Below are 71,885 nucleotides of genomic sequence, written 5' to 3'. Positions count from 1 at the left end.
TGATGTTACAACCTTTTCAGGAGAAAGGAATCGGCACGATTTGCTAAATCTGTTTGCCCTTTATGCTTTCACTCTGGCATTTTAAGTATTTCTAATCATAGACTCATAGAATGGTTTGTGTTGGAAGGGACCTTAAAGATCACCCAGCTCCAGCCCCTGCCATGGGCAGGACACCTCCCACCAGCCCAGGCTGCCCCCAGCCCCATCCAGCCTGGCCTTGGGCACCTCCAGGACTGGGGCAGCCACCACTTCTCTGGGCAGCCTCGGCCAGTGCCTCACCACCCTCTGAGTAAAGAATTTCTTCCTCATATCTAATCTAAATCTACCATCTTTTAGTTTAAAGCCATTACCCCTTGTCCTGTCTCCACATACCCTTGTAAAAAGTCCCTATCCAGCTTTCCTGTAGGCCCCTTTTAGGCACTGGCAGGCCACCACTATAAGGTCTCCCCAGAGCCTTCTCTTCTCCAGGCTGAACAATGACAACTCCCTCAGCCTGGCTCTGTAGAAGAGGTGCTCCAGCACTTTGATCATCTTCATGGCCTCCTCTGGACTGGTTCTAACAGCTCCCCGTCCTTGTGCTAGGGGCCCAGAACTGAATGCAGGCTCCAGGAGGGGTCTCACCAGAGCAGAGCAGAGCAGAGGGGGACAATCCTCTCCCTCACCCTGCTGGCCACGTCTCTATTGATGCATCCGAGGGTACATCTGGCCTTCTGGGCTGCAGGCGCACATTGCCAGCTCATGTTCTCATCAACCAACACCCCAAGGTCCTTCTCCTCAAAGCTTCTCTCAATTCATTCTCCTCCCAGCCTGTATTTGTGCTTGGCATTGCCCCAATCCAGGTGCAGGACCTTGCACTTGGCCTTGTTAAACCTCATGAGGTTCACGTGGGCCCACCTCTCAGGCCTGCCCAGGTCCCCCTGGATGGCATCCCTTCCCTCCAGAGTGTTGACCACACCACTCAGCTTGGTGTCATCCCCAAACTTGCTGAAGGTGCACTCAGTCCCACAGTCCATGCTACCAGCAAAGATGTTAAATATCACCGGTCCCCATACTGGCCCCTGAGGAACACAATTTGTCACTGGTCTCCACCTGGACGTCGAGCTGTTGACCAGAGCTCTTTGAGTGCAACCATCCAGCCAAATCCTTACCCACCGAGGGGTCCACCCATCTAATCCGTGTGTCTCCAATTTAGAGACAGGGATGTTGTGTGGGACAGTGTCAAATGCTTTGCACAAGTCCAGGTAGGCTATTTAAATTAAATTAATAATAAATTAAAGATTAAGCATCTTGCTAATGGGATTCTCCCACATTTGTTGAACAGTTGTTGTGTTACAGCAACTACTGACTGTGCTGTGTAACTCTTCCCTGATTTCTTATCAGAGATCAAGTTGAGTAAAAAGTAATATTTATGTGTTTCATGATAAGATTTTCACATTTTGCTGCTTGCCTTGTGTTTTGCTCTTCACAATCTGACACAATATTTATTTTTGACATTGAAATATGAACAGTCATATTTTTACATGCTTTGACACAAAATTCAATCTCTTTCTGAATTAGCATGGAAATCTGAAAACATTCAAAATCTTCCTTCAGAAACAGGAACGTTCTGATTAATCAGATTTTACTTGAAAAAAATCTTACTTTTCCAGCAAAATGCCATCAGCAAACCAAATGCACAACTAACACTGCAAGTACAATATTCTGCCGTTTTTTAGTGAAATCACATTTTTTCCTTGAAATCGCAGTTAAATACAACAAGATTGTTGTGAATGTCATGGGTTTGCTTGGGTGAGACTGCCTCGAGTTTACTAGAGGTAGGTGTCTACTCGCAGTCACTCACCTGATGATCAATAATGAGGGTCAAATTGTGACTGAGTGCTGGGCAGAGCACTTAAAAATATTAATGAAAAGAAGTAGCATGAAATGTTAGCAAGCAGCAAGAGCTTGGTCTCTGGGACTTAGGAGACAGAGTCACTGTCACTGGCTTGCTGAGACCTTGGGCAGGTCACGTTCATTCATCAGATGAACTCTGACTGCTCCAGCTGAAGCGGTTTGAGACATTACCATCCTGCATCATCTGTCCCAGCTGTCTGCAAGAAGCTATGTGTCTGGCAGCGGGGGTGGCAGCACAGTACCCATGCCAGCACATTAGCCATTCAGGGTTACAGTGTGGCATTTTAGCCTGCCTCACTGATGAAGGTGGGTTTGCGTTCGGGCACTGGTGAGTAACCTGCAGGCACTGGGGTGTGCACCTTGTATACTCATCGTGCACATGCAAAGGTGAGTGTGGATTGCTACACACTCAGCAGGAAGCTTCTTACTCCGGCCAAGCTCAGGTGTAAATGACTTCACAAGCTACAAAAATCAAGCCCTAAGACTGTAGGTTGGAATGAATGTAAAACCAAAATGAATCCAAATCCTCCATTTAAAGTTCTGAATGAAATCTGCGTTTTCTTTTGTCGCAGATGAAAGGTGGACCTTGTCCATACAAAGGGTTTTGCAGTTTAAAGGCCAGGTCACTGGAAATCTTCTGTGGTGAAGATTTCAGTTTGAACGTGAATTGCAGCTGGACTGACTAGCACACATTTTTTCCTGAAATGCAAGCTTTGAAAGTGGAACAGGCTATTGTAGCTTGAGTTTTCGTTTTCAGTTTCTACACAACGACCATGGTGTATTTATGTTCTAGTTTGCTTTGCACAAAGTTTCCTTTGAGGACTTCTTACACCGATTGAGCTTCAGCTGAGACAAAAGAAAGACTTGTAGTGTTATAAACATGGGGGTGCTGGGTGAAATCTCTAGCTGAGACCATACTTACTCAAAATTGGTATGAACAGCAGGTTGTCATTGGAACTGGAAAGAAAATCTCCATGACAGACGTGCCTTTAAAAAAATATTTTGGTTTAATGTTTGCAGTTCTCTTGTACAGGTAGCTCTTTCTGTTCGAGGGTCTGCTGAAATTTTCCCAGGGCTGGTTAGAGGATCACTGTCGCTTTAAAAACTGAATAAACAGTGAGGCACCTTCATAGCTCCAGGTCCAGGAGCCAGAAAAATGACATTTTTCATGAATTCTTCCAAATGAATTGCTCTGTGACCACTATAGGCTTCTGAGTGTTTAAATCATGAGAATAGAATATTGTTAAGGCTTTTCTTGAAGTGCTCTGAAATTCCCTTCTTTCACTACCCGTGATTGTTTCCACAGCTCACTCAGTGAGCTCAAAGCCCAGTATGATTTCACATACTCCTGTGAGTTATGTTTTGACTTGGGGTTTGGACTTTTTTGTGATTGAAAGTTTTTACGCGGCTCTTTGTGACCTCATGCTAGGGCAAACACTGTGTTGATTTGAAGGAATGTAGATGGGTCTGCAGAAATGTCAGGGTCTCCCATTAAGATGTTTCTTTCACCTCAGCAGGAGTACTCAGCGTTTCTGTGAGTGTTGTTACTGAGATGCCCTGTAGTAAGTAACAGCACCAAGCACAATTGCTCTGATGTATCCCAGTGACATGGTGTTAATGTGCCATTGCTGCTCTGTATTTCAGCGCCAAGGCATCACTTCTTTGGATTACAATAACACAGGCAAGTGGACTTCTGCTTTAGGAAAGCAGAGCAGATCAGTCTGTGCAGCAGTGTTATGCACTGGGACAGTGGGATACAATCAGCACTTCTCACACCGTGCCTGAATGCAAGACATGAGCTCAAAAGGCTTCTGAGTCCTGCGAAGCCTTCTCCATGTGCTTGCCTTTGCACTCCATGGACTTGATCCAGGGTTCAATGGCACACTGTTTCACTGCTTCTGGATGCCTTTGGATCACGCTGGGTCAATACTTACATTTGAAAGGGGCCCCTCTTTCACACTGTCGGAATGTAAGCATTTACAGCACCAGAGCACAGTGTACACGGTAACTCAGGTAATACGTTTTGACTAAATGTTTCCATTTGTTGTGCTGCCATTTGTACCATCTAATGCATATTTGCTCTACCAAGGCACTCAGCACCTAAAAGTGCAATTATATTTTTCAGAAAGCTCTTGTCTTAGAAGTTCTCTTTATGAGTAGGCATTCATTATGCTGAGGATTGAACTCTTGCAAAGAAAGCAAATTCTGAGCCTTCTTGATAAAGAAAAGCAACACACCTTATTTACAGTTCTCCGGATTTTTTGTGATTCTTATCATGCTCAGCGTTCTTAAGTCTAGAGCCCCGGAGCTAGATGATGCCTAGAGAATCTCAGTTTGTGTGATACTCAAAACAGGAAGTTTGGAGCTGTTGTTATTGCAGAGAAATGCTTGGAAATAACTGCACGCAGAAAGCAAATCTCAGAAAGCTAAAAAAGGAAGGCAAATTCATAAGCTAAATTAGAGCAATAGTGTGGCATCCAGAATAATTTAGTTCCAGGTTCTCACTGCGAATTGCTGCTTATTAAGCTAAATAAAATATTTTTAATTTTATTGCCTTAAGGATATTTAATCTAACATCAAGATGTTTTTGTTTATGATTCATTTTCAGTGTCACAAACATTATATTCTGTATGAAAAACATAATAGACTAAGTTTACATCAAGAGTGAATGTGATACAAAATGAAATATTAGCCTTATTCAGAGGTACCTGTATATCCATGTGTGCACACGGGTGTGAGTGTGTCTGTCTTCTCATTATTTTAAAGTTAATATTCGTATTTTCATGCCTGATTCATGATTTTTAAATGCCTGACCTTGGCAACACTGAACATCTGCCTTAGTTGTGGGTGCTAATCTCTTTTGAAATTCTAACCTAAATTTTAAATTTCTGCCATTAAAAAACTCCTAGACCAGACAAGCCACTTGCCAAATGCCGGGCTATAAATTACAGCCATTTCTTTTTATTACTCTGTTGTACACTAAAAAAAAAAAAAAACAAACCCGAAACACCTAAACCCACAAATCTAATTACACCAAATGTGCTCTTCATCCAAAGGCGAGCTGCCGAGCTTACCCTCAGCTCCAAGCAGACCGTCCGGCTGAGCTGCAACTTAAACTTTGGGAAGAACAGAAGCAGAAATAGTAACACAACTGTACCTCTGTTTTACCCCTGTAGGGAAATATCTAAATAAGTAATAAAATTAATGAAATACTATTTATAACCACGGCATCATAAATGCATTATTTATAAATAGCAAAGCAGGTTAGCCACGGTAAACTGACACAGCTCTGCTGACTCTTAACGGTGATTTACACCAACAGTGAATCTGGCCCAGGCCTTTCCAGCGTGGCTCTCACTCCTGCTCTGGAGATAAGTTCATGGAAAAGACATCCCTGTACAGTATTGCACAGGTTCTCACCGACTTCCAGCCTGGAACATCCTCTCACCTCTGAGGCCCCAGGCTTGTTCAGCAATACCTGGGCGTGAGCATCATTACAACCAAGGCATAATCAGACTAATAACCACTAGCTAACATTTAGCAAAACCCTCTGAATTCCACACCCTCTCAGGAGGATCTCTTTTGTTATTCTATCCTTCCAGGCAGAAATTGTTCCTAGTAGCTACCTTAAAAACTCCCACGTCTCACCTGGGAGACCATTACTTACCTGTCATCAATAACCCCCCTGGAATAAAAGCTGAGCATCTGTTCTCGATGTTGTAACATTATTACCGGTTTTTCTCTAGGCCTTGCTCCCTTCAGGGACCGTACCTGTTCCCAGCAGTACTGCAGATTGCCTTCGGAGCTACGAAGGACACTGCTGCCATTTATATGCACTGAAATAGCCTGGGGATCATTAGGTGCAAAAAGGTAACACTGGCCCGGAGCTGCGACTTGAACGGACATCTGTGAACAGAGAGGAAACATCCCTGTTCACATCAGGAGCTCCTCCAAACCTCAGAGCAGGGTGGCTCTAGCAGATCCATATCAGATTTCGAATGAAGCTGCCCAGGACCCGCTGATTATTTATTTGTACAGAAGTGCTGCTGATGTGAAATCACCTTCTGACACTGTTGCTAATCCAGGCTGCCGAGAAGGCAGCTTGTGACGTCAAGTGGTTGGTAGGCTCCAGGATCTTTAGAGATAATCTCTATTGCTTGGCCTGGTTAAAGAGGAAAAACACTGTGAGAGCAGTGATCTAGAGCTGATTTTTTTAGATGTTGAGTACAGTCTGTAAATATTTGAGGCCTTGTATGCAGTCCTGAACATCTCTATTCAGAAATTGCACCTGATAAAATGTTTTTGCCTGAGCAGCTGACACTGAGGGACATATATGAGCTCTGAAAAGCAGAGGGGCAGCCACAAGAGCTGTGTATCCTTTAAGATGATGAGCACTTTGCCTCTTTCACTGCCTGGGGACAGAGTTTGACTTTTCTAGCACAGGGAAATGAAGCTGTGCATGTTTGTGTGCAATTTTGCACTTCACTGTTATGTCCCTACAGTTTTAAAAGTTTATCCCAAGAAGGCACATAAAAAATCAATTTTATTGAATTTATTCTTACCATGTGAATCCCCTTACAGGAGGCTTCTCAGAGGCAGTCAGTTCAATGCATTTGCTTGCTCTGGTTCCTAGAATCAGGCAGAATTTGTGCTTTGTCTACTGGCTATTGACCTGGCATGGCCACAGGGTTAGTGTGCAAGACAGAGAAGAAAAAAGGGGAGGCATTAATTGCTCATTACAAAGAGTGAAAAATTGTAACTGATCACAGCACAGTGCTGCTGCTAATGCATTTGAAACCTCCCCCTACCTCACCAAACCATATGGGGGTTTAAAATGTAAATACGATTTGTAATTGAGAGCAGCATTTTATTACTTTCTTTTAAGAGGCACAGGACGCCTGTAACCCTCAATATGAAATTTCCGTTGGCTAGAAATAAATTCAGCTCCATGTTTTGTTTTTATTCCCGCTGCGACACCCGCATGAGCAAGGTAACGGCTGGTCTGCAAGCTTTCACTCTCTCACTCAGCACTGAGGGCAGAAGTGGCTGGGAGCTGTGGTTTTCAGAGTCACACTGCTGGCTTCCTCACGCTGCACACTGGAGGCAAAAGCAAACACTCTGCAGAATAAATCCTCAGAGATGCTGAGAGCTGCTGAGCTACCACAGCCTCGGCTGGAGTCGCGGAGAACTGCAGGCACTAAGCCCGTGCCTGAATTTTGCTCTCATCTTCAGCGGTATGCTGCCTAACGGCAGCCTGTTCTGCCAATTGCAGGTAATTATTTATCAGCCTTGCAGCAGCACCTAGAAAGCACCATCGTGGGCTCAGATTCCATCCTATTAGGTGCTGTACAACGGGTCAACAAATAGTTCCTGCCGCAGTGAGCTGGAAGGATGCGTGAGACAGGTGACAAGGAAACTATACCAAAAAAACAGTGTGGGACATTTTTGCTTCTCCTGTAATATGGGAGATGTCACAAGGATTTATGATTTAGAGTTAACTCCTTCAGGAAGTCAAATATTCAGGCTGTATTGGGCTTAAAGAATAACTCCCGAGTAGTACCATAACATAAAGGATTCACCTTTAAGGATTTTGGCTGACCTGGGAATCCAAAGTTCCTATACGGAGATGGAGGCCTTAGAGTCCCACTGCCAAATAAGTACTCACGGATACCTCTGTCAGCATGGAAATAATCCCCCGCACCCCTCCTGGCCTCCTGCTCATATTTAACTTCATTTTGTCTCATTAGGCACTTTTCTGTCAGCTGTATGTCTGGGAAGCAGCATGAGAAGAGTTGCTCATAAAGAGCACAGGAACTCAGCCCTTTCGTCTGAGTAGGGAAAGGAAAACAGAAAGTTATTCACACTTCGGCTGGAAGGACTGGTGGTCTCCACGTGCACAAGTCAGGAAGGTCTAGAACACTGATGAATATGAAGAAGGAGAGATTTAAAGAAAGACCTTAAGTTTTTAAGGTAAACGACTACACCAGCTCATGTGCAGGTCACTCAGCAGCAAAACACAGGGTTTGGGGTAAAGTGGACAGTTCCAGGAGAATTGTACGGAAGGATTAAGAAACTACCCAACAGTGGGTGTCTCCAGGCTGCTGAGTTCACAAATCTACTAGAATTATTAGAGTTTATTTCTCAGGAAGATAAATCCTGTCCCATATTTCTGTTATAGGTAGATAAAACAATAATCAAAATGAAACTGGAAATAAGCAAGGCTTTGAATGAACTAGGCAGGAATATCTGCCTTCAGTGCAAGTTCTGGGAGTTAGTCAGGTGTCCAATGCCTCAAAGGGTTTAACTCATCAAATACGTATTCACTGAAGAATCAGGAAAGTAACAACTATAAGACTTAAAATGAAGGCATCTATTCCAGCGCATGCCACTTTAGCGAACAGAAACTCATTCTGCTACTTCAAGACTTCTTGGCTGAATTAATGTGTAGGACATAATAATAGCCATGCTGAGAGTGAAATATTCCCTCTCTCATTAGAAACCACTTCTCTTCTTGTTGAGCTGTATCCTCCTACCTTCATTTGCTCTGGGTTCTATCCAACATTATTTACAATAATTGTATCCACCTTCGCTGTTGGATTTCTCAAAGGAATTGTGGCTAAGAGGGATAAAAGACGTCTACACACTCAGTGGCTTTTTCCTCAAACAAATCAGGAAGTCAAGCATGGTTTACAATGAGAAAGAACTGCTTGAAGTGCTCCGAGGTGCTTTTTTTTAACCTCTTAACGTTGCAGGACACCTAGACATCCTAGCTTACACATGAGAAACTTAAATTGTACATTCTGTCAAGTAGATAAGTGAGTTAATTTAAAAAAATCTTTGTAGCCATGAGCTCCTACTGAAGTCTCAGAAGACATTCCTTGACCTAAAGGCGGGAGTAGGGTAACAGGAATAATCTACCCATAGTGTCCTTGGCTTCAAGGGGTCCTTATCTTCCAAGGTCTGTCAGCTTACTGGTAAGAAGCAGGCAAACTGTCCAGAACTGAGCCTTAAGTGTAAAGTGTTGACTGGATTTGCTAAAGTTACTTCTTTCTGCACCTCTGTTAACCTTGAATATTAGAGCATTTCCTTACATGAAAAAATAATAAATACAAAAAGAGAAATAACAGGATGTACGACACCTCCTTGCATATTAGCTGTTTCCATGTCCCCCCGACAAATACCCATCTCAATAATGAGCAGATGACATCGCTTTACTAACCCATGCTTCTCTACATGAGTTTCTGCACAGTGCAAAACTACCGTGGTTAAACGAGTGAACAGAACATCATCATACATAAACAAACAATAGATGAAAATAGGGTATAGGATGGCTGTACAGTTGCACACCTCACTGAAGTTCGCACGTGGTAGGCAAAGGATAGTGTCTGGCTTAATGAGCTTCATGAAAATGGGATTCCTTTCTGCCTGGCATAGTAGAGAAAAAAACCTTAGGCCAGGAGTTCACAAAGCATCTTTACTGAGGAACTTTGTTTTCTTCTGTGCTCTCTGTGACTGAGGCATACATGTGATCTGGAAGTTCTGAATGGAATCCTTATGTCTGAAAGCCAATGCAGAGAATTTCCTGGGTTATAAAGCATTTTTCTCTCTAATAGAGCATTAATTCAATGTCTGTCATTGGTGAGGGAGCATTACTCAGTCTTCATAAGAGAATTAAAAGTGAAAAAAAAAAAAAAAAAAGTCTTTTCCTTGCTTCTGCATTTTGAGAAGCTTGTTTAGTTTTTGGCTTTTAGTTTTTGACCAGGTCCTGGTCCTGCCCCTGCAGCTGCTGCTATTACCTATATGCCATTTTTTTTCCTGGAAGTTAGGCTGAGAGCTGGCGGGGAGCCACTGTTACCAATGATAAGGGTCCTCCAGTTTAGATTCCAGACATTTTTTCCTTCCCAGTGTACTTTTTCCTCACCGCATCGCTCTGTACTTTTTCAGCGAGTTGGTGCATCATGTCCACAATTACGCTGAGCAGTATCACAGCAGTGTCAGACCTAAGTTCATCCTGGGGATAGGTTGTGAGCTTGGTGTCAGCCCTCTGTAGGAACCTGGCCTGAGCTGACAGTATAGTTGCCTGAGTTTCAGCACGGATGAAATGAGCCAACAGCAGTCCTCTCCTGCACTTATTTACCTTCCTAAGGAGCAGCTTTCATGTCTGCAAAGGGTACAACAGAGCCTGTAGAGCACTGTCTCCGCATGCATACTCTGACCTGCAACTACCAAGCAAAGGAGGTCCCATGAGCAGTTTGCTACTCTTCCTTTCAAGCGAGTTTTTTTCTTCTGCTAGAAACCTTAGGTTTGAGTTCTGCTGAGAGGTAGATGTAGGCTGAATTTGTTTCTTAGACAAGTTCACCCCTCTGTGCATTCAGAGCATTTCAGTTTTGTCTGTTCTCATGGCTTGATACCAGACCTTGTGCTGCAGGGAGTCTTTCTTTATGGCCAAGATGCTGGGTTCATGGCCCAGATTTCTTTCATGTGTTTTTAAACCTCAAAAATGCTCATTAGAGGTATTTCCTTCACAGACTAGCACCTCAAGGAGTGTTTCAGCCCACCTGAGATGCAATTCCTACAATTCAGCATTGTTCTTCAAAACTTCTGTCCCCTAAAACATGACTTTTGTGGTGTTGACTCATGGTTTCAGGGTACTTGAGTGGTACTTGGAGTGTGATGATATGTCTGCATGTGGCATTTGCATTTCCTCCTGTTTGTGTGCCTGTACTGTGTATTTTCAAGCCACCATGGGGTTTTGTGTTGCATTTCTGAGTACGTTGGCTCACATGCATGCATAACTAATGTCTGTTTTGAAGTGCCGGGAATGTAAAACGGGTTAGTGAGCTAACCGAGCTGAGCAGCAGGTCGAGACATGTCGCAACAGTATTAGTCAACCGACAGAATGAGCATAGCTTGAGGGGTCCTGAGTTAAAAGAACACGATTAGTCTCAGCTCAAGGTAAAGATTACTGGCAAAGTCAGGAGCGGAGACCTTCAGCCATGACTTAGGGTCACAGTTCTTCAAGGCTTTATCTACCGTCACCAAAATATTTAGGACCTAAGTCCCAAGTGACCCAGTCTGCGTTTTCAAGTCGCTTAGCCATCACGGGGAATTTGTTCCATTGCTTGTTTTAATAAAATTGGTACGTGAGGTTCTAAGCTTGTCTCACAAGTGTTCACTGCCTGGCCAGGCTGGGTCTGACCCTGACTCCCTGTGCTGCCAGGACGTGCTGTCACCCGCTGTGTTGGGAATGCTACAAAGAAAAATATGTTGGCCTGGGTTCTGTCCTCAGCCATAGGACAGTAAATCCCAGATAACCACACTCATTCTAGAGAGATAAAAATGGATTTTTGCGATTGTTTGGGGGTCAGAATATGGCACCTTTCTGCTGCGCTGCGCTCCTATTGCTTGCCTTACTGTTAAGCCTAGGTGATGTGTGGGATGTTTCTTTAGTGCAAACAGGAGGGGTTGCTCCTATGCCATACGATGATTCTTCTCTAATGATGCTTTAGAAAAGTGCCAAAGGATTGAATTAGGGACTCGTGATATTTACAAGGAGTCGTTAAATGCCTTTGTGGGCCGTATCTTTTACAGCTATTTTGCTGGTGGAATATGGCCCTATTACCACGTCCTACACTCAGTGTCTGCGAGGCAATGCCAAGCCGTTATAGTCATAATTTCCAGTGAAAGTGACTAGTTCAGCTTGTATTTGTCACTGACTTAAACTCCTGAATCGTCTCTCATTTGGCAGTGTTTTTTCTAGTGCTCTTATGGGTGGCATAGCCTAAAATCCATGCTGTACTCGGAGGTGGTGTTGCTGCCTGTCTTCCGTTCACATGTGTGTGTTTGTGTTGTAACCCGCAACGGAACATAAGTGGCTCCAAACCTCAGTATGATGTGATCCAACATACTCTGGGATTCATCTGCAATTAAACCACAAATACCTGGCATGAAGTTAGCCACTGGGTCAATATTCAGCTATTATTTTCTGTAAACAAAAATCTCTCATGACCTTGGCTTTTGCTATGCTGGATTTTTGACAAAGGAGGCGGAACCTTTTATTTTAGCACATCCTGATATAGTTGGGGTTTAGGTGAAGAGATCGTATTGTTTCTCCTGAAATTTTAGGAAGCTTTGTGTCACATATATTCCAAAACTTTTCAGAAAATACATATTTGCATGTACAAACAGAAGTTACTAATACATCAGATTAATTTAGAAAAGTGGATTTTAGCCTAACAGAAGAAGGCACGGTAGATGCCAGCAAAAGCTAAATAAAAGATTCAAGCAAAATTTCTGACAGGGAGAGCCATTTGTCAAGTGTTGGGCTGGCTCCTCCATCCTTTCAAGAGTTTAAATGAATATAGCCTTTCTCTCTCTAAATGCACATGGCCAAAATGTTAGCGGGTGTCAAAACCTCACCTGCCTTCCCAGAGCTCTTCAGCTTTTCTCCAGCCTACCTCACTTCTCGACTTCTGCTTTGCTAAACCCCACTTCTCAGAAGTATCTACCTGCCAGACAGAGCAGGCATCATCAGCAGAAACTAATTACTTTCTCAGCAAATCCTATCTTGCAGCAAAAATGGTGTGATCTCTCCCACTGTTTCCAGTCCCTCCCAGATCATTCCAGTACAGGCGACACTTGTGTGACCAGTGGTCTAAAGGGGGTGTGGGGGATAGTCACCGTCCCTGAGGATGTTTAAGGAAAGGTTGGACCTGCTGCTTAAAGACATGGTTTAGTGGGTGACAGGGGTGGTAAGGTGATGTTTGGACCAGATGATCTTGGAGGGCTTTTCTAACCTTAATAATACAATTCTCTGATTCGAAGTGCAGAACAGTGAAGACAAGTCCATTAACCAGGCTGGCTTGGAGACAACGGGGCTGAATTCTGCCACTGAAGATGCCATGGCTTGAGTTGGCTTGGCCAATTACTACCAGTATAAGAAAATAAGAATAATAGTAACTTCAAAAAGTATGTTTTAGCTCAACCAAAAAGCATGCGCTTAATACAGCAACTGGTATATAAAATGCCATGGCCTGAAGTACATATTCTGCCTTTAGGCAGAAGAGGCTAGCGATGGTTCTTTGATTGTTTCATGAATAAAACTCTAGTGGAAGTTAAGGCAGATTGCATTACTATCCATCAGGCTGGTTATTTTGGTTACTGTTGGTCTTGGTCTCTTCTCTTTTGGTTCTCTTGGTTGGAGAACAGAGCAGAGCTGCGGCACAGAGATTCAGTGAAGGACCAGAACAGTTCAGCTTTGTTATTATTATTGCCTGAGCTTTACACAAACATGCTTATGTCTGCTTTTTTCCACTGGGGAACTGGGCAGGATAAAGTAGGCAGGGAATGAAAAATAAGGACTTAATGCAAAAGGAGGCTAGGATTCTGCTGCCTTGTGTTCTAGCCTTGCCTGTGGGAGACTCCTTGTTGGGCCCAAAGTAAGAGTCCTTTTTGTGCTTCTGCTCTCTGTGTACGAAGCGAGGAATAACAGTGTTTTTCAACCTTGCGGGTATGTTGGGAAGACAGATTCAGACTTGGTTTTGAAATACACATATACTGTGGTAATTAGAACAATACAAAAGCAAATAAAAACAGGAAGAAGAAAAGTACCTAACCCACAAAAGGATTTGGTTGATGTGCAGCAAATGAGATATGGGACCACAGACTATATAATGAAGTTAAAAGAAATATTGAACAGCTGCTTTGCTACGCACTTTTACAAAATGAAATGACATCCTGAAGGAAAAATAGTACAGGCTCATTTACTACCCAAGAGGGCAGAGCTAAGGTTACAGGGACTATAACAATGTTGTCATTTCCTTACTCCCAGGAGCTGCACTTTCCTACTTGATAGCTTTCCTAATGTAATTGCATTCATGTGATGATTTTTAGAGCCTGATCCTTACGAGCGTAAATCAGGAGGCACCCCAGCAAAACCAATGTAATGATCCCACTGCAAAAACGATGGGAGCCACAGCAGAATCAGGCATGCTCAGTCCATAACCTCCTTCCCCAAATTCTGCAACAAATGCTCCGTGCTGGAATAGCAAGGAAGTGTCAGATGAAAACACCAAACAATTACAACAGTGCATTTTTCAGTAGCCACATCATATTATGTCATTGATGTCATGTTGAGTTATATTAGTCTGCTTTTCATTATGTTGTGTTATGCCTTTTGACATAATGCAACACACTGTAAGTAACATAAAGTGACCTCCAAGTATAAAAGAGAACACAGTTTTTGTCAGATTAGATAGTGACTATGAATTCTCAGAGAGGGAGGGGGGAGTCACAGAGGGAGAGAAGGAGGGTTGGATTCAGTGTCCTGAACAAATGCACAGAACTTAATTAACAGATACAGCAGCCCTGGCTGTTTCCAAATAGGTCCGTGTGTCTCTGCTCAACAGAGAGACGATTCTCAGCGGGACTTGCAGTGTTTGGTATATTTAAAATTCTGCAGAGGCATCTGTAATAGTTTTTTCTGTTCTGTACCTGAACTATAGGAGCTGCATATACCTTGAACATATGACTACCTTTCCTGAGACCCACCGTGTTGCCAGGCTCCAAACTACAGCAATCAGACAGAGCTTAGTCAACGGACTTTCTGGGCAGCACTGTGTAGACTGTCCTCTGTACCGGGAATTTAATCAGCTGCTACAAGAACTACTGTAGGGACAAAAGAAAAGGGAATCATCCTGGTTCTAAAAGGAAGGGGAGCTCCTCATTAATTTAAGGTAATAAAGGAAAAGAACCAAGCTACCTCAGCTTGGTAGTTCTTGCTGGTGGATTAGCTGGAAGAGGCTGGTGTGCTTGCACCAGTGCCTACTGCAGAGGTATTTGGTCTGTACTCCCAATCCAGGGTTGGCACACTTGTCACAACTGGTGAGGCAATGCTCAGCTTGCTGGTTTGCTGTTAATTCCTGTTTACATTTGGATAAATCACTGAGCATATCTGCTCTCCACCTGCAGAATAAATGAACATCTGTGACTTAAAGGATGTTAGGAATACGTAGCAGAGAGCAAACAGATGACATGGGCAGAGAGCGGTAGTAGCTGGCAATCCCTCAAGGCACATTTTGCCAGAGCACAATGTCAGGATGGGGCTCAAATGAGTCCTATCTTTACGCAAGTCTTGGCCTCACCTTTAGCCTCAGCACCAAATCAGGTTATCGGACGTAGAGACGGTCAATGCATTGAAAGTGGAGTCCTTTGGCATGAAGACTGAGATACTTGTATTCTAAATAGTTGGGAATCGTCCCTATCTGCTGGCAGCATATGGGAGGTTTCAGTTCCCAAATACGACTAGCCGGGTTCCCAAGTATGATTAGCTGTCACGTGTCTTTGGAAGGCATGCCATTCAAAGACAGGAAATAAAACTGTGTGCAGCACAAGAAGTGAAATGCTGTGGTGTGAAGATGATCTCAAAACTCAGTCTACAATAGCTGCAATACTTACAAAGGTACTTACACATTTCCTGGGTAACATCCAGAATTAGTGGCTTTTTTCTCACCTCACTGATTTGGGAAAAGAGGCTGTATTCCACCTGGCTTCCCATCTCACTCCAAGAACTGTCACTACGTCCTGCCCTCGGCGTCTTTTTAAGAAGTGAATGATATAAGGAGCAGAAACATTTCACGAGCAGTTTTAAAGATGTAAGTGACAGAGGCACCCGAATATATTTGATGTGGTCTGCCTGAGCAGTAATAAATGTGGAATCTGATTTTATAAGTTTTTTTTTAAGGTTAAAAATTAATATTACTGACAGGGGGAGAGTATAGAGGTTTGGTTTTTTTTTGTGAAGAAGGCTCACAGATGAGCACGTAGAACAGCACATGATACCAGAATCCAATGTGAGTCACATGCATTTGCTCTAGCATTTCTCCCTCTATCAATGTAGTATAAATTAATATCTACTTAATTTCCAGGCCTGTAGCAGTTCTTTAGGGTGTGTATGGGATGCTGTCCTTGTTCATTAGGCTATTAAATATTAGAGGATTAGCAATTATTTCTTCTGAGCAGTGTGCACTAAACCAGCTCAGCTCTCTCTCCATCCTGCAAAGAGATCAGTGCAATCAGACCCCTGTGACACCGACATCCACAGGGCACTGCATGAGCGCAGAGATCTACCTTTAAGTATCATTCTGCAACATCAGAGACTCCAGAATTAAACATGAAACATTCTGGCAAGTATCATTAAGATCATAAAGAAAGCTGTTAGCCTTTCCTTGTTAAATTTGTAAAGAAAGCTGTTACCCTCGGTAGGACATCGAACCTTGCTTACGGCCAGAGAGACACGGGGACTCAACGCTGTAAAATCTCACTGAGATTTGCAGCCGGGCTGGATCTCAGGAGACTTCCTATTATTATTTTCTTTACTAATAAATCATTATGTTGTCTCCTTCACAGCACACAGAGTTCAAATAAACCTGTCCCTGTGACAATCTGATTTTCTAAAGGAGTGTCCTGTTCTGTTGAGTCATGTGAGAGGAAAATACAAAGAAGTAGAAAGACAGATCAAAAAGGGGTAGCAGAAAGGGCCCTGGAGGCAGACTTAAGTTTGGTATTTAATATTTCAGGTAAAATATTCACTTAGCATCAATTATCTTGTTGGATTTTTTTTTTTTTTTTTTTTTTTTTCAGATGAAATTGCCTTCTGAATCAGCCAGCTCTCTAATTACCAGATTGAATGATTGAAATTTTTAGGGCAATTAAATTCAAGCCTTTCTTTTTCAGTCCTTATGTTATTTCCCCCTTCTCTCCCTCCCCTTTCCAGTCTGGAGCCTTTCTATAATTTGGAGGCAGTTGCAGAAGCAAGCAGACCTTTAAAGCCAAGATGTATGTCTCCCTTAATTCCTCTGTGGATTTGTTTTATAGACTAAGCAGAGAGGGTTCTGGTCTCTCAGTACACGTGCATTACAAATACACAGTATTGTGTGGGTTTTATCCTAACACGTCACGTCATTTAAAAACAGCTTGGAAGAATTTGTTTAATGTAGAAATTCTGTGAAAAGACAAAGATCAATGTAGAAAATACATGCACTATTGGAAAATGCCTGCAGATCAAGCTAGAAACAGAGGAGAAAATTGATGACAATAATGATGATTGATGATATACTAGATAAGAGAAAGCAAAACTCCCAAGGAAACAGTATAAAGCATCTGTTAACAGAGCTGTTAGGACAAACTCATGAAATGGATGGATGAAAAGACAAGTGTTCTTCCAAAAAAGGACACAAAATTCACAGGATGGAGTCCTGGGCCCAGTGAACTCCATGATAAAGCTGCTGCTCATTTGGCTGTCTTGTTAGGATTGCAGCATGGATCCTGCAAAAGATGAAACCATATTATAAAATGTAAGTACACGAGCTATTGGATTGATTTCAGTGGGTCTCTTTCTTCCTTAAAGTTAAGCACAGGCCTGGATCAGCACCTAAACAAGTGAACATGGTGGGTCTTTTCCTGCCCACACAAAACCCATCAAATTCCCTAAGATTTCCCCCAAAATTCCCTTTCAGTTTTTCAGATTACCAAGCTCAATCTAATATGCAAACACAACTGCTATCAGCTGGGCAGTTGCAGGCAAGTGGACCGCGGGGTTTACGTTTATGCTGCATTACACGAGGTAATGGTGTACTGCCGCTGAAGTCAGAACAACGCACACGAGGCTAACTTCCAGCTTGCAACCAAGACAATTTTGCTAAAGCCAGAGGAATTGTCTTGTGCTTATTTATTACTTAGTTAGCCCTGTAGGTGTTCGAGGTACTTCACAACAGCTAAAACCGTCCTTGCCCTGAAGAGCATGCAGTCAAATCTAAGATTAGAGATGACAGCACTGCAAGGGGCTGGACCTGGGGAAAGAACAAGGTCTTTGTTCAGCTAGATAGTTAAATGGATATCTGTCTCAAAGTTCAGTTAATTGGTTAACAACTTTCCGGAATCAAGGTCAGTGTGACTGATGCAGACATGTATTTCAGATGCCAGTGCATGTTCCTGAAATACCTGCTGTTGCTGCTGTTTTTAATGCACCGGTTGTCCTGTTTAGATACTCTCACAGACACATCTTAAACCTTTAGGAAATACGATTTCACTTCTGTGCCAGTTTGTACCGGTTAGTGTTCTGGCCCATTGTTATACAGAAATCAAATATAAATCAAACAGGATTAATGGATCAGATGGAATGTGTATGCATTAATGGCCACGAGCATTCCCTGGGAGACACAGCTCTTGTGTTTCCTCTGCTGCCGTCTGTTTTCTCCTGCTCACAACTCCATACGCATTGCTACATGACTGCGTTTCATGCTTTGGAGTTCACAACTGTCCATCAGATTGCAGCAGTAGCTAGACCCTGAACTTTTGGACTGCATGATAGATTCAGGGAAAAAAGGCTTGATCTGCCTCTCTTTATTGGCACCTGCAGAGCCGGGCTTTCCGGCATGCCTCCCAGTTCCAGCTGCACCTATACAAAACCTCAGTCATTTTTCTTGAGCTCTGAATGTGTGCACCATGCTCTGGAGCAACGGGGTATCTTAGTGCCTGGCATTTACTGCTAGCTTCTTCTGCATTTTCTCAAGGAGTGTGTTTTTCTTTCTGTTTTTTCAGGATGCCGTGTCCACTTAAGATCTTTTCAGTGCATGCCCTGTGCTCATTACTTAGAAGTACACGGGAAAGTCCCTTCAGCTGTAGCTTATTGTAAGCGCTGTACAAGTGTATCCCAACTGCCTACTCTACTTATCTGCTGCATTATTTCTGTGAAAGCTAAAGCCGTGCATGGAACAGATGCTTGGAATGGTATTGGGATCCAATTACTGCACTTTTCCAATCTTACATCTATTGTCTAAACTTGGAGCAGGCATATTTTTGTTCCTTGGTGACACTATATAAAGAGACAATTGGCATTGTGTTTGCTGGCTGACTAGTTGGCAGAGAAGGAACGGAAGGAGCAGCAGCAACATGGTAGGTTTTATTCTTTCCGTGTCTGTCATTTTAGTGGTCTGTATTTCTTTCTGACTGTAGCAGTTCTAGCAGAGCAGTGATGGTCATACTGGACTCCATGAAATCTCACACTTAGTACCACATCCACAGTGAAGGTACATCCAAGAGTGATCTGTGAACTTCCAAAGACTTTTCTGCACATGTTTAACAAACGAGTAAGGTAGGGAACACAGATGCACTTGCTGAAGGGAAGAGTTGGTGCATCTCTTTCCCAGACTAATTCACTAGGGCAAGCAGTGATTGGCATGTCTGGTGTTAATTAGTGCTAAGGTCTGCTACGGCGTGATGGGGAGTAAGGGAGAGGGATCTCTCTATAATTTTAATTGTATTGCTCTTGAGACAGGGGAGAAATAGGAAGTACTGCAGAGATTTCTTTGTCTTACCTTTACTTTGCTCACTGTTGGCTTTTAGCTCGAACTCAAGCAGTCACCTCTGCACCAAAGGTGCATTTGATGTGATTCCGAGGAGCAAAAAAATCCTGCCTAAGGGACAGCAGGTAGACTGGGCTCAATCTTTGTTTTTGCAAATTCAGACGAATGACTACAATATTAAAAAAAAAAAAAAAAAAAAAAGTGATTTTCTCTTATTTTTCTTCTTTTTTGCAGGTCCTTTTCAGGTTGTCTTAGAGTAGTGCTGCCCAGTGGCTCCCTCAGGCCATAGAGTATTTGATTCTGGAGAACACTGCAGAGGGAGCTGTATATGAAAAGCTTTCTCAAAGCTTAGTTCACACCTGATCCTATTTAAACAGGTGACAAATGTGATCCGAGTGCTGTTCTGAGCAGGATAACACCACGTTCAAATTCATTCTGAAATACGCACACAAAACTAGGATCCAAGTTCCGTTTGTGCAATCCCTGTGTAAATGGTTGCACGCTCACCATGCCAGTCACTAATCATGTTCTTTAGCACTGGTTTAGAAGTGGAAAGTGACTTCTTCAGTTGTGGATTTACAGGTTTCCCTTTAATTAGCTTTGGTAAAGCCTATGCCAGGCGCTTTGTGGTGAGGGTGGGCAAGTGCTGGGTCTTTTTTTCCCTTCTTTTTTTTCTTTATTTTTCTCTTTTACTATTTACCAGTTCTCTTCCCTCCTGTTCAGTGAAACGACACACCACGCTGCTTGAGGTTTTAGGATATTTCAGGACATTCTGCGGTGAAATTGCTCAAGTTGGGAGATGTCAAAATGCAGTGAAAGACTGTGCTGTTTCCTCACTCCCAGTTCAACTGATGATTCTCTGTGACGGTTCCTTTCATTGTGCCTTTTGTTTTGGGAAAATATCTTCTGAGGTACCTTACCATACAGGGACACATGAAACAGATTTAACATGGAAAGAAAAAAATAGCCTTAATGAAAGAAAGCTGAAGAATATCTTTACATAAGGAAGTGATCATTTTTTATTAATCAGAGGGAAATGTATATGTAATTATGCTAGATGAACTCTGTGGGGAGGTTTTTTTCTCTCTTTATGATGTCTTAAGGGATTTATAAATATTACAGAGGTTTTATAGCATCATAATATTTCAGATGTGCAGTAAAGCTACTTTCAAAGGATTAGTGCAGACAAAGCAGCATAGTAAAAAATAATTACAAGTCAGGCAGTGCTACTAGGCTCTGACATACAGGGCTGATGAGAATGAGAGAGGCAGGGTTCAGGGAGATAATTTCTAACAAGAGCAGACCACACAAGTGTTATGGAATGGAGTTCTGAGAACTGTCTATTGCTCTCCGCTAATTCCAGGGAATTTCAGTGAAGTCGAGCCTGTAATGTCTCCACATGCACTGCGCTGATGGAGGGAAAGGAGGGAAGAGGAGAGGCAGAAGGAGGGAGAGGGAAGGGGTTTTCATATTCCTGAAACATTTCGGTGTTTATTCAGTTCAAGTGACACTTTGCAGCAAATTCTGTATGCCGAAGGGAGCCGAGTACCCAAAAATAGATTGCATTCTGATCAAATGTGTTTTGCAGCCTGCTCTGCTGTCTGGAACGTACCACCTGTACTGAAACAAGCACTGACCTCAGCGAAGCAATGCTGATTTCACTAGCTGGAAATGTGGCCTGTTGTTCAGCCGCTGAAGTGTGTGCGTATGCATCTGCACATGCACACTGCCGTGCGTGCACGTCAGCGTGTGCCTGCGAGCGCAGGGGACTGTGGCGGGGAGGGACTACTATCTGTTTACACACAGGAGGAGGATATGTGTATGCCAAAGAAAAATCTGTAGGGTGGGGAAAGCGGTTGGTGAACTCTGGGTCGCAGAGGTTGAGCAGTCCACGGCTGGAGAGGTTATCTGCTGCTCACAGAGAAGTTTTGGGACACATCATGTCCTCGCTGTGTATATATGCAAGGGGAAAAAGGAGCCTGATTGGAAAGGGGTTTTATGTGGGGCAAAGGAGAATGCTGCGGTGTGCAGGAGCGTGAAGCTGGGAGGATGCAGTCCAACAGATTTTTGTATCTAGCAGGGATCAAAGGTGTGTGTGTCTGTGTGGGTGTGTGGGAGGCCGGGACTACATACACAATGGAGTGAGGATGAGAAGGGAGGGCTCTGTCTGCCAGTGCGGAGTAGGCAATAAAAAGATCTTGTGTTTCTCAGTTCTGATAACGTGGGTTTTTATTTGAATGATCTGAGGCTGTTGCCTGTTTGAAATGCAAATTGTGCCCTTAGAGCAGTTTATGTTGCTTACTCCTCTAGACTGTTCCCTGAAAGGCATGCACTCGGGCTGCCCATATGCTGCTCACCTGCCATGAAAAGACCTAAACCATACAAAAAAAAAAAAAAAAGGCTTTGCCATGGCAGGGGATTTGGTGCAGATGCAATGTAAATGATTGCAGCAGAGCAAACTGGTGTGACAATAATAACAACAATCCTGCCCAGTGCTGCAAAAATCCCTCGGATGGGTTTAAGATGTAACTTGATTCGGAAGCTGGATTCAGTGATAACCAAAATTCAAAGACAGGAAATGTCAGTACTGAGATTCCAGAGCAGATGAAAACTAAGGCGAGATCATGATGGATGAAAAAGTAATAGTAACTCGGAGTTAACATCATACTGTGGATCACAGTGGGGGACGCAATCTGAGAGAGATGATGGATGAGTCTGTCTTTTCTGTAGTCACAGACGTAGTTGCCAAGGAAGGAAGTATAAAATGAGAAACAATGCAATTTAAAGCTGTTAATATTTTAAGTCTAGTTTGCCCTGGGCTGAATGAGCCCATAAAGGTACAAGACAACAGAATCAGGCTCTTAATAGAGAGCTGCTGGTTTTCTCTGAAGAACTCCCTCCCAGGAGAACTGCTTGTCCAGCAGTGGAAAGGGTTGGTGTCTTCTTTGCCAAAAAAAGGGGGGAAAAAAGACGACAAAAACACAATAAGTGGGGAACTCTTTCTGCCTTTTTTTTTTTTTTTTTTTTTTTTTTTAAACTTAGGCTGTCTGGGCCGTCAAGCCATGCTGTCTTTAGTTATTTAAAGTATTTTCTGAGTTTTTGAGGGCATGGTGGTCGAAACAAGGAGCTGACCTCCTCAGAGGTCACAAGGGGCTGTGATGGTAAAGTTCTGCAGTAATTCAGCGTCACTTCCCTTGTATCTCTGGTGTTGTGAATTACCGTAGCTCCAGCCTTTTGTGAATTTGTCAGGGAAAACAAGGCCTCATGTTCTGAAGTAAGAACCGAGTATTTTCAGCTCTTTTCTCCTCTGCATATAGAGACATAAAGTGATTCTCTGCCAGCTTCTCTTTGTAGATTACCCTGAAATCAAGAGATTTGTTCACTCTGATGCACTTGAATATAACCCTCACCTCCCAACTACATATAGAAAATGAATCCTGACTCTTCTATCCACAGAGGCAAGGGCAGCGTGCACTCCTTGTTTCTGCCTGCCTGTGCCACTGCACTGCCCTTGTTCTGCCCAGCTCCCGGCACTGCCAGACAGCAGAAATGTAAGGAACCTCAGTGAAGGGAACTCCACTCGGAGCCAGTGCCTGGTTAAACAGAGTTTTCTTGGGACCAAATTTTGGTACGGCTCCATTTTTCATTTAAGGTTTCTAAAAAAAAAAAAAAAAAACTAAACATAAAAAAGACCCTTTAAAATCCAGGCTAATTGAGAGAGTGCTAACATTAGTAAGACAAATGAGTGATATGCGACAAGCCTGCGGTTTCTCTTCTGAAGTGAAGTGTTGTTTTCTTCACAATGGAATGATTAATACACTCAGGCAGGAATATTAATAGGCTTGTTCAGTTGTTGCAACATTCTTCCCACTGCTGTGCTATTGAGGCCTTGGAATCTGAGCCCAGGGGACCCTCAGCTCTTCAGTTTCTCATCTGGCACATTTTGTATGTCAGTCTCAAAGCACATGTTGCAAAGATAGAGCAGCTATCATCACAAAGTGCCGCTCAGTACACTTTGCATTTTACAAATGGGGAAATCAAGGCAGACAGCAATCATGTATCAGTCACCCACTTGCTCCTCGGTAGGTCACCTACTAAATCCTCGACAGTTTAGAAACCTGGTTTGCTCAGTTCTGTGTTGCCCTTTTTGCCATATAATTCTTTAAGAGAGATACTCCAGGCTCAGAATCCTGGTTCTATTCATTAAAAAAATCTGGAGTGTTTGTAGTTGTTAGGCAGTGGCACAGACCTATTTCCATTCTCCTAGAGCTGTTTTTAGTTTGATCCACCAGAAGAGCAGTGGCAATGTACTGTTCTCTGTGCCTGCACCACCTCCTTCTCTCTCAACCTTGCTCTTCACGCCACCTTCCTATTCACCAGGCATGCAGAACCAATTTGCAGTTTCTTTCTGTGATTATGAACTCCCAAGGTTTTAGAGCAGATAAATTACATTCCCGACACTGCATATTCAAAAAGATAGAAGACTGATAATCCAAGATACCAAAATACTTAGCTTGAAACCAGTGATGGAAAGCCATTCCCATTTGACAGCTGTTTGTTGGCCCCTGTGAAATGTATTGGTGGTCTCAGCCCCATTCCACAAGTGAGTAGATCAGAAATAGGATCCACGCCCAGAGCTTCAACAGAAAAACTAAAGATAGATCAAGCCACATGGGCACTGGTCTCCTTTATCATCCCTGGAGATGACTAACCAGAGAGAAGCAACGAACAAATATCGTGCTGGGATGAATTTCGCTGGGTATGGTGATTGTCCTCTGAATAAATAATCTTCAATCTCTTTCAATCTCTTTCGCCTTGAATAGGACTTCACTAATTTAGAAAAGTTTTTTTTTTCTTTTTTTTTTTTTTTTTTGACAGTCTGTTTCTAATAGATAATGAGCCACAGCTTTTGGGTTTGTCTGATCCTTTCTTACAGCTACAATACTTGCTTAAAGCCTTAAAGCAGAGAGAACCCATTAAGCTGAGGAATAATGGAGGTATTACCAGCGTTTGGCGTTTCAAGCTAACAAAACCCGGAGCTGCAGTCCACTGTCCTTCATCGCGGCGCTAGTTTAAAAAGATGCAGGTTGCTTGCTGTCATGGGGAGTTTATCGTGCTGAACGTGGATGCTGTATTTGGTCACAGCAGAGCAGAGCATGAGAACGGTGCAGCATGTTTTGTCTTCATAAAGACCAGCTACATGACCACAGGAGAAGCGGTTTTACTACCCCATCTGTAAAGGCTGGGGCCAGACTTGTGCCATGTGGTCAGTTCCCCCAGACAGTTTGCAATACATTTCACTGGGTAACATCTGCTTTCTTTTTACCTCGGGGAACAAATACATTGTAAATACTTAGGATTGTCCTTAATATTTCCAGTCAGTCTGGAAGTGCTGAAAATCTCCACTAGGCACCTCACGTTATGTGGACGATTGCCCGTTACTGCTCAGAATAACACTTATTTCATGTGTGGGAGGAGGAGGGAATCTGTTTATTCCAAAATCAATATTTCTATGTTCATTAAATATTCCACTTATCCACTTTTTTGTTTCTTTTTTCCGTGTCTGTGGTGGCATTCTATCCTTATTTTTATCCTCACTACAAACACTTTTTTTTTTTTCCTTTTTCCATTTCCATTCCTATGTCCAGATTTTACTGCTTTGCATTAGCTGATTAGAGATTGACAGGTCTGGAGTATGGACTTGTGGGTGAATGTCTACCACAGCCCTAATTTTCAACCTGGGATCTAAAGCAGGATGGCTGAGCGTGGAAATCTGCCTGGCAAATTAAATTGATCAGACAATGTATACTTCAAACAGAGTCAAGTGGGAATATTTCCTTGAGCTGCTGTGCTCCTCAGGATATTTGAAATCAGTATTGAATTTGAACTTTCATAGGCTTTTTTATTTTGATGAAAGGAGACAGTAGAAGTTCCCTTCTGTTTCATGCAGAATAGCCCAAACTAAGTAAGACTAATTTTCCATGACAAGAGAACCAGGTGGGACTATGATGATGAAGTTTAAAAGTAGGAATGATAAAGAAAAGAATAATCTATCTGGAAGGGAATTCAAAAGGCAGTGTAGTTCATTATCTTGCCCCAAGTAAGGATAATGCTGTGGTTATAACATTTCTGTAATCCGTAGGAATCACAGGTTTTATTCTTCACTGCAAAACAAAAACTGTATTGTCTTAGGCAAGCTGGTTGGGCCCTTATTCAAAGGTACATAATGATGTCTAGTTCTGACTGATTTTTATTGAGCATTAGATTCTTTGATAACGTTGTAGGGCTCCCCAGTCTTTCCATGTCTCAGTCTTCTGACTATAGAACAGTGATAAAAGTAAGCCCTACCTTTTATTGATGATAACTGTCTTAAGTAGTATAATTGTATGGGCTAGTAAGGCAATGTAGTGCAGTATCGTAGGCTGGTGCAAGTATATAGACTCTTCTCCAAGTGTAGAAGGCGTTCCAAATAGGAAGAGTTTGTTCAGTGTTGGTCCAGACAGAGACCAAGACAAAGTTTCTTCTAAACCTTTCTGTCAGTTAGAATCGATATCACTTCCCTTTATAGTCCCTGAGGTGAGTCTTCATGCAGGGCCTGATTCTGAGTCTGGCTGCCCGTCCACACATGGGAACTGGGAAGAAAGAGTTCATACAGGGACTTACTTGAACTGCTTGTATTTCTTGAGAACAGCAGATTGGAAATTGACCTTCTATCTCCATGGGAAGCTATAAGCTTATATCACTCCTCCCATATTGCGAAGCTCTGCAAAGCCAGTGCAGAAGAAGGGAGTAGTGTCCTGTGTCAAATGGGCTGGTGCAGGTGACCCTACCCAAGGAACAAGCAGTGGCCCAGCTGTGTTATTCAGAATCACCCTTTGGGTCCCTCACCGCTTTTACAGCAGCACAGTGACAAGCTGTCCTTGCTTAAACGAGCTGTCAGGTTCCAGGCAAGAGCACGGAAATGGCAAAAACCCTCAATGCGAGGTTCAGCTGTAACTAAAGCAGCATATTTTATCACATTTTTAAGGTATGTATATATGTTGTGTATTGAATCAAAACAAAACAAAAACAAACAAACAAGCTTCTTGTATTACTTGCCTGCATATATTTTACCTTCTGTTAAAAATGGAATTTGTTTTCATGGGTGCTTACCAGACAAAGTAATATATATTTAACCTTCTTATTTGTATCACAGGCTCCAAAAAAGGCAAAGAAGAAGATAGAAGGTGGTTCCAATGTATTCTCTATGTTTGAACAAACCCAGATCCAGGAGTTCAAAGAGGTTGGTCACTGTTCTGCTGTTCTCTATAGTCTCCTGTCATTGCTAATGAATAACATAGGTTCTGTTTGTAATCCTTATTCAGTTCTCCATCTGCTTTAATAGAACACACAGTTGTTTTCTGAATCATCTCTGTGGTTTTGGCTAGTATATCATTTTCCTTGTGTGTTTGCTCTTTCCTTCATTCTTTCTTTCAGTCTTTCTTTCCTTCATTCTGTCCCTCCCTCCCTCTCTCTCCTTTTTCAAGTTCTAGGTTTATTTTGAAAAACTCCTGAGCACCAAAAAAAAAAAAAAAGAAAAAAAAAAAAAGAAAAAGAAAGAGAAAGAAAAGAAAAGAAAATTATTATCTAATCCACTTTAGCCCTAATTCAGGAAAACATTTGAGCACATTTTTAAAGTTAAGTTTAAGTGCTATTTTAAATAAGAATTGTCTTGCATGCTTAAGTATAATCCTGAATGAAGATGTTGTACTGAACCAGGGCATTAATTAGTGGACTGTTCCACAACAGCAATAGAAATATTCTTCTGTGCCCATCTAATACTGCCCACAAACTAGAAACAAAAATACCAAGAAGCCCTCAGCCAACTTTCTCCATAAATGCCCATAAACCAAAACAACATGTTGAGGTTAACTAATTAAGCATCTTCTGGCTCCCCCAAAATTTGGTATTACCATGCATTATGGATTCTTTGATCAGTTACCTGTGATGAGGCCAATCTAATGGGCATAAAAGCTGATGCATAATTGAAGAGAGATAATTTGCTTGATAAGTTTAGGCTCTATTCTTGAGTGGGCATTTTAGAACATCTGTGAGGCCATCACATTTTCCACTGATTTGTCCTTTTAATTACACTTTTTTTCCTAATTTTTTGCTAACTCACGTCTCCATAGCAATTTCCAATGTGATACATACTGCTTCATTTTGTGCACGTGAATTTCAAATTTACTTTTCATGAGGATTCCCCCCAGTAATGCTCAGTGGTGAATGAGACTAAAAACCTATACAAGGTATTGTAGGTATGGCCCAGGTAAACTAATTGAAACCACTAACCTTTTCCCAAATTAATGGGAACATGTTTATTAACACTCTTCTCCCACCTCTTATCAGCATCCTGTGAACAACCAGTTTTATTCTCTTCAAGGACTACTGTTTAAGACCTGCCATTAAAAAGAATTGGTCAGAATGCTGGTTTTGAACTACTCTAAATAAGCTAATACTTAGAACACTCCTGGGAGAATGGAGGCAGAATGATGGCAAAGTCACAAGGCAGTGGAGTGGTCCAATGAAAACCAAGACCATGTTGTGTCTAAAGACTGCCTACTTGGAACAAAGTTTGGCTAAAAAGTTTTTTATCAGAACAGTTTTACTTAGAGATTTCAATCATCTCACTAGAAAATGTATCAGCATTGCCATTATTATGTTATTTTAAGTTCCTTCATTAAGATACGTAGCTAAAACTCTTCCTCTCTTCTGTGAGCTTGTTGGGCTCTGCTTTGCTCTTCATATTTCATTCTGTTTTGCTTCCAGATTATGGGGATGCTTAATCATCGTTTAAAGCAAGCCTCCCCCAAAAAGGAAGGAAAGCAACTATAAAGAGTTGGGCTTAATTTTTTATTAGGTGATGGCTTGGCAGGTAAATGAAGGGTTATGAACATGCATGCTGCAAGTAATCACACGGGCAAACTGGAATGTGAGCAGTGGGGCTTTGAAAGAAACTGGAGGTAAAACTGAATGAAGATATGTTGATATAATGTGATCATGGAAAGAAGTACAGCCTGTGTTCAGTGGATTTTAAAACTCTGAAAGTTACTGTAACTGCAGTGGACTAGCTGTATTTTAATTTTTGATTTTTTTTTTTTTTTTTTTTTTTTTTTTGTAATAATCCTGAAATAAAAACAATTCCTGATCATTGTAAAGATACGGTCTCCTATTGATGTGCATGTCTGACAGATAACCAGTTTCAGAGACGTGCCTGGTTCTACTAATACTCCCCATAGTATATGCAGGGGAATTTTAGGTCATTAAAATCTTTCAAAATCAATGAAACATTAAAAGTGTGATAGCAGCAAATAGACAGGCATGAAAATAGGTAAATAGACAGGCAGATAGGCAGTTAGCTGGCTGGTAACAATTTTTTTTTGTTGTTTGCTTGTTTGTTTTTTTTTTTCTATAAGAAGTTAAATTTTGCCTGACAAAGAGTACTTAAGGTCAACATATCAAGGTCAACCTGAAGGATACTATTTATTGGAAAGAGAAACAAACTATGAATAAATAATACTAGGAAACATACGTTTCTCTGTGCTTCTGAAAATTGAGCTATCTCTGTATGAAGGATCATTCTGAGGCCCAGAAGAAATTGAATTTTGCTCAATAGCAGAGAGATACCTACAGTAATTAAATGTTTTACAAAATATGATAGCTGCACAAAGGAATGAGATATGGGAAAGGACTAAAACCTCCCTAATTCAAGCTTTTATGGGTTAAGGCCTGAATGGCTGGAGCTGCCAGCACTGGCTTCAGCCCAGCTACATGCTGCACTGAGCATTAATTTAGTAAGAAGAAGTTTGGGTGGGTTTAATTAAGCCCCTTGCCAAAATACAGTAATGTGTTGAAAGTGAGGAAAGTGCAATGATGTGGCATGTTATGGAAGAATCAAAGGAAGTTAAATATTCTCTACAGCATGAATATAACACCCCTCTGTATTGGTATGTGTGGTTGTAGCACTCTCCAGTGCAACATGACAATGGCAATACATTGCCCCTCTTGTTCCAACAGGCTTTTACCATCATGGATCAGAACAGGGATGGCTTTATTGACAAAGCAGACTTGAGAGACACGTTTGCTGCACTAGGTAAGCTGGTAGTGATAAAGAAATACCTAACAGAAATGCAGTTTACATTTCAAGCACATAATAAAAGTTTGTGTTAGAATTACAGTGAGGGAATTAATGAGATACATAGGAGGCAAAAGGAAACCTGTTCAGTTTGATCCTCCTCCTCTATAGTAGTTGCTATCTTGACTACATAGGTCCAGCTGGGAAGTCTCCTGAGCAGCCTCGTTCAGATGCTGAATGAAAGTCTCTCTGGGACTCACTGGCGGGTGCTACAGAGCTATGCAGCTGGCAGCTGTCCAAAGGCACTGATCCCTCCCCTGCAAGTATTTCACAAAAAGCCCACCCAAGTAGGGGTCCATGCCAGGCATTTCTGATTAGCCTCTGAATCCACACTTCACAAGCTGCACCTTTATTATCTAGGAGCCATGCAGTATCTACCAATTAACGTTCTTGTCATGGACTAGCTGCCCCTCTGCCCACACAAAAGTAGGAAGACTTCATGTGAGGTTCTCTGCTGTTGTGCATTGATGTGGGGTGGAATGTGCATGTCATGAGATTAGGTATTGTCCATTTCATGTGCCTTATAATCGTGATAACATCAAGCAGATTGAAAAAAAATCATCCCAAGAAAAAGAAAAATCACAATGTTCAGGAACCCAAACCTGAAGCTCCATCCATATTACAACATTTGAGGCTTGAACAGTGATGTAGGCATTTGGGCTTTTGCCATCTGGATCTTATTAAAAAGAGTTTGATAAGAATCTCTAGTGCTCCCTGGGGTGGAATCAGACTGCAGCAGAGTCAGTGCAAAGAGCAGAAGCTCCTGAACTCTTTATTGTGACAAAGGGGTTTGCCAACTTTGGCCTGTAGCTACTGTTACCCTGAAATATTTATTTCTTAAGGCCAAGTTCTGCTATCCTTCATGTTCAGTGAAGCCCTTCAATGCCTATAAAGTACAGTCACAGCAAATTACCACTCAATTTGAGCAGAGATGCCAGGTTCTAAATTCTCATCAGTAGTCCAGCACAAGGATGGGGAGGGGATAGGACTACTCAGCTCATCCATCCGCCCTCTATGCACAAAGGCATCTCAATATACAGGAGGGCAAAGTCTGAGACCTTGGATATACTTCAGTCACTTGGAACTCTGCTATATTAATAACAATGGGGTCTGTATTTCACCTGAGGCAATAAAAACAAAAACAAAAACAAACAGCAAAACAATGTATTTGGAAGTGGCCCCTTCTTTGGTCTGCTGCTGGCCAGCTCTGTATCATTTATCCCTCTTACTCCTTCAGTCACCCTTTGATCTCAGAGCCAACTCTGTATTGCAACTCAGAATACATTGGAGTACTCTGGAGTTGCGTTCTACCATGTTATTAGCAAAGTTGCAGAGAGCCCTGAGCTCCCCAGTGGGAGGAGATGAATGGGAATAATTTTTTGAAACACAATTTGTGATTTATTATGAAAAATGATCTCTGCTGCAGGTCGTCTGAATGTCAAGAATGAAGAGCTAGAAGACATGGTAAAGGAGGCGCCAGGTCCTATTAACTTCACTGTCTTTCTTACTATGTTTGGGGAAAAGCTGAAAGGTAAGTACCTTTGGGGGATTGGAGAGGTATCTGTCAAAGATCCTCAGCACTGAAATATCTCAGCACCTTGCAAATTATAATAATGTATCCACAGAACAATGCTTAAAGGCAAGGAGTGATCTCCAGTTTTGCAGACAGAGATGAAGTATGAAAAGGCTGAGAGACAGTCCAGAGGACAATTCAAAGGTGTGATTTCAGTTTGCATAAGCTAACATGAAAGTGGCAAACTGAGGTCTAGAAAGTAATGAAATCATGGCAGCCTGGAGCTCAGTGCAGAAGAGTTATTCACGATCTGCGGGTTCTAGGCCGAAGTCCATCGCTCATGCTGTACTGGTATTATTCCCAGTATTAACTGGTTTAAAACTATCCTCAATATTCTGTGAAAACTTTTCTGAACTCCTTTGACTCATAATGTGAACATGGCCTCTGACCTATCCTTGCAGTTAAATGCCATGAAGAAGCAGCATGGTCTTCCTTCATTTTCTGTTACAGTAGTAACCCAGTAGCCCAGGGTTGGTTTCACCTGAGGTCAATGGTAATTAAGCTATTGGCTTAAGTTGAATGAAGATTTTGCTGAATAACTCCTAATGAATGGATAAATTGGTCTAATTTAATCTCAGTGGATTTAGAATGATAACAGAGAGGAATTTGGCCCATTGCCAGGGAATATATATAAATGACTGTAGGGAGTTCAGAAATTGTTGGTACTAAATTCTGTGTGGAAGCTAGTAATTTAGTTATATCGTTTATATGGCTGGAAACTGCAAAACAGGGAGTGTGAAGCCAAGAAAACCCTCTAGTCATCTTCCTGTATGAATTAGAGATAGGTGAAAGCCTTGACCTTCAGAGCAAGGTAGTTGGCCTTAGTCAAGCACATTCCAGAAGACTGTTAAAACAACGAATATTATGTGATTCTCTCTTCCCTCTTTACTCTTTCTTGGGGTAAAAATTATGAAGATAACACAAATAAAAATGAATAGAAAAAAGGAAACATCTGATCACCTCTTCTTAAAAAAAAATCATTTATTGTATTGCCGCTGGCCTCTGGCTTTATACACAATTTCAAAGAAGGGCTTTTTACCCTCGGAATAGAAAATAGAGAGGTCTGAAAGGAAGAACTGATGTAACTAGTCCTCAGAGAAACTATTGATAAGGAACACAGCATGACTGGGAAGAATAAGAGGTGACGGGGAAGGTTCTAGACTGACATTGAGATGCAGATTTTATTACTCAGACATTGATCTGTCTTAATCATAGTGGTACCTGCACCTTTACATTCTGAATATCATCTGGCAATGTAGGTAATGCCCTTCTCCATGCTCTTCTGTTTCTAATGGGGTGTTCCTGTGGGTTTCTAAAGGGGTGCCCTGCTGCATATTCCTATCTATTTGTGTTGCTTATGGTTGCACAGAGCATGGAAACAAGCTGTTCCTCCATCCCCATCTTTCCTCTTGTCTCTTATGATTGCTGAAGCTGGCAAAGAATCTAGCCCTGCCAATTGTGTGGCCTAAAACCAGTGCCAGCACAAGAAGGTGAATGGTAAAGCATACCCCTGTTGTCTGCAGCTTTCCAGTTGGCTACTAGCAGAGGAGGAGTTTTTTTTTGTTTTTTTTTTTTTTTTTTAATTTCCATTTGGTGAAGGGAAAATCACAGCTGTGCTTGTCATGCCCTTCTGGTTGGGTTTGTCATGCAAAGGAAGCAGAGCCAAAAGACTGCACATTCCCAATCAAAACTAATTGGGATGAAGAGCCTTTGTAGTGCAATTAGAAAGGGAGAAAAGGCTAGAGGAAGTGGATATGGCAATTTTGCAACACTCTTTATTAGCTAAGTACCACTCAGAGAATTTGGTGAAAGGTGCTTTCTAAGTAAAATTTGTTGTGCTATAATTGATTTCTGTCATAAAGGGGAAGCTGGGAATTTTGGGACGAGCTTTAGCTTTGTATATGGAGATTATGATGCCAGATGAACAGCTAACAAAACTCAGTTTATGTTAATGCCAACCACATGGAGCTGTTTCTACAGGGAGTCAGAATAATACAATTTGTACAGAAAACAGAGATGCCGCACATCAAAGAAACCACTTTATTTACCAGCTAATCAATAAAGAATGCCTGCTGCATTGCTTCTCTTCAAAGCCAAAGTCCAAGGATATGACAGAGTAGAAAATGTAAAACACAGTAAGGAGAAAAAAAAAATCCCCCACACAGTGGTGACTATTTAAAATGCAGACCTTCCCTCAGAGCTGGGAGAAGTTTCTGTTCAAAGGACTATTAAAACAGTCATTAAACACCAATCCTCATTGTATTGATCATATATTCATTGTAGATTGAATACATTGCTTACAGGTTGGCAGAAGACTATACACGGCCGGTGTATAACAAGAAGGAGGCCATATAGTCTTTGGTTTATTGACCATTATATCTCCTGGGATACTAGTACTAATCCTTATGATTACAAAGAAAACTAAGGAGGTGTCAAGAATGTATATAGTTGTTAGAGCAGAGAACCTTGCCTGGGTTCTGTTCTGGTTCTCTCTGTGTCAAACGCTGGAATATAAACTTAAATTGTAATGACATTCTTCCAACAGTTACCCTTTTTTAAGCACACTTTCAACACTTCAGCATCCCAAGTAACTTCATGGGTCAATATACCTGCTGCTAAATTTGTTTTCCTAAAGTTAGGAATAATGGTTTGCATTGTGCTACCATCATGTTTTGAAATACTGAGGAATAGTCAAAAAGAGAGTAAATAGGGTATCTTTCGGTGTGGGTAAAAACTGATTGTGATTAAGAATACACAGAATCTGCAGTACTACAGAATAGTCAAAAATCCCAGCCAAAGGCACTGTGAAAGCTATTCCCTGACCCATTTTTTTCCCAGTCTAAATAGATGGGGCAGATAAAGGATGGAAGAAAAAGAAGACTGCTACTATAATTTTATTGCTGGGAGCAGAGGAGCAGAGAAATTAAAGTCATACCAAAAGTTTGTGGCCCAGCTAAGAGCAGAAGGAAACTCTTGGAGCAACAGTCTGGTGCTTTAAACCATCCTGTTTCTATAAGTAACACTTACTTAATGAAGATATTCTTAAATGGAAGTGTGCTACAAAACATAAGAGCAAATGACCATTTTACATTGATCATCCTGTTTCCACTGTGTTCCATTGACATTCAGATTTTTATGCTGAGCTCCATTTCCTTTACTGCGGGGAATAACCTCTTCTCTATATAGTGAAGAACAAGTAACATCCAAAAGTGTTTTTACAGGGAACATACAGTACAAGATTAGAGGAAGCCAGTGAGGGAAACAGTTTGTTATATTTTCACTTCTGAAAGCCACTAATCCTCTGGGTACTGATATTGAAGACCAGTTCCTGGAAGTTTTCTCTCCTGCAGACACAGAATAGATATGAGTTATTATTTTTAAGCTTCTGAGCATTGAACTATTCACCTCTATTGTTTATCTGACATGACAAATGTTGCCGACTTAAGGAACCTTTGTCTTCAAACCTCCAACTGCAGAATTCTCCATTTTGCTCTGTTTTCCAGTGAACGCAATTACATAGCAAGTACTCGGCAGCTACAGAAATACACCCTGGCTTCTAAATTATATTTCATTAATTTTAGGCACGGACCCAGAAGAAACCATTCTGAATGCTTTTAAGATTTTCGACCCAGAAGGAAAAGGCCACATAAAGGCAGACTAGTAAGTTTACCTAAAATTCTTTTATAATAATAATAATCACATAATAATAATAGTAGTAGTAGTAGTTGTTGTAATTGTACAAGTTTAATGTACTCCTTAAAAGCTGTATTTTTCATAGGATTTTAAGAGACAGAGGAACTGGCAAGCTTTGTAAGCTAGAGTTAAAAGACTAGACCATTGTATGAATGTATTTGTATACCAAAAAGAGATGTTATTGTCTTCAGACATTGCAAGAGGCAACGGAAATATAATCACATGTAGGCCATTAGATAGCCTTTTTTGAAGATCTGGATATAAATCAACACATGACTCTTTGTAGATTAACTCCATATGTAAAATTAAAACGAATGTCTGGTGCCTAGCTCTCAGAGAGCTTGACTAAAATGGGAAAGCTATTCCCCTTAAAAAAAAAAAAAAAAAAAAGTGATCAATTTAATTAACTCGGGGATATGGTTTTAGTAAGAACATTTTCCTTGTTACATGTTTACTGCTTGAGCCTTCTGCTTCTAGACAACAATTTGCTGTAAATTTCCACTAGATACAGTGGGAGCAAAAGCAAATAATGCTATTAATAATATGAAAATTATTATCAATATACCTATTCTTTAAATAAGGAGGCAGGACTTAATTTGTATTCGTAACTTGTTACACCAACAGAGCAGGGTAAAAAGACTTTAAGAGCTAATTGCACAAATGTAAATCCTCATTATACTGTCCAAATGGTGTAAGCAGGCCTTCAGGTAAATGAGATAGATGATATCAAATCAGGGCAGTGGATGAGGAGGTCTGACCTATGGCTCCAGTGAAATGCTTTATGTGCCTAAATTTATGCATATGCAGAAATTCCTTGGTGAATGTGGGGTCTGTACTATTAATGTAGCAGCCAGTTCAGGTAAGTTTTCTAAAGCACAGTACGTATAGCAAGCTTATTAGAGAACTATGAGTTACAAAGCTGTATTTGCATCAAGAAATTCTGCTAATGTTGTGATAAGGTAAAGGAAAACTAAGCCTGTTACCAGAACCTCTGAGGTGGAGTTTTCCAGCACAGTATCTGCAATTACTAATGTCTCATGAAGTTAGTTAAAAATAGGAAAGTCACGTACAATATATTTTTCCATTACCAATTTGCTTTTCTATGGCAGTGGCACTTAATTCCCAGTGGGTATGAGAGTCCTATTATGGTAAGCAATATACTCCCCCCACCCATCCCAACCCCCCAAAAAACAAGTTCACTAAAGAACTTCCAAATTAATTAAATCAAGATGCAACAAGTGGATGTAGCAAACAAGTGGGAGGAATAGAGTTAACAGTTGTTCAGCTTGCTTTGGGGTTAACACTGTCCAAACAGCTTGGGAAGAACACTCAGGATAATACACCAAAAGTTACTCAAACATTATCAGAATAAAGTTTAGCCTGTTGCCTAATGGGCCAGATCACACGGTAGTGAAATCACAACCATGAAATACAAACTTCTGATGATACAAAACCCATGAAATGTTATATTTCCCACCACTATCTGTAACAATGCACCACACACAAAATCTGCCAGCTTGCCACCCTGTATCCAGTTCTACATTCCTTGGATGCTGGAAGCCAGTTGGAGTTTGGGGCAAATTAGGAATGCAGTATCACAATCCAAAATAAAGATGAGAGAGAAATACATTTTTTTTTCCTTGATGGAAAAGGTCAACCTTGTTCCCACCCCCACTGCACTGCTAACATTAGACAATTGTTTTAGTTCATCACCACAACAGAGCATAATGTTTACTTATTAGACCCGAGGGTAATGTTGATCATTACAGAACAAACCATTAAATCAATTCCGTGAATGTCTTTGAGGTTTAACTTCTATTCATATGCTTCCAAAATTTAGGCATTTGAAGGTTTTGAAATAATTTTTATGTTGGATCATGCAACCCTTTCAATATGACAGTTAATGTTAATAAATAATATTTCTCCGTATTAAAAAAATCCTGGAATGTTCCTCTCCAAAACCAGCCATGTTGACCTTTTAATCAGAACTTCTTTTTATTTTCATGGAGTTAACATCCTTCTGGGGATTTTTATGTCTCTTCCCTCTGCGTGTTTTCACCTCTAGTCTGGAAATGACTCACTTAGTCCATCTGATGGTAGCTGTGATGGAGTCTTCTAACCTTTCCAGAAGCTCCAGGAGTTTATAACTTAATTCCAAGTTCAATGACAGACTTTGTTTGTCTGCATCATTATACCACACATAAACTTCTTCCTATAGCATGATGTCAAAAAGAGAAAATGCTTTAGGTCAGATTCTCAGCTGGTGTAAACTGGCATAGCTTTTGGAAAGGTTAGATGATTCAGTCCTAAATGCCATTCATTGGACAAAGTGAGTCAAGCCAACATCAACTGTGTCTAATGCTGATGCCAACAAAACTTTACAGATTTGTACCAGAGGAAAATGGACCCAGAAAGTTTAAATGCATTCTGGACTTTTAGAAATTAATTTGACTGAGCTAGTGGTGTTTCTCATCATTGCTGTAGAGAACTGCTTATTGTAACTCACCTGTGTTTTTTTTATTTTTTTATTTTTTTTATTTTCTGAGAAAACAATGTATGAAGGGAAATCCCAGGGGAATAACAAAGTGTCCCAGAGATTTTACAGATAATTTAAAAAATGTTTTGAAAATACAAGGAGGCAACAAAATATTTGTTTCTGTAGAAGGAACTGATGTCAGGCAGGACAAGAGATAAGATTTAGACACCCACATCAAGGCAAATGGATATTCTTTTTTACCCAGAAGACTTTGTTGTTGTTGTTGTTGTTGTTTGAGAAACAAATAGTCTTTAAAAAAGAAAACAAGATAAATGAGGAAAGAAAGAAAAAAACACATAATCTCTAGCTTTGGAAATTGCGAGTGTTCATTTCCCTATAAAATAAATAATGGAAAATGTGCATAGATCCTTAACTCAGTCCTTCTTCCTTGTGAGTGTGCCAGAGCCTACTGGGATATGCATCAGAAGATTATAATTAGATATTTGATCTTTTCTTTTCCCCTAAATACTTTAAGCATGTGAGTAGAGGACACATCGCGCCCAGATCTCTTTTTAATTCAGTCCTGTTTCTGATGAAGCTTATTTGTGACTTCTGACAAAATTGCTGTAAGTGCTTCCTTCTATTCACCGAGCTCCTTCCTGTATCACACTTCCTATTTACATTTGCTAATGATGTTTGTCCCAGTGCACATACATCCAATAATCAATTTATGCTGATGAGAATGATCTCTCTACTCCCCCAACCAGAGATCATCTGAGAATTCCCCTTCAAAAAATGCAGTCACATAACAAATGACCAAACTAACAAGACAGAAATGGCAATATAAGAGAAAGAGGTGAAGAAAGACTCTGCTAAGAAAAGAACATGGGAAAGTAGTGCAAGGAAAACATATACGATAGCTTAAGCCCTGTCTGTGAGTTCAGAGTATTTCCCCAAACTTGCCTGAATATTTCCATGCTTGTCCTTGTGGGTAAGGTACTTATTCATTACGCATAAGCTTCCTTTTTCAGTTTTCCCTTTGTGTCCTTCCAAGTAGTACTTCACATCAATAAGAAAGAGATTCAGAAGTGTATATGCCGCTTATGCAAATGTCTTTGTTGTAGCTTTTTACTGGAAAAAAATATGTGTGTTAGAGATACAAGGAAGTACAGTTGTAGCTTTGCCATCAGAATTACACTTTTATCTGTGTGACTTGTTTCACTCAAGATGCATGCTGTATGGAAGCAGGAAGGGAAGCGTTACTACTTTGCCTGAACATCTGCATCCACAGTAGGTGAATTTTACTTGTATGAAAGTGTTCCTGTGCAGGCATGATTTCTATTATAAGCAGTTATTTTTAAATATTCACTTTAAAAAACAGAAAGGGCTGTCTTCAGAAGAGCTATTGTACGCTCTCCACACCAGTTCTTCAGAAAAAAGCAGCCTTTTTTCCAATCTACAAACTAAAACAGATTTCTGTACTTGTTTCAGCTTTTGTTTTTGTACATCAGGCTGTTCATTTGTCATCACTGATCTATAATCTGTTTTACTGATCTGGAAAAAGCCCTGGTAAATACCTTTGATAAGAACAGCAACAACAAAAAAAACTGTGAGTTTGCAATGTGAATGCAAAATCTTTGGAATTAATATAGGAATTCTCCTACAGACAGGAGAAATTATCAGTGCAAGTGAAAGGGATGGTTTTGTGATATCAGTGAGCTGATACTGGTGGATGTTTTCACATATTGTACATACACTGCCCTCAGTATGTAACGGGGTGAAATGTAAAGACATTTTATGTAAGGGGTTGGACTGGAAGCAGTAATTGTTCTTCTTGGCTTTTCTATTCACCTATACATTTAGGTTAAAAAAATTACATGCTCAACTGACTTCCCACAATGAGTTTGAAAACAGAGTGCAAATCAGCTGAGGATCTGTCCCAAAAATATTCTCTTTGATGTAATTGCATGGGATGCAGATTGTGTGTGGGATAAGCTCCTTGTTACAGTTCTGTAACTCCAGATCAAGATGTTGTACCATGAAATACAACAGGTCTCACACAGTTTCACAGTCTCCTCTGGGAATGACTGCATGCAAATAAAGGGATTCTCAGATGATGATTTGGAATAGCTGTTGGAGTTCTCTTTCAAGTCTTCTTTCTCATTTCATGCTCTGTTCCTTTCATCCTCTGATTTTACAGAAAATATTCTTTCTTTTGCTTTTGTTAAGTGATCCAAACTTTAAACAGCAAGTGAGAAAACCTACCATTTTAGGTTAAGATAAGCATACAGAATTGCTGTATTACAATCAGGGTAATATCCTTAAACAATTTTAAACCTCTATAAAATATCACAAAAGCAAAATAAGTTGGCAGAGCGAGGCATTGACACTGATGGGTGCCCACAGAAAATCTCTTACAATATCATGTAAGGATTAACAGCTCTAATTTATGCGGTCACACAGATTTTCTTTCATGCGACTTTAGGAGGGATCTTGCCATCTGAATTGTCATGTGCCATTATCACCCTTTAATCAGGTTATTTCATTTTATTTGAACAGTATCAAAGAAATGCTTATGACACAGGCAGACCGGTTCAGTCAAGAAGAGGTAAGGACCTTTTCTACCTTACTCAAAATAGGAATGCATCTCCAGCTACTCCTCAGCCATATGCACTTGCCCCTCTTTAAATGCATGAAATCAGCTCAAATCCAGTCTGAGAGAAGGCTGATGCCAGCTCTAGCAATTAGGAACAATTCAAAGCATCTCTTCTGAATAGCTCCATGGCTAAATCAAAGTCAAACAGATTCTTTGGACTTCCATCCAAGTGTAAGCGTGGCCTATCTCTTGCTGTTCTTTCCTATGGTGAGCTGGGCAACGAATTTACTAGAGTTCAAATGCGTTTGGGTGGGGACTGTGATCTGTTTTCCATTTCTGTGAGAGTTATTTTGTTTGAAATCCGAAATGAGTTCTGAAATGAGGTACTGACTTTGTGGTTTGTGTGAGATTGAACATGGATTCTGCTGGCTGGGAGGAATTTAGAGGGACTTTCTTTTCAAAAGAAGAGATTGAGTGTAGTTTGTTCATGGCAGGAACAGACTGCAATGCAGACTGGAGTACAATATTTAGTCAGAACTTACCTGGACTTTAGGGAAAGCTCTTTCTGATAGGGAACTTTTGGGGATTCTAATAGGACTGTGCTAACCAGTTTTGTCCTGGTTCCTATTTCAATTTTACATGAAACCAGGGAAAAATTTTCCATAATGGTTAATGAATCAGGCCAGAAGTGAGCTGAACTGGGTTGAAAATGAAAAGCAGTACATGTTGCTGTCTCACAGTCCCATGTTTGTAACACTTATCTCCTGTTCACTTGGCAGATCAACCAGATGTTTGCTGCTTTCCCTCCAGATGTCTCTGGTAATCTTGACTATAAGAACCTCTGTTACGTTATCACCCATGGTGAGGAGAAAGACTAAAATGAAAGCTGAGCTCCTGCGATGATGCACCAAGTTACTTCATTATGCTTTTCTGTGCAAGACAAAGGGCTAAACATTCAGTATGTGAAGCCATGTGGTCATCAGAAGAGAACCAATAAAACAATTGAAATTAGATTAAAGTTATTTAATGCTCCTGTTTTTATAAAAGATGAAAATACCAATTTTGTGATTTTTTTCCCATCCCTTTTTTTGTGTGTGTCAGTGGTTTGAAATGGAATTTTCTTGATGAACTGATGCTTTCGTGATTTATTGACAATCCTAATGTTCACCAGATGGTCCACTGGGCACTGCAATGTTGCTTAACCTCTTGTCTTTTATACATAAGCTCCATGTGCTAATTGAGAAATCCTCTAACTTACTGCACTGGGAAGAGCATTTGGTAAATAGAATTCTGTTCCATTTCACAGCCCCTTGCACTGAAAGTGTAAATAAAACAATATTAAGCTCTTGCGAATACACCATATGCCTTCACTGTCTCGGTGATGTGTCCAGTTTCATAAGCCACTTCTTTCATTTGCTTTGGTGCAAAAGAACAGAAATAGTGGAACAGTGTCTATATTTCTCATAGCAAAATTTACCTAGGCATTCTTAGAAACCAGCAATAAAGAATTTCCCCCTTCAGAGGCATCTTTATGTCTGAAGGAAGTTCATGGAATAATAATAAGGGCTTGTTCGTTCACCAGTTGGTTATGATCCTTGTTTTAAAGGTGAGGGACACATTGGAAGGATGTGTTTTGCCACACAGTCTAGGGAAAATACAAGAAGAGAACTCAGGAACTGTAGCCCAGGGTTACACATAAAAGGAAACTATCTCTCACTTTTATAATTCAAGATCAGCATAGCTTCTAAAATGGGCTATGGTTTCTTGTATTTGGACTTCTAGGAATTGGACATTTTCTGCCTATGTGGAATACTGCACGAAAACTTCCTGCGTGGGAGTCAGAAGGACATTGCAGCCAAAGTAAAACAAGCTTCTGCTGTTTTCACAACTAATGCAAATGGTTTCCTTTTGCATCAGTGTTGTTGGCACAACAGTCCCACAGACATGGAGTAACAAGCTGCTTCTTTTCTATTTCTTATACTCTTTCTAGAAAGAGAACTTGAGGGCAAGAGGTCAAACTCTGCCCACATCAGGAAAGGCAGAATAGTTAAATGAAACAGCTTCAGCATCTGCATGACTTAAGGAGGTGACATTCAGCCCCACCTGTGTTTTTTTTGTTGTTGTTGTTTTTCTAGCAAAGCCCTGCACTCAGTGCACATCAGTAATGTGGGAAAATTGGAACAAGAAGGCTCCTGGCAAGGACATGCCCAGAGTTGGCATAATAAATCTCTCCCCTTGCACCTATGTTCAGAAGCACCCCACATGTTCCTGTAATAACAGTGTTTTTCTAGTGAAAGTAGTTAATTGTGTCTACAAAGAATAAGATTGCTGCAAAATATTGGTGGACACAACTAGAACCAAAATTTGACCCTTTTATGCATGAGTCTTGCTGAAGATGTGGAAAGGGCTTTGGCATTTCTTGGTAACATTTAAAATGATGGCGTGCTCCTCTGGGTCCTCCCTACGGGGTGTGCAGCTTGACTGCGTTTTGGGGACTAGTGAAACTCTGTGTAATGCAATGCATAACTTCTTTTTCCACCTTCTGACTTATCTGTCAGAAGCTAGGCTTTCCTGTATGGGCACAACTCTTACCCCTGTTTCACGTGATGACACTTTTCTCCCCAAAATGTGTTTTTATTTTATAAGTGTGGGAGCACCACTAATGGGATGAGTTTTAGCTAGGCAATGGGAGGTCATGGAGGTATTTTCAGTGGCAGAGTAGAAAGAAAGGTATTTGAAAGCTTCTGCTTTGTACTCTTTTGTGGACCCAAACAAGTGACCACACTTCTCAGCAAAGAAAGGAGCTGCTTATAGGAGAGAGAAATTGATGTTTCCTTTGCAGATTTCATTTGGAAGCTGCTTGAGCAGTGAGTCTGGAGAATGCTCTTCTTTGGCACAAACATGTACAAAGTCTAGTTCTGCATTGTACGAGCTCCACAAAATGATATACCCCATCGAGTGAATACTGACACTAACAGGAGCTGAAGTCACTCAGGCATCAGATGTCATATGGTGCTTATGTTTTTTGTTCTGTTTAAAGATTTCAGAATGAGATTGAAGAGTAGATAAAATGGCATTAGGGCTTACCTTTTGCCTTCTATCCGGAGAGTATTTATTCTTCCTTGTGTAAGTAGGTAGACAAAAACTTTGAGGACAGTGCTCTTGAAAGATGAGGTCACGTATTTTTCCATCAAAGCATACACACTTTTTGATGGATCATTTTTCATCTGTTATTACCTAGTTACATGACTTCTTCAAGTGCAGCTCTGGAGCGTCTTAAACTGATAAAAGTCTGCTGCACTCTGCCCCTTTCCCGGTTGCACCCCTCCTCTCCCTCAGGTCAGCACTTGAACTACACTGTTGGGCCTGTGCTTCTCCTTGGACCTTCCTTATCACTGTGGGCCTTCCTTATCACTGTGGGCCTTCCTTATCACTGTGGGCCTTCCCAGCAGTCACTGAACTGTGTCTGGCCCTAGAATTGTCACTGGACCTGATCCTGACCTGCAGCTTGACTTCTCAGCTTGACCTTGTACATCTCATTGTAGACTTCCATGATGATTCCGTCTCCTTCCCTTCCATTGATGACTTCCCTAAAGCAGAAGTTTTTCTGAAATTCAGTCCAAATGTCCTCCAGCTCCTAATGGGGACCAAACCAAGGTGTGGGCTGTACACTGTGAGATCCTCCAGCAGATACCAAACATTAATGCACCACCATAGTACCCTGAACCACCCAGAGCTCTTGTGACACTCTGAAGCAGTTCTTGGGCTTCATAGAGGCCTAGGTTCCTTAGGACCCTGGTTCTCCTTCCTCTTCATTACACGTTGTTCAAAATCCATTCCACTTTTTTTTTTTTTTTTTTTTTTTTTTTTTTTTCCTTTCTCTTGCCCCAGGATAACTGCACTTAGTCGGTACAGCAGAGATGTGCCTGTTAACAGATTGCTTGAAGAGACCTTTGGGTTGGATTGTACCACTAAGCTTGTTGTTCATTTGGACTTCCGCACCTTGGGCTCTTGGACCATCACACAAGAGTATTTGAAGCTGTAACCTTCTCCTTCTATAAGGGGAAAGGACAAATGTTCAGATTAACATGATGAAAACATTATGGTCTTGTTCTAAGAATCTTTATCAATCCTGATTTCATTTTAATCCCCATTTTCATTTTGGGAAGTGGAGCTGTGCTTACACGTTTTGGATGAAGATTCAGCTAACTAAAGGAAACAAAGAGCTGAGGTTATTTCCACAAAAACCAAGATTCTCACCAAAGCATCATTAAAATGATCAGATGGGAATTGAACTTGTGTGAACTCCGGCAGTTGCTCTTTAGTGTCAGCCCTTTCACAAACAATTAGTATTTGGATGGGAAGAAAAAAAAGAAACAGTGAAGAATTGATAATCTGCTTTATTAACACTTAGAAGTTTAACACTAAGTCTTTCTGAAACCTTGTGAATGGGTGCAACAACACTTGAAATATACTGTCATAAAAGGCAGAGGAAGAAAGGTTCTTATGCATTCCCTCTGGCTTGTTGTTCTGCTTGGAGGCATGGTTGTTGTTAGAAATATTTGTTTAATCTTTCTAACTTTCCAAGTAGGTAGCCTCATGTCCAAAGCAAGCCTTATTCAAGTGCTGGCCATATATATATATACATATATGCATATTAAATATATATGCATACTAAAAAACAAGCAAACAAACAAAAAACCCCCACAAACAACACATCTATCTATCTATATGAGCATTTTTCCCCAAACCATCTAACCTAAATCTTTCTGTCTGCAAATTCAATCATTTTCATACTTCCTACCCTCTTTGTAATGACCATTAGCACACTGGAAGACTGCTTAGTTTTCTATTTTTCAATGTTCTTTTCCAACTTTTCCTCTCAATGATCTCTTCTACACTTCTAATTCTTTTTCTCTTTATAACTACCTTAACTTTGTGCATATTTTTTCTTAAAACATGATATGTCAAGCTGGACTAATATTCCAGCATCAGCCAGAATGGAGTAATTATTGTAGGAATTATCTGTAAGAAAATAAGGAAAACAAAAACAACAAAACAAAACAAAAGAGCCCTGTGATGCAGCAGCAGTGAAGGTTATGTATTTTTCTAAGCAATGTGGGGAAGTGTTTATTCCATTCCTCTCTTTCTTAGTAGCTGCTTGCTTCTGATCCCCTGTAGCCTGTTCTTCCTAACCCAGAAACTTCCTTAGCTTTGATTCCCCTCTGTCTCTGTTACCTTGGTAATGTGCCAGCATGGGTTATCTGAGGACACATCTTGAATTTTCACTAATGTTAAAAAGGTGCAGATTGTCTGAAGTGTAAGTTTTCTGTGTAAAAATACAATACCAATACAGTTTTAACATTTTCATTAATGAACAAGATGACGGGACTGAGTGCAACCTCAGTGAATTTGAAGACTGTACAAAATTGGATGGAGCAGACCAGGTAGTTGTGCTGCTGTTCAGAGGGACTTCAGTGGAGAAATGAGCAGAGAGGAATCTCAAAGTTTGTCAAAGCAAAATGTGGAGGCCATCACCTGGGGAGGAATAACTCCTCCCCAGAGGAGGAATAAGACCTAGTACAGAGACCAGAGTACAGAGAAAGACCTAGTGGCTAACAAGTTGAATATAAACCTGTAGTGTGTCCTTACAGCAAAGAAGGCCAAGAGCATCCTGAGCTGTGTGAGGAAGAGCATTGCCAATAGGTCAAGGAAGGTGAGTCTTCCCCTCATCCACATTTGGACAGCTGGGTCCAGTTCTGGCCTCCCCAGTACAAGGAAGATGTGGACATACTAGAGCAAATCCACAAAGGACCATGAAGATGATTAAGGGACTGGAACATCTGACATACAAGGAGAGGTTGAAAGAGCTGCTATTATTCAGCCTTGGGAAGAGGACGGGGGAACTTCAGTGTGTACAAATGCCCAATATGTGGCAGAGAAGATGACAAATCCAGCCTCTTCCCAGTGATACCCAGTGACAGAACGAGAAGCAAGGGACATAAATTGAAGTGCTGGAAATTTCAACTCTTTCACTGTGATGGTGGTCAGCCACTGGAACAGGTTGCTCAGATAGATTGTGGAGTCTCCAGTGTTGGACATGGTCCTGGGAAACCTGCTCTGCTGGCACTGCTTTAAGCAGAAGGGCTGGTCTGGAACATCTCCAGAGGTGCCTTCCAACCTCAATAAATCTGTGATGCTACGATCTTATATATGACAGCCTTGTTAATACAGCCCCAATGGCACTTGCCTTTTACTCAGCTGCTTCCATTTGCTGACATATGTTTGGTCTGTGCCCCACTTTTAACATCAGATCCTTCCCTGAGGAACTTGAGCCAGTTACTATCCGTATTTTACTGGTGCCTTTCTTCTAACATGTAATGATCTGCACTAGTCTTTAATTCCTTCTTGTTGTTTTTCCTTCTCCCCTTCAATTTAAGCTGTTCTGAATTCCATCCCTGTCCTCCAAACTCCTCATAAGTTGCCTTAGCTCTGTCCATCATTGACAAATTTTGCATACATGCTCTCCATTTTGCCCTTCAAATTGTTAATATTGAATGGAATCTGATCCCAGGACAGTCTCCTCCTCCTCTTCCTTCTCCATTGACAACCTTGAAATGTATTCTGATTTTAGCAGTGGTAATTCACGTAGGACATGTTCTTTAGCTGTACTCTAGGTCACTGGTCTTCAACCTGCCTGTGGGCCACTGTACAGGAAAAGTTTCTCACCTCTGGGCCTTGCTTCATTTCCCAATCAGTCTAAATCCAGGTGGTCACCAGTAAGGTGTTATATACAAACAACAGCCAGCCATACCTCTCTTAAGTTACCTGTGATAATTCTTAAACCCAATCAAACTCAATTTCCCACTGCAAATGGGGGAAAACCAGGTTGAGTAAAGCTAATTTATATGCAAGATCAAATCCACTTGGATTCCTAAAGGCAAGCTTATGGCTTGCACCAGAAATGACTCCACTTCCAGAGCTCTGATTGTGAGGCTGGGTTCACAGCTCGCTAAGGAAACTTCTGGGTATGCTGATGCTTTGCAAAGCCATGGGCACAGTTGCTGTGTCTGATGCCCCTTGTCTCTCAACATGCTATTACTCTTTTCCAAACTCAGGACTTTGGAAGGCATAGATGGGGTTTCACTTTGAAGGAGCTGGACCTTGGATCCATGAAGCACATGGGGCACAGTATTTGAAGTAGCTCAGGTTTCTGACATGCAAACCTGGATTTTTTTGCTAGAACTACATAATTTGGGAGATGCTCCTGCGTATTCACTTAACATTGGCCACTTAAATCTAGTGTGTATTCAAGGAGGCTTATCTCTGCAGGACTTCTCTTCAGTGAAGGGAAAGAGGTCCTTGAATAGGCATTACAGGGCACTTAAATTCATTTCTGCTCTGATTCAGCCTCTGCAAGCATCTATCTGACTCTGCTGATTATAAAGCAGGGGCCTAGGAATGCTAACTCAGGTATTCAAGGTCAAGCATAGGCATACCTCCTTGAGTCCTTATCTGGGGAATTGTTGCCATTTGTTGCTGGCCTTTTCAGTTTAAATGATTGCTTAGTATGCCTTTTGACTTGAGGAACTTTTTTTTTTTTTTTTTTTTTTTTTCAAAATATACTGGCAAGCTCAGCATTTGGTCAGCTGCTTCAGCAGGAGAACAGAGCTCAGATGGTAGGCCAGGCAGGATTTTTTTGTTGTTGTAACGACAGTAATAATGTTATAAGACAGTAACTGTCCCTTCACGGGATAAGAGACCCTATGCACACAAGTGATGGGAGATCGAAATAGCCAGAGAGCTGGAGGCAAATGTCAGATACAAACCATCTTGGCTGAGCTCACACAGCCAAGGTCCAGCCAGGGACCAGCCAGGTCTCCTGATGACCAGCAGCAGTTAGCTACATCGCCTTCCTAGATGCTGACCCTGCAAAGCTGTATGTACGAGTTGAATCCCAACAAATCTCTTGATGGAGTTGGTCAGGTATTTGCTAGGGTTGTTACACACTGCAAAAAAATAATAATAATAATAAAAAAGCCATCTCTGGAGACCAAATGTGGTTGCTTGTGTGATTGGCACTCACAGAGCTCAAGCAGCAGCTGGTTTTTATGTACCTGCAAAACACACAAACCACACCTTGCTCCACACCTGGGGTGGGGGGAAGCTGGTTCCCCTTTAGCTAACTCGCACAGTGTTGCTGGAAGCCTTTTGATACTTGCTTTGTATGGATTTTGGCGTATTTCATGGACCTGCCCACACATCACTAAAAACTGGTGTTGCTTGCTGTGTAACAGGCTCACATGTCTCAAAAACAAGTTGTTTTACACAAAATTGGGAAGAATGGCAGATTCCTTCTACTACCTTTTCCCTTTAAGTCTTGGAAAATGCCAGCACCAGCACAGCTGCCATGAGTAGAAATTTCATTACCAGAGAGAGATGGAGAGGGGGGCTCCTCTAGCAGGCCAGAAACAGATAAATCTCTATGAATTTACTGGTAAACTGGTGCCTTTAAGCTATCATATGTGAAAAGGATGCGGTTTAAATAGCATCCAGAAAGTTATTTGTAGAACAGGAATTAGCTGGTTTCAGCAAGGATCTGCCCTTCCAAACTGGGCTCTGAGTGTAAAGGCTGTGACAGAATTTAATGCTCGGAAAAATAATACTTGTGTGAATCAAGTGCTGAAGTGGTACAAGTATCCATATTTTGTCTAAAATTGTCAAAAGCCTTAAGGAAATGATCAGTCATTTCTTTTTAAAGCGGTGTTAAAGTTCACCCACACTTGTACAAACAGCAGCATGCAGGTAATGCTGCATGCCACCCTGTTTATCCTGGAAAAAGCAGAAAAGTTTAGTTTTATTTCTGGGTTAACTATGTACATGCAAACATGCTAACCAGAGTGAGGCAGACACCAGAGACTCTCTTGGCTCAGCTGGGCATGGGGAGCCAAGGTTTCCCTCAGCCCTGCTCTGCAAATGCCAGTGGGGCTTTGCTGAGGCTGTTCAGGGCCTTTCCTGAGCACCACCAACACCTGGTACTTCTCCCACACCTGCGTGGGGGCTGCTCCGAGTGCTACGCCAGCCCCACAGTATGGGGGATTAATGCTAATGGGCTCCTCTTGGCCTCGCTGCATCCATGGCCCATGAGGGACAGAAGAAGCTGTTGTGGGTCTGCATGCAGCCCTGGCTCTCTCTGCTCCCACATGGCTGATATGGAGGTGAGGCGAGGCCCTGGCATGCCAAGGTAAGGCAGAGGTTTCTTCCAAGCAGCATATTAATTAGGGTACTTAAGGCCTCGGATCAACCCTGGGCTTGTGCCTGGGGAACCGGTTCTTGGGAGAGGCGGGATGAGGAGGTTGTGGGGTTTTTGTTGTTTTGTTTTGTTTTACCTTAGCTGTGAATGACTTTCAGTGCCCTGTTTAGTCAGCTGTGTCTGATTATATAAAGTAACCCCCTGGCTTTTTGTATAACATATAAAGCTTATCACCTTTTTCCAGCCGCTTCAACACAGTGTGCTCATTAAAGCACCCCTCAGTCACTGAAAAAACAACTGCCTGCTTTTAGTGTTAAAGACGTGTGTTTTGTGCCTGTGTGTATCGGGCCGGTACCAGTGAGGCCCTGATGACTGAGCGCTGGGCAGCGTGCTCTCTCCCCTGAGGGGTTGCCTGTCCCTGTACCTGGCCCAAGCAGAGCAAACTTGTAATCCTGTTTTTTCCAGATGGCTCCCTCTAGCTATGTTTTAATAGCAAGGTAGAAACAGTGGAGAAAAATGGACTGGAGTGCCTTGAAGCCCCTCTATCGCTGATTTCTCCCAGTCTTTAAATGGAGAAAATAGAAGTGTCGGCCTGTGTAACTGCTGTGGGTCTCTGTAGCATGTAATGCAAGTGCCAAAATGAAAAATAAGGCTTTTGGTACTCTGTACTTAGTCAGCCTAGTGAGGGATGGCTCAGAGGATGCTTCAGACACCTTAGGTTAGGATCCGGGTGTGATCTGGCTCCCTGAGGAGAGCTCTGCTACAGGAGCTGGTGGCTGAATTCACCAACAGGGCTGAGTAACCTGAACGTCTCCAGTTGTTCCAAACTGTTCTGGGTCTAACACATTGCACTTTGCAAGCACTAAGGAGGGCTTATTTTGCTTTGGGTTAAAAATAGAATCCCAGTGTCGTGGGGCTCTGTGAGTGAATGCTGGTCAGCCATCGGGGTGGCCCCACAGCAGCCATTTTGGCTCCTCTGGGGCCTGAAAGGTGCGGACAGGCATTTGGGGCCATCTAACAGAGAAGGTGTGGAGGTTGAAGCAAAGCTTCATCTGCCTTTTGCAAAAACAAGAGCAAATCTTCCCAGTAAAACTTTGACCCCTCAGTTATGGCTTGGCTGACGACAAACAGCGTGAATGCCCCCTGTGCTATTAGACAAGTAACAAAGGCTGGTTTGGATTCTCTCATGTCTACTAAACGCTTTACTGCAGCGGGGTTTTTAAGAGCATCTTCATCCTTTACCCAGCTGTCTATCCTGTGAAACCCACAGGAGCTTCCTGTCTTTGAAACCTCTCCTGCTCTGTCAGCCTTGGCTGAAGTTTGCCTGTGGCTATTACAGCTGAGGACAGGCAAGTGCATGTTTTATTATTCTATATCTTCCCCCAGTGTACTTTTTAATGTGTGTGCATATATACTGCCACTCCTGAATCAATTTCATGTTGAATCTTCAATTTAGTTTAACTGGCAGAGATGGGAACTTGGAGGCTTTCTTTTCTTTTTCTTCTGACTTGTTTCCATCTACTGTTTTATGAATGTTCCATTGCTCAATAATGGGAGGTGGAAAATGAAATCCCAAGATCATATTTTAAAGGATGTTAATGACAGCGAATGTAACCAATATAGTTAATAACAGTCCAGGCAGAGATGGAAGACCGTTCTCCTCTTTTGACTGAAGGCCAACATAGCTTTCTGATTATCCCTTCTACAGAAGGATCTGGATATTAAGGGATAAGTCATACTAAGTATTTCCTTCTTAGACTCCTTATTCACTTTTGCCTACTGTTTTTGTCATCTTTAAAGGTGGTGTTTAGCCTGTTTTGAATTACTTTAAAACAAACGATTCTTTTAAAAAACAGCTTTTAAATCCATAGAGATATTTTCTAAATTCTTTTGATTAAAGGGACCAGATTTTCTTCTTTTCTGAAAAAAAATAAAATAAAAATCTTAATTTGGAGGGTGAAAGGGAGGATCAAGAACTACAAGGACTCTAGGCTTCAGAAAGCTCTGTTTGGTGGAGACAGTAGTGTACATTCAGTTTTCTTGTGCTTTTCTGAGTTAAACTTAGAAATTTGGAGGCTCAACAATGGAATACCATGTCACAAATGGCAGTACAGAATTACTAAGAAAAAAAGTACTGTTTTGTTTCCATAAACCAAAAAGCAGTAGAAGTTATTTTAAGCTTAGAGCAATGAGAAGATAAGGAAGTACTGGGCAGAGAGAAAAACAAAACCCCTTAGGCTAATGAGCCCCTTGCCTCCAGGTTTATCTTGGCTCCACCTCTCTCCTTTGTCACTGTATTTGTCAGTCTCCTCCTCCAGTCTAGCTGCCTCTTAACCTCATTAATACTTCACTTTGATGGTCTTAAGTTCTTGACAATTTACTCCAGATGTTTGCTACTTTGAATGAAATAGATTTCCCAGATTTCCTGTTTACCCTTAATGCCTTTTGTCTCTTTCTTTTTCTTTGAAAGTGTGACAATTTTTTTAACCTCTTACCAATCTGAATATGTGAGTCTACTGTTCCGCCCCCCAGCATCCTCCTGAAGCTTTGAATGCTTAGAAGGACACTCCTGGTCATCTTCTTACAAGATAACCTTGCTCTTTCACCTTCAATTCTGAACATGTGAAATTCTGAGCTCTGTTTTTTTCCTTCTCTTCTGCTGGTCAGACACGTGTGTGTACACACATGGAAGAATCATGGGGGAAAAAAAATATCCCACTTTTTGATATACTTCAGACCAAATGTTCTTATAACCTGGGATTGCCCACGTTGTTCATCCCATCAGGTGCCTTCCATGGATGAATTACATGGAGAGACTTGAGTAGAAGTAGTGGGCTGGCGTCTCCTTGTCGAGCTGCTTGAGGCGCACAACTTTGGGGCTGCTCTTGGCGGCGCTGACACAACTGCCTAGAGCGTGAGTGTGGTTAGAGCGGCACAGCTGACCTGGGCAAGGCTGTGCTGTTGGAAGTTCCCGTTACAGCAATAAAAACGTGTCCACTTTAAAGTGCTTGTATGGCTTTAATTATTCTGTTGTTTTCTTTAAAAATAAAACCAAAAACAAAACAAACCTTTAAGTGAACCAGTTCTTCAAGTAAAAAAGCTGTGCCTAGACCAGGCCTAAGGCCTCAGTCTTGCAAACACTTTCACACGTGCTTAACTTTATCGCTACGAGTAATCCTATTGATTTTGAATGGCACTACTGAGGCAATAAAGAGTGGATTTGTATTATCTGGGGCTTACCGTGGGGTATATTAGAAGTGAGTCTTATGAAATTAATGATTACGTGGGTGCATGAGGAGTGTCCAGTCCAGGATTTAGTTAAAATGAAGAGTACTCTTCCTTATAGGCTTCCTTTGAAGTGTTTAGCTGTCTTGCCTGCTCTTCTAAGTGCTGTCTCTTGACGGCCATTCATTTTTTTTTTGACTGGTGACTTTTGTTACGATGTCCTTTAAAATAAATATTCAGGAAGTACTTAGTGTACTGTGGCTTTCCATCTCCTCTTGGTCGACTGTAACGTTCCATTGAGGCTATTCCATGTGTCGGTGCCTTTACAATGGCATTTTCTGGTTTCTAACGCTGGGTGTACTCATGCTGCAGCTTTCCAGCCTCTGCAGCTCTCTTCTATCCAGCTGCCTATTTTCACAAAACTTGTAGCAATGTGACAGCTCCGAAACTCCCGTCTCTCTCTATCAAATTGAGCTGAAAGCAACCAACTCATTCAAAAGTGATTAGAGATGCATGCTTGTGCATACCATGATCATATATATGTTATTTTTAAAGAAAGTCAGGCAGAAAAAAAAAAAAAAAAAGTGATTTGATCGGAGAGAGATGCATTTGAATGTTTCATGAGCTTGAAAAAATGACTTTGTGGCTGGTCTTACAACTATGTTTTACCCCAACTCATCCCCATTGAGGAGAGCAAGGGGAGAGCTAATTTTAATGCAAAACATAGGTGGACAAACTGTTTTGGAAGTTGCCGAAGAAAAATTCACCTCTCGGTACTTCAACAACATAAGCAGGCTTGGCATTAGGGCCTAAGGATCTGCACCAGTTGCCAACACGGTGGGTGAGTCATTTCTGCTCAGGTGTTTGCTGGAGGAGGAAACTTCTGAGTTCTGCTTAGTTAGAGAAATACTTGGGGGAAACAGCCCTGTGGAGTTAAAGCACCAGCAGTCTGACATCATAGCCAACTTTGTCCCAGCTGGCTGTGCTGCAGATCGTTAAAGGGAAAGCGTGTTTCATGCACTCCAGCCTCTTTTCTCCTTTGTTTAAAAGGAGAGATCCTTGAATTTTATTTTATTTTTATTTTATTTTTAAAAGGCAAAAACAAACAAACAAAAAAAAACCACCAAAACCCCTGAAGAGGGCTGAAGAAGAGAACATGTAGCTTCAGCCAGAGCAGGTAGGGGAGGAATGGTCTGCACAAAGGGGGTTTATTCCCAACAGCTGGAGTACCTGCGTGTTGCACAGTGTTACGTGTTACCGTTCCCACTCTTGGTACCCTTAATGCAGCAGTTGTGCTGTGACACTGACACGGGGAATGTGACACCTTTGGTTGGCCAGAACCTAACTCTCCAGTCTGGCAGAAATCGGTGCAGGATTCCCACTGAGTTCTGTGTAAGCCGGTCAGTACCGATGGTCGTGGCTGAAGTGTGGGATTTGTGCTTTGCCACAGGATGCACTGAGGAAGCAAGGGTGGGGGTGTAGCACAGCAGGTGAAAATTAGTGAAGCCCAAGTCTGTCACTTACTTAATGAACTCTTGGAAAAATTGCTTTGCACTTGCCCATCTCACTCTTTGGATTAGCTTTGGCACTTTGCTAGGATTCTTGGCCCTGTATGGGTGGGTGCTTTGTAGGAGAAGCCTTCAAGACCTGCAGGAATTACAAGATTGATGATGATAACCTGCATATTCATGATGGTTTCCCAGGCTGTGTGAGATGGCCTCATTTGAACCCAGTTTGCATGTTCAGTTCACAAGACAAATATCAGAAATCCAGGCTTTGGTAACAGGTGTAGGAAAGCGGCATCTACTCTGATGTTATTTCTTTTGTTGTTGAACTGGGTGTGCTGCCAGTCCTGTTTTCCATGCTCTGTTTTTAGGAGATCGACGGTGCTTTGTGGATTGAGGTTATAGCTGGTTTTCCTCCCTCTAGATTGCAAAGACAGGCTTCTGGGTGCTGTTTGACCCTCTCCGGTGAAGGATGGGGATCCTGGCTATTGGACAGCCCAGTTGCTGCTGGCCTTACTCCTCCTAAGTATTGCTCTTGGGGCACTGCCACTGCTACTGCCAGAACTCGAGGCCCCAGCTCAGCCCCTGTTGATGCTGTTGCTGGCTTGGATGTCTCCTTTGCAGCTTTCTGGTTAGACAGTTGTTAGCTGCAAACCTGGGGTGTGGAGGATGGGTCACTGCTTGTCTTAGTTTTTCTCTTCTGTCTCTTTGTTTGATCTTCAGTGATTTTGGAGGTGAGTGTGGAGGGTAGTGCAGTGGGTAGAAATAATTTTAACTTTGGGAATGAGCCAAAATACTTTATTTTATTTTATTTTGGATCACAGTCTTTGATTAGATTAGGACAGAGCTGTGTGTCCATGTGAAACTGAATCAATGAATTCAGATCTGAAGGCACCAGCATCCTAGGAAGAGATCTAATGAAGCTGAAGTTCAGGATAGAAAAATGTCTTAACCAGGTTGTCAGAGATAGACAACTCTGTAAATTTTTGTCAATTTTGCAAATCAGCTGTTCTAGATTTTCACTATTAGCCTACAAAATAGTCCATTCCTTCTTCTGTCTCCCACATACCCTTCAGGTTCTGTCCCCAAGGAACAGCATCAGCCAACATCTTCCACTTGGGACCTTCCCCTATTCTGTGCTGTCTGGCGAAACAACACAGTCAAATTTTTAAAGATGAGATGTTGGTTACAAAATACGCATAATGGGCATTTAAAAACATTGAGTTTTCTAATACTTCTCTTTATAACTCTTGCATCTAGAATTCCCAGCTGTGATCCAGGGTCTATGTTGTGCTAGACATTATGCAAATACATATTTTGTACAAACAGGATGATGCAATCGCTTGGAAAACTTTAGAATCAAAGCAGAAAAAGGGCAAGAGGGGAAAGAAAAACACATGGAGTGAGGTGACTTCTTCAGGGACATGTGGCAGGTCACTGGCAAAGGCAGGAATAGGAGTGGGTCTCCTGAGTCCCAGGCTGGTCCCTACCCACCGCGGCGTCCTGCCTCTTCTAAAAGCACCCCTGTGCTTTCCCAGTGCTCCCCAGCCGCTCTTAAACTTTGTCGCAGAACTGGAACGCCGAAGTGGGTCCTGCTAATTCAATTTAACCTTTGTTTGTCGAGCCGCTCGCCTCCCCAGAGCAGCGTGGCTGCTCTGTGTTGCTGGGAGCTGAGCTGGCTTTGTTTGGTTTCCAGAGAGGAAATGGAGCACGGCAGAACCGCCCGTGGAGCGGAGCGGAGCTGGGATGCTGCACTGAACCGTGGAGATGCCATACCAAGCACAACTCGTGGTTGCAAACCAGGCTACCCGGTTCTAAATCGCATCCAACTTTTTTTTTGAGCCAGGCAACTAAATATTTCTGAAGCTTATTAAATTAACCAGTTAGACCAAGGCAATATACAAGGTATAGAGGCCAAAGAAAGCAGCGTGGGTGTAACTTTTTGAAGGAGAATTATAGTTGCTGCTGATCATGCTGTTACAGTAAATGTTGTGTCAGTGTTTCCATTATTGGTCTTTTTTTTTTTTCCTCCTTCAGTGAGTTGTTCTGGGGCTGCGTGAAAAGGTTTGCACACAACGAAAAGGTTCTTCATGTGCTGCAAAATGTAATGTGAAGCCAGCGAATCTGTTACCCAAAGAATCCCCATGGTTTGGACTAGGAAGAAGCATCCTCCAAAGCTGATAACGTGAACCTGATGCTGGGCACCCAAAATTCTGGGGGAGTTCAGTCCATGCTCAGCTCTCCCTGATGTGAAACATACTCACTTTGGCTCTTGCACACTGTCTAAGAGGTGACAGATCTTCAAGTTGGGTAAACATCTCTAGTTTGTCTCTGATACGAACAGAGCTTGTCTGTGTTTGTGATTTGGCTTGCACTCTTTGCATTACATCGCTGCGTGGGGACTCTGCGATTGACAGTAAGATGCTACACAAGATGCCGGTCTTACTGCAAAGACCTTCTGTTACTGAGTAAGCTTTGTGTGTCAGCCCACGCAAACGTGCTGTACTTGATTAATCGTGTTCATTAGGGTTGTATTTTCAGGCAGCCGAGAACAGGGCTCCCTTATGCTGGGCACTGCGCAGCTCCGGAGCACCAGCAGTGCTTTGTTTCCCGTGTGACGTGCCAATGTCTTTCTCCAGGCCAGACCTGCTTTCTAATTCAAGTGACAAAATTAGTGAAAAACTGGTTTGCGTCTTGCTCTTCCATCCGCCTGGGCATGTTTGGGAATCCCTTAGAATGACTGAATTCAGTGGTTTAAGCTCTTTTTTATTTATTTTATTTTATTTTTTATTGCACACCTCCCACAATAACTCTGAAGGAGCTTCATAATGGAAATGCTGACACAACGCTATCGCCTCAGCCCCAGGAGTGTGTTCCACCTTCTATTGTTTGCCTTGGCCTCTGTATATTGTATACTGCCTCAGTTTAATTGGTTAATTTAATAAACTTCTGAAGTGCTGTATCAGTTGTCTGGCTTAGCTTTCATCCACTAGCCTGATGAAGAACGTATAAGTTTCAAAAGCTTTCCTGTATGAAGTTAATCAAATAAAAGGTATCTCCTACCGTACGCTGCATGTATTTCTTGGAAGGACTGCTTGAACCGACACATTTTTACAATTAAAAAGCATTAAAAAAAATCCTAAAAAATCTTTTCTTAGCTAATGTTCCAGGTCTGACCTGCTTAACTTCAGTTTTTTTTAAAAATAATATTTTATTTTAATTTTTGAGGTTGTTCAATGCTTCAGTAGCCGCGTCTGAAGCATACGCCAGACCAACTGTACTTCAGATGGACCCTTGAGGTTGAAAAGAAGGGAGAGAAGTGGGAACAACATAATGAAAATGATTTGAAGGTATTACAGAGGAGGTCTGACAGAGGGCTGAATTGCAAGGCTTGGGTGATCTGTGCTGAGTTTCTGGCTCTCACTGAAGCCCTGTGTAACCATGATCCTTTAACATCTCTGTACTCCATTCCCCATTTGGAGGTCTTTTTTTTTTTTTTTTTTTTTTTTCCATTCTGTCAATCTTATTAACTCAGATTTTGAGATTTGGGGCTTGTATGCTACTATTGCACGAGCTGCGATAACAGCAAGGCGGAAAGCTCGGTAGATCTCGCAGTGCATTTCCACAGCGGGTGCAGTACGGCCTCTTTCGGGCGAGTGCATAGAACACTTAAGAGAGGCCCCCTGTGCCACACGTGAGGGAGAATTTATCTGCCTTCAGCCAGCCACCGAGTGCAATGCACACGTAATATGAGTCCAGCTTTATCTATTTTAATCCCCAGTTTGAGCATTGCAAGATTTAGGGGTATTCATCTATCAGGAGTGATTTAGATATACTCGATCATGCCTCAGGGCAGGGGAACAGCCTAGGTTACCTCTTGATATCCCTTCCAGCCCTGTTTTTTTATGACTCTATTAGATCTGACAACAACAGAGTCGTATACTTTGTTCCAAAGGATTCTTCCATTAATTAGTACTTTGTGGTGCATAGCTCCTCTTCCCTTGAGGAGCTCTAAGAGGTTGACAAGTGCTAATTAAGTCCTACAAGAACTGGTGTGTTGGGTAATTATTATTTTACAGGTAGAGAAACTGAGGTGCAAATGTAACCCACAGGAAGTTTTGGGACAGAATCTCACTCCGATGCTTAGCATTTTAGCTACTTAAAATTCTTGCCGAGCCGTTGCCTCTGGGCTGTTGTTGCCAATGGAGAATACTGCCAGTGCTTCCCTCCTCCTGCCCACATCTGAGCTAGCCAAGGCTGTAACAGGCTCGGCAGCCACGTTTGGGCTGCATCGGTGTCAGAGGGGGGCTGCTAGCAAAATGAATCTGGCCTAGGTGCCAAAAATAAGTTTATTTTCTCTCTATTTCCAGGCTTTCTGTACTTGTAGAATTATACCACCTTTAAAGGGGAGCTGTTCCAGAGTCCCAAATCGGGCCTTTTGTACTGGGAGGGAGGTAACCTCTGGCAGTCTACGTCACTCGAGGGTAATTTTCAATCAAACATTTACCCGTGTAATTAATCTGCTTCAGAGTTCTCCGGTGTGAAGTGGCATGGCCAAGTGGCATTTGAGAACCCTTTAGAAGGAAATGGGATAATTGGTTTAGTTCTGGGTCAACAGTACAGCACGAGCCATCGAGCCAGACTGGTACCTGGATCAGTGGTGTTTAAGCTCTGTTCTGTTGGTAACGCCTGGCTGAAGGAGGGTCTCCAGGTATGGAAGATGAGGTGTGCCTGGAGTGGTTTCCTTTGTCCTGTACTAGGGTTATCATCTGCCTCTACCTACGGTATTGTACTGTAGCCATAGGAGAGAGATCATGGTAGTAGAACTAGCATGGAAAAGCTGCCTCCTGTGTCCCAGGACACCTGTTTGCAAGGTCAGCCTTTGTGTGGAATTCCAAGAAAACCTGCAACTTCCAGGAATAGTAATATTTATTGTCCTCAGTCAAATTGTGTCCTGAATCTCCAGCAATTCCACTGACTTTCCTGGGTCCGTGTAGGCTGTGCACAAGGATCTGAATTTAATCTGTGAACAATGAAACAAACTTAATTCCACCAGCTCAGTCCTCAAGCCTGCCATTTGCAAGTTATCCCCGTGAATCGCCCCCTTAGGTCTGTGCTCACAGAGCTAGGGCAAGTTCACAAGGGCTTTTCCTGGCTACATCCGAGACGCACAATGCATGCCGGCAACCCAGGAACATAGACCTGGGAGCACCAACTCCAGCATGGTCGTGGATTTGTGTGCTCAGTGTGATGTAGGGGAGCTGGTTAGGCAAGTTAAACTCTGATTTGTAGCTTTCATGTGATAGAAATACTTGTCCTGTTTTCACTGTCCGGCTCAGTCACGCTGCTGCACATCAATTCCCTTCACTCCTTCTGGGTGTGGTCCCGATTAATGTTTACACACTGTAATTTGTGATGTTGCTCTGTTTAACAGGACAAAATTTGCCAGTCCAAACCCTGTCTTGGTGAGAGGGTGAGGTGCTTATTAAGATCAGGTTTCTTTCGTGATCAGACATCTGTCTCTCGTAATCCCACAAGCCAAATTTGTAGCACAGCTTCACACGGCAGCAGTGGTGGGGAGATAATGGGCTGGTTATGAGGAGGCCGGGGGGAAGTGGTAAGGACAAGCCCCACAGATATTTCTTGTATGAGCGTTGTTTTTCTCCCTTATGAAGGGGCTTTCTTGGGACGCAATGAGTAGGGCCACGCAGGTCAGATTTGCTAGAAGTCTTGTTGCAAACCGTGCTCGATGTGCAGATGCTCCTGTCTCCTGTCCGGGTGATTGCACCATGGCTGGTCCGATCGCGTCTGCCATGCTGCAGTCTCTGTAGCAGCCTCTGTTTATGGGGAAGGCTACCATAGGGTCACAAGCCTTAAAGGAGCTATTCATGCAGTTCGGGATATCTTTAGCAGTCCCTGTATTTACTGTTTTAGAGAGGGGGCTGGTTTCCTTTCAGAGGCAGCTGCTACATGATGCAGGAAGAGGACGTGCATCTCCCAGCTCTCCCCAGGCAGGCGATCCCAACCCGTTCTGCTGGAGGAGCAGCAGCCAGGTGGGGAGGTACGCTGGAGCTCTGGGAGTGGACGGCACCCCGTGTGTTTTCTCATGGTTTAAGAGATGAAAAGGCTTGTGAATGGACATCAGCAGCCTGGCCTCCCCCTCCTTGACTCATTGTGGGCCAAACCTCCTCAAACGCGTGTCCTGCTCTGTTGTGTATCCAAGTCTGGAGTCTGTGCCAACAAGGAGAGGCTGAGTTTATGGTTGTGCAGAGGAATGGGGCTGCTATGGGAAGGGCTGCAGTTGGGAGGGAGGCCTGGTTGAGCCGGAGAGCCCAGCTGGGTGGACTGGCCAGTCGCTCACAGCTAAGAGCTAAAACCACAGAGCAGAAATGTTCCAGAGCACTGCTGAGGTGGCCAATGAGCCCGTATGACAACATAGCTGAGAGCTGGGCATCTTCAGCCTGAGCACTCGTGTGAAACCAAACATGAAGCACAGAAGGGGACGGCATCTTAACGATGTCTGGGTGTCTGGGGAGGGTGTGTTGAACACCCCCTTCCAGAGCAGCAAGCCCCTCTGAGCACGTTAGCATCCATCTGGTGGGTAATTAGCTGGCTCTCTAGTAGAAGAATCTGCAAAGAGATCTCTCTTCCCACATCTTGTAAAGTGCTTACTCTAATTTTTGTGACATCCAGCTGCAGGGTCTCTGTGTCTGTCATTACAGACCATTAAACTGCTTCAGATCCATGTGTTTAAGTAGTTCCTGACCCTTGGGTGACAGTGGCCGAGAGGGATCTGACCTTTTTCCAGCTTGGGTGTAATGAGTCAAAACGTTCCTGGCTAAGGAGGGTGAGCGCTCCCAGGCTCCTGTCCCGGCAAGCTGGGCACGGGCAAAAACCTCCTTGCACTGTGGTGTTGTATTGTATGGCCCTGCCTTTACAACCTGTTGGGTCGCCCCTGCTCCTACCAGGGAAGGGGAGAATCTTTTCTCCAGCGAGAATCCCAGTTTCGCTCCGGCTTGTGCCTCGCAGCACTCAGTGCTGGTAGGGACAGATCCTCCTGGGAGAGGCGGGAGGCAGCTGGCGTGCTGCAGGGAACAAAGGATGCTGCCCTGTCGGCTCCCGAGAGCTGCGAGGAAAAGGTTTCTTAAAACCAAGCAAACAAAAAGCGGGTTGAGGGGAGGATGATGACACTAGTGGAAGGACCAAAAAAGGGAAGAGGCTGAATAAAATATTGTTTGACTCAATGCATAATGCTTCCTTTCATTAAAGTGCCTGTAATCTTTTCTTCTTAATTGAAATTAATTTATTATTTTCAGTTTGAAACTACGTAAGCACTTACAGGCCGATGACTCTTATTTTTTCAGCTGAAGTGACAAATCCAACATAAATTTGCAATGTTTTTGTTGACCCAAATATGCCTGTTTTCTTTGGGCAGGGATAAAAGTTCCAGCTGAGAAACTCAGCCTGCTTCTAATCTGGACAACACCTTCTGCCTAAGGATACTTTCATTCATAAAGAAAAAGACAAATACCTGGATGGAAACGAAACCCAGGAAGTCAGTACGTGCGCTGTCAGAGTTGAGAATTTCATACAAACTGACAAAAAGTGAAATTGAAAGAAACTGGACAGCGTGGTGTTAATTAAAACCCTTCAGCGAGCCAAGCTTACAGGTTTATTTTTGCAGAGAGAATTAATGATAGCGTGTGTGAAAGAAGCCAGTTGTTCTGATTAGCCTGTCACTGCATAAGGTGGTGTCGTGACTTCTGTGATGTTAGCCCATCTCTGAGGTATCCATAAGAGCAGTGAACTTCTATAAACCCCCCGAGCTAGAGGTTTGCATAAATGAATTAGTGTGTACGTAGGAATGCGTGGGGCAGCAGAGCAGGTAGGAGACCTGCCATCTCGGCCACCGGTCCCACGTCATCTCACAGCAGTGGGGAGACTGGTGTCTCTGTTGCCTGGTCAAAATGGAAGAGTTTTGAGCCTATTCTGTGCAAAAACAGAGGGTCCTCTAGACACTGCACGTGTCCAGCGATGAAGACACATGGCTTTCTTTAGTTGTTGTCAACCAATATTTTCTCCTTGCAAAAGGATGACAGGAAAACATTACAACATTAATTGTTGGCAGAAGCAATTCTCTGAAAGGTGGATCTGGTCTCAGCTGTTTAAATGTTTACTTGCTGATGCTTGATTAATAGCTAATTAGAGAAATATGATTTTATGTAGTTTTTAAAACTGTGAAATCTTGTGTCATTCAAGGCTGTAATTATTTCCCATGCTGGGATGGACCTGCTGATGGTCTTCACTGATGCCCAAAGAAATAGCTGGCATGAATGTAAGCATGGGACTCCTTGGAAAGGATAACTTACTGGGGGACCATACAGGCGTGTGTGTGTATGAAATTAATGAACTGGAACTGGTGTTTTTGGTTCCTGTACTTTTTTTCCTTTAATGGAAAGTGAGAGGGTCTGAGCAAGGTAGAAGGCACGCTTTTTGTTCTTTGTTTTTGTTTTGAGGGAGTTCAGAGATGAATTTAGATAGCTAAATAGCCGTCAGGCTATTAAAGTGTGTCACGTTAGGTGGCATTTAGCAGTGTTGGGGCTTCTCTGAAAACTGCAGTTGTGAGGTACCTGACTGCAGGCCAAACTCCTGAGCCATCAGCTCTGGTGCCACCGCGAGCATGCGAATGGAAGTGCCTTTCCCAGGGGCGCTCGCTGGGAGCCATGTCTTTGGACGTCTGCTGAAACAAATTGTGCTGTACAGATTCAGTAATGAGTAAATGTGCATTTCTGCTACCTTTTAAGATACTTCCTTGTGTTTGGAAATCTTCCATGAGGTCCCTAAAGGCACAGAATAAAAAAATAATAATAATTAAAAAATGCACATCGGTTCATGCAGACGGGAAACGTAAGGGCAGAGGAATATTTCTGAAGGAAATCAAAATACACTCACCTTCTAAAAATTCAGAGTAGATAAACAGTTTACCAGTGACTACCTAGTTTGGGAGAGTGATGTATTTTGAAATCCATCTCTAAATAAAAAAGCATTTTGTGCAGTTGCAGTAATTAATGGTTGCTTTCTTGCAATAGCCTCCAGAAAACTAACTCATGCGTTTGACAGCAAACATGAATATGCTTGTAAAACTGAAGGGAATCGTTAGGCTTGTGTGAGCTTGATCACTTAAAAACAAACCAAGAAGCTGAACATGGAAGCATGTTACGACTTAGGGGCTTGATTGAAGTCGATGGGAGTATGTCAGCAGTAAGCCCTATGGAAGGGGTGAGGGCCCAGCTCATTTGCAGCCTCGCCAGCTGGGGCACATGGGTTATACGAACGAGCACAATGTACGTGTTAAAGCAACACACCTGAGGTGCCGAACGGACCAAGCAACAGGGGGATTTTAAAAGAGAAAGGAAAGTGTAACACCCTTTATAGGGCATTGCTTTGGAAAATTGGACCTCACTGTAAGCCGGTGTGACACGATGGTGATGTGCTGAGATCACCAGGCACTCTTCTAACATCACTTCCTTCTTCCTCCAACTTCATGGAGTTCCTGTAGGACAAAATTTGATTTATTTAAGAGGGTAGAGGAGGGGAGGTTTGTGACAAACTATGCAAATACTAAAAATTTCAAAAATCAAGCAAAAAGGCGATGCAGCTTGCCTCTATCTTTGCATTTGCTTACTATGGTTATCCCATCCAGTGAATCTGCAGGCATGAATTTTCTGAAGTGTTCATTAGAAAAGCTTTTAAGGAAAAATAGCCCCCAAAAAATCTGGTGCTGCAGATGGTTCTCTTCTATATATCTGGCCAAGGGACAGAAGTATCTCAGGACTTCTCAAAATTTCTTCTCAGGCAATTTGAATTTTTTGGGTTTGGTCTGTATGTTAGGAAATTACCAGTGCACCAGTTTTCAAATTATTCTGAACTATAGAAAAAATCATATATTGAATAATGTGAAGAAAACCCTATTTATTTGCTTTAAGTCATCGAGGTGTAAGATGGCATAGCAACTTGTTGAAGAAGAGGTGCATAAAGTATAATGAGAACTATAATTCATGTTATAGAAATTGTCTAATCTCTATCTGCTCTTAATCTGCATCACGGAGTGCAGAACATAGGGCTCTCACAGCCCAAATGCATCCAAGTACACCAAACCTCTAGCTACTGGGCAATGTTAAACTTTCTACTTAAAGGGATGAAAGCTTCATTTGGTTCTGGGGGGTTTTACTCTTGCTTATAGAGAGGTGAATCAGGAATAACTCCACTCTGATCTACCCGTTTGGATAGAGAACAGATCACGTGAGCTGTAAATGAATACTTCTCTCCGTAGCAGGGGCTTCACATAAGCTGTTCAGAACATCTTTATCATGTTTATCATGTAATGGTTTGGGTTGGAAGGGACCTTAAGGATCATCTAATTCCCCCCCAGCTCTCTATGCTCTCTAATGTTGTTTTGAGTTGCCTCTCGGACCACGTAAGAATGCTTAGTCCCAGGCATTACCTCAGTTATGAGTTTGACAATTTCCTGATAGATTGTTTATCAAAGAAAATATTAGGTCAATAATGTCTCAAAGCTGTAGCAATATTGCTCCCACCCCAGAGATGTAAATACTGTGTTATCTCATGGCACAGCCTTAAATGACGCCACACATCTTGAAATAACATGTCCAAATGTGTCAGAGGAAGAGACTGTTAAAGCGTTTGCCTTATATTACCTGCCTGCCAGCAAATGGGTGGTGAGAGACCTAGAGTTTAATTTTTTTTCTCCCCCCCTCCTCTCCATTAGGCAGATCATGCAACTATCTAAACACAGTTCTGGAAAACCTGTTTGCTAGCTGACTCACAGCTCCAAATGGCTTTGGGTTGCAATAGTGCGGTGCCTAACCCTTCGGGGGGGTGGGGGGAGAGGGAAAAAAACATGGCAAACCCAACCCAGTGCACCTTCTGGAACAACATCTTCCAAATTTGTGAATATTTTGGTGGAGGGATGAAGGGGAGGGGGGGGAATGGCCTGCGTGTGAAACCACGAATTATATTATGTCTGCCAAACCCCTTTGAGAATTGGACCAACTGTCGGTTCAAATGATTTGTGATTATCCAAACTTTACTCATCAAAGGTTTTTATGAGTTCACTTTGGCAAAGGCTGTGTTTTTCCATGTGGTGAAATCATACACCTGGAAAACATGCAGCCAAGATGGTGTGGAGGTTGAATAACCCTCCTTGTTCTCCAAATGCTCTCGAGTTTTAAGCATCATGGTAGTTGAAGTGCTTGTGGTGCTATAAAATTTGTACAACTTTACTGTAAACCTGACTCTTGCATAACCCTCTTGGCCAGATGATTGGCAGCTTGGTTGTGATCTTGTAACACAAAAAGGAACAAATATTGGCCTTAAGTTTTTACTGTACAGAGGGAAGAAAGCTGAAAATCTTTACCTTTGTACAAGCTGTGTGTGCATGGTGGCATGGAAAGCATCCTGCAAAGCAGCAGCCTATGAATAATGCTATTTTATGGTTTGCTTCACAAACAGCATACAGAGCCCGATCCAAAATCAGCCAGCTCTGGGATGGAGAGCAAGCAATAAAGGTGGTGATCGCGCTTCACAGAAGCGATGGCGGGAAGCTGACAGAAGATACTGGCAGGAAATTCAGGAGAAAGGGTATGTCTCCAGCAGTACTTGATGTTGACCTTGAAGTTACCTTAACCAGTCTGTCTGTGTTGCTTCTGGCAGCCTGTACCAAAGCCACTTTATATCGCCCTCCTAATTTGCAAGCTGGGCCCCACTAAGACTTGTTTTGAGGCCAGCTTGCCTCTCCCTGTGGGCAGCATGGAGAAGCAGAGCTGGGGAGAAGTGGGAGTGATAGCACTGCTGTGGGTTGGCTTCTGTGCCCTGAGCCTGTGCCGGCTCCAGAGAAGGTTCAGCGGGAAGCACAGAGTTGGAGGCCTGGCAGTGGTGGGAATGATCGCTGATGTGTAACTGAGCAAAGGTCTCAGGATTGAGGTGGGACCACTGGTAAATCGTGGCTTTGCAACCTTGAGGTTAGCCCTAAGGGCTTTCTGGGTATTGGGTGGGTCGTTGAGCGTGGCTGAAAAGGTGGAACATTTTAATTGAAGAGTCCTTCCCCTACATGGTGTATAATTTTATTTTCCAGTTGCAATTAAGCTGGAGTTGTCTAGGAAAAATGGTACAGCGTAATTCTCAGAATGGTGCCATGAAGTAAAAGAGGCATAAAACTGGTATAACAGAACTTGTGAAGTGTAAAGAAGTTGGGCATGGCAAACATCAATTTCTAGAATGCAATGCCCAGTCACTTGCCTTTCTGTTTACACAATAAAATAGCCTGAAGAGAGTTAATATGCTTAGAAAACGGCACTTGCATGTCTTTCTAATGGGAGAGGAAGCTCAACAAATTGATGTGACTCAACAAATTGAGTATACAGAACAGATCACAGCTCTGATTAGGCCATTTGCAGAATGGTTTGAAGAGCGCTGGCCTCTGGCCAGTGAGCTACTTCTTACTTGCAAGGAACATAGCTCATGGTCCTCGTTGTTTGCCTAATGCTGTGCGAGGCTTTGTCTGAAGCAATGATGATCTCGTACTCAGTGCATACGCTCACTGCTGCCTGCTTAGCATGATGCAGGCCTGCACCACACATGGCTATGGCCACGCCACGGAGGCTTCACCGCAGCATAACTGCAGGCCTCTTCCACTAAGACTGTACAAATGGCACAGATTAAATATACTATGGGTAACATAAAATGGAATTTAAAAGAATATGGATGGCTTCAAATGAAAGTCATGAATAATGCTGCATAAAATGCCTGAGCTATTAGTTCACTTATAACCAGTGTACCTGTGCACAAATCTGTGTGCTGGTTTTGCAAACTGTAATATAAATGGTCTTTGTTCTTGTCTTTATGTAATAACACCCCACCTAATATCTAGACACCCTTGTGTATATTTTATGCATACATCTAATTTAGTTGTTAAATATTGCTCCAAAACCCACACGTACACCAGAACCATATATCGTCAAACTGGTTTGAAATCTATAAAGAAACAGTGCTTGGGAAGGGAAGGGTTGAAAGCTCAAGAATTAATCAACATTCCTTTCAATTTAGTGGCCTTGTAATATGCTACTGAGTAGGAGGAGAAAAGAATGAGTCTGGTTGCTGGATTGGGTCCTCATTTCCTGTATTGACATGGGATGGGTGGAGCAGGATGGTAATGGTGTCCCCATCCGTGGAAGGAAGAAACTACCACTTGCTCTTGATGTGACTTTCAGGCTTTAATTCTGGGTGAAAGATGTTAGATTCTCTGCTCAGGCTGGTTTTCTCCCTTTCAAGTAAATGCTAATGCTCCTTCTCTTAAATTTTAATCTCTTGCCTTTGAGGAAACCACTTCTTGTCCTGGAATACATCACTGTGGTCTTGACTTGGAGGGTCTCACTGCTGCCAGGCACGGGACCTCCCAGCTCTGTCCCGTGCTCGAGCCGTAGCGAGAGGCTGCGAGTGCCTGGAACCCCAGGGGCAAGCTAGGGAGAGGGAAGAGGCTTTGAATTACCCAGGAATCTCAGCAAAGCCGAAACAAAAACACACTTGGTTTATTGGAAACCAGAACGGTGTTTGTGAATTCAGTGTTGGACTGATGGTTTTTGTCATTATTGCTTTCTTTTCTTGGTGTCTGCTATTGTGCGAGGGCAATAATCTGAAGGAGGAGGAAAAAAAAAAAAAGCCCAACCCCAAGGAGCCTGTAAACAAAGCTAAACTGTTAACACATGAGTCTGCCCTGAACGAGAAGGGAAGGGGAAGATGTTTTTCATTTTGTGATGAGTTGCTAGCTGGGAGCCAGTTTGCCATCTGTTTGTGGGAAAGCCCTAGGAGGAGCCTTTGACGTACAGCCCGTGGAGTTCCCTACTGCTCCCCCTCCAAACCATTCCTCGGCGTGGAAAGCCGAGCCTGCTGTGAAAGCACTGTGTCCTGGAAGTCTGCCATGTTCGTACTGGGGAAGCCCAAGGCAAGATGCTTGCTCTGTGCACCCTATGTCCCTCTCTGCACAGGAGGGACAGCCAGTGCATCCCTACTGCACAGGGGTTTTGCAGGGGCTGTACTCGTTATTTCAGATGTGGTTGGGATGCTGGAGTGGTGGGAGAGCATGAGCAAATCCTGAGTGATGGAAAAACTGGGCATGGGGAATTGTTCCCCAGTTGGATGAGATTTTTCTGCATGTTGTGGGGGTGTTCAAAATAAAAAGCTCAGTGGCCTGTAGGTAAGTTTATCCATCAGCTGCAGATGTGCCCATTCCGCTCCTCTGCATCCTCTCTCTGTCCAGCCAATTCCCCAAAGAGGTTTCTCCAGAGGCCACAGTGAAGTTACTCTGTGGCTTCAGTTCTTGGGTGCCCATTACAGAGATGTTAAATACATAAATTAAAAACATCCTCCCTCCTTCTGTCCTCCCCCACATCGTCTGGAGCACCCATCCCGTGACCTGCGTGGTAGAGCTGATGATGCAAGGGTAGAGATTACTTTTGCTTGCAAGAATCGCATGGCAGTTCCAGCCACGTATTATAATTCTGTGCCGCTTGGCGCCAACTAAATAATCTCTGTGATAGCCTTAGGAGCAGCTTTGCCATGAGATTTTAGAAATGATATGTTGTCTCCCTGTGAAAGTGCTGATTTAAACAAGTATTGGCAAATTTTCATGACAGTGAAATTCCATTCCCTGAACAGAACGGGGGAATTTTCTTGAACGTGTGGAAATAAGGTATCTAGAGGAATACTGTAAATAGTGCGTCTGCCCTTTGGAGGAGGAAAAAAAAAAAAAGAAAAAAAAATGAAAAAAGAAAAAAAAAAAAGCTGCCCTCTGTTGTTCTTGCTTCTTTGAGAGTGAGAATTGTTCTAAAAATACTGGCAATATGGTTCGATATGTTCTCTATCACAGGGAGGAAAGAATCTGTAAATCTTTTATTATTATCCCAGGAATTTTGCTCTGTAGCTTTCCAAAGCTAAGCACCTGCCCCTTCTACTGCGGGAAGGAGGTGAAGTTTATTAAGTCTGTCATCTTGTTGACTTCAACACTTTGATGTCCCCCAGATTATCAAATTCTCTTTGCATTAGCATATGATAATTCCTAGCTATATTGATAGATAATTATACATGCAACTGCTCTGTATCACATGATAGTAAATAAGTGAGTGATTCATCCTTTGTTCCTTGTGACTCTAGAAACTGGGTCTCCTGCCTCCTCAGACTGTCTCTAATTTAGACTAGAAGCTTGAGGCATCAGGATCTGCTGTGATACATCTATGGTTTGTCACAAGGAGGTGCATTCTTCACCCAGTTACACCAGTGAGGGCAAGAGAGGCTCCCTCAACCCCAGGCTGTGCTGGGAAGGTGGAAAGGTTGAGTCCTCCTGTACCTTTGACTCTTGAGGATAGTGGATACGTTCTTCCATTTAATGTATATTTAGAGCAGCGCTGCTTTAAGATCAAAAGAATTGCTCTGGATTTATACCAGGGCAGCTAAACATGGAATCATACATAATTCCCAAGCACATTTGTCTTGCAACAAGCCACACCTGATCTGCCTCCCAGCTCTTATTTACATAAGACATCCTCATTGTGTTGAGAACATCTGGGGTGGGGTTGCTCACTGCCAGGGTGGGCAGCAGTCAGGGCCGCGCGAGCCTGAACCCTGCCGCGTCTGTAACCGGTGATCAGAAATGCTCACAGCCCTTCCTCGGGCAGCAGGAGCCTCTCTCTGCTGGGTCTGTGCGTTTCTGTGGTCTTAATGCTGTAACCTATTTTATCCCTGAACACAATGGGATGAAATCCTACAGAAGAAAGACATATCTCAAATGTTTCCAGGATGTGTACTTCAGTGATGCATGTGTAGTTTCTAGCACAGAGAGGATTAGAATAAATGCATTCTTTGTAGATGCTGTTTTAATCTTTCAAGCTAAACTTAGATCTCGGACACCTGTCTCTGCAGCAGTCTGTCTCTTGAGCTCATGAATTTTGTGCACAGCTGTCAGTGCTGTATGTGGGGTTCTCTTTTCAGCTGGCTCTATTCCCAGTTGGCTGAAAAGTGGAGCCTGTCTTAGAAAGAGAATTTCCACTCCTGCATACTTTGATGGAAACAAGAAGATATAAAACAAGATTTAATGACCCAGTTTTTTTTTTAAAAAAAAAAAAAAAAAAAAAAAAAAAAAAAAAAAAAACATTTATTAGCTGTTCTGTACATACTCAGTCTCCAGGGACCTAAGTTACATATTATGATAAGTACAGAGTGCCTGTTCCCTATGGACTTTGTTTCATGATTTATATGGATAAAATAAAGCACATAAACTAAATAAATTACCTTGGATAGCTTACTTTGAAATAGGACTCCGGGAAGTACCACGAGGTGGCCAAATGAAATGCTGACCCCGAATCGGTGGTGCTAAAACGAGGATAGCATCTCCTGCCCTTACTTTAACTCAGAGATTGAAGATTGCAAAGGGAAGGGGAAAGGCTGCTAGGAAAAACATCCACCTATGTCATCTTTATTCCTCTGGGACTGATTAGATGGGGGCAATACGTCGGAAACAGACTGGCTTCACCATGAGCTTAACTGCAGATGGTGTCTGTGGAGTCTGCGGTGCGATTGGCTTTGCGCTGAGAAATGACCAGCTGAGACGCTGGATCCCACTGTGCTCCACTCAACTTCTTGGGATGGGAGCAAAAGCAAAGCTGCTTGAAATGCAGGATGGCTTGCTAGGACCTGCAGCCTGTGCGAGCCTTGCTCCTGTGTAAATGGGTATCTTCAGTCTTCTAGTTGTAGTTGGCTTGGGTGCAATTGTTCAGCTCCAGATAAACAAGCAAGTCTGCGTTCTCCAGAAAGGTAGTTACTGGGTGTTCCTGCTCAGAGGGAAATCTTGCCCTCAGATTTCTGCACAGAGTTTAAGAAGTCTGTTGCCATAGGAGGGAAGCATAAAAGTGATGTCTTGTCTTTTGTTAGCAGTAGCAGGGATGTGTTTCCAGAGGAATGCTTGACTTGTTGCTAAGGTCAAGGGTGAGGTTGCCCGTGGAGGTCAGGTTTGCAGAGGTGCAATAATTGATATATACACATATATATTTTTACTAGCCTCTCATGCCCTGAGTAGTAACAAGAAGGTGGAAAGGGAGCTCAAAAGTTTCAGTGCCACTTTTTGCTCGCTGCGAGTTCAGGCAGAACTGGAACTATCAGCAGTTTTCACTGTGCCTGGCTGTCTCTGGAAACGTAGATTGTTGTGCCATACCCCTGAGAAAGCCGGCTTGTTGTTTTCGCAAGTTCTCTATGATAACACCATGGGCGAAGTAATTCTATATTTGGGAAGCAGAAAGCATAGTGTCCCTTGGGTGAACACGAGCCGCTCTGCAGTCTGTAGGAGGCTACGGAAGCCATCAGCCACGCACCACGGAGGAAGGAGCCTGCTGGAGCCGTATCCTCTCTAGAAAGGAGAAGCAGCAGCCGAAGGAATTTGGCTCGTGTTAGACGATACACCTACACTACCAGATAATGATTTGATCAATCGGCAAGCTTGTCAGATCAGACCCCAGATAGGATGGCGGCGTGCCAGATGCTGGATCAGAGAGACTTTGTTTGATGTTATCGGAGTACAATTAGGTTACACGCATTGCTTCACGGCGTAGGCCAAGCGCGGGCGACCAGGAGTTGCATTCGCCTGCCACTGGAGGCCCTGGGCGTGCCTGGCACCCACATCCCCACTGCGGCGGCCGCGGGGAGGTCGGAGGGCACCCTGCAGCCCCTGCCCCCTTTGGTTCCCCCCTCAAACCCCGGTCAGCCAGTAGAGGAGAGAACAAGTAGATTCAGTTTCGGGAGACCTCGGGGCTTAGTAAAAAAAAGAAAGCTCAAAGGAATTACTCTGTAGAAGAGTAAAATACCAGGTGTAACATGCAGCTAATTATGCCACTGGTTTACAGGAGGGATTTTAAATGTTTCTTTCTGAAAAGCCTGAAAGGAAAAAAAATCAAAGGGGAAAGATTGAAAAACAAGTATGAGAAGATATAAAACAAGATTTATATCTAAATAATTTCCTCTAATTGCTGTTAGAAGACATTAATTTTCCTTTTGATGCTCCACTTTACCTT

The 71,885-nt window shown here is 42.4% G+C and overlaps 1 protein-coding gene and 1 long non-coding RNA gene across 2 annotated transcripts; both read left to right on the top strand.

Moving 5' to 3' along the window:
- Window positions 1-18,741: 18,741 nt before the first annotated feature.
- MYL10 (myosin light chain 10) lies at window positions 18,742-41,125 on the top strand. The gene is made up of 7 exons (XM_035343451.1): window positions 18,742-18,846; window positions 26,452-26,538; window positions 29,313-29,388; window positions 30,857-30,961; window positions 34,585-34,663; window positions 39,732-39,780; window positions 40,548-41,125. Exons 1-7 carry the CDS (start codon window positions 18,844-18,846, stop codon window positions 40,644-40,646), a joined length of 498 nt encoding a protein of 165 aa, XP_035199342.1. The 5' UTR covers window positions 18,742-18,843; the 3' UTR covers window positions 40,647-41,125.
- A 7,222-nt stretch (window positions 41,126-48,347) lies between these two features.
- Window positions 48,348-56,869, top strand: LOC118176347. Its single transcript, XR_004755357.1, has 3 exons — window positions 48,348-49,012; window positions 55,448-55,656; window positions 55,789-56,869. It is a non-coding gene; the product is annotated as an uncharacterized LOC118176347 (long non-coding RNA).
- The last annotated feature ends 15,016 nt before the right edge of the window (window positions 56,870-71,885 follow it).

This window comes from Oxyura jamaicensis, chromosome 19, assembly GCF_011077185.1.
Source record: "Oxyura jamaicensis isolate SHBP4307 breed ruddy duck chromosome 19, BPBGC_Ojam_1.0, whole genome shotgun sequence".
In the NCBI taxonomy this organism is placed as follows: Eukaryota; Metazoa; Chordata; class Aves; order Anseriformes; family Anatidae; genus Oxyura; species Oxyura jamaicensis.
Note: the sequence above shows the minus strand (reverse complement) of the source record. Positions and strands in the feature narration are given on the sequence as shown.

What these genes read in the sequence shown, in the direction of transcription:
- MYL10 (XM_035343451.1), top strand. An exon ending in AGATCCAGGAGTTCAAAGAG is followed by an intron (nt 26,539 to 29,312) that starts GTTGGTCACTGT and finishes TTGTTCCAACAG; the next exon opens with GCTTTTACCATCATGGATCA. An exon ending in GGCCACATAAAGGCAGACTA is followed by an intron (nt 34,664 to 39,731) that starts GTAAGTTTACCT and finishes TTATTTGAACAG; the next exon opens with TATCAAAGAAATGCTTATGA.